Genomic DNA, 72,089 nt, shown 5'->3' with positions numbered 1-72,089 from the left:
TTTCAGTGGCACTGCTCTCTCTAAATTGAAATTCATGAATTTATTCATGTCACTGTCAAGCCTGTTTCTTCTATTTCAGTTGAATGGTTGAAACCCTTGTCACTCCAATAATTCATGGTGAAAATTGCTTCTTTCTAATTGAATTAGGGGTGCAACTTGGGTCGGGCTAAACCCGACGGATTCAACCTAATTTTAGCTCGGGTTGGGTTGGGTTAGAGTTGAGAAAGGCCAACCCATATTGATTTCGAGTCGGGTTAGGGTTGAGGCCTTGAGCAACCCAACCCAACCTGAACCTGACCCACCCTTCCCATAATTTTATCATGATTTTATTGCAACCCGACCCAACTTGACCTCGAACTAAAGTTCTTTTTTTTTTTTGCATGCTTTTCTATTTTTGCCCGGGCTAACCCAAACCCGACACGATTTGGAAAATCGGATGGGTTCTGTTATGGTTGAGAGAATTCAGAGGTGAGTTGGGTTAGGGCAACCCGAGGCTCGGGTCAGGTTAGGGTTGGTCTCAACCCGACCCAACCCAGCCCTAGTTGCACCCATAAATTAAATGGTTGGTTTATGGGTCAATAGAAGATGTCGCTTTCAAGCCTATTATCCTCTGTCAACTTGCATTCTCTCCTTAGCCCTCAATTAGGTGGCTAGGGCATATCCATGTCACTCAAAGACACATCCGTCCTGTTTAGTTAAATGTCTAGGAATTGGACCACAAGTACATTAATGTCAGAGAAAGACAGGGCCACAAGCTCTTTGTTTTATGGTCTCATTGACATGATGGACTCTCTTCTATTCCAGTCCTTTTGTTAGGAGACTGCCAAAATAAGTGTTTGTGGACTGTCTGTTTTTGCATCCTCATATCAACTAGCAATGGGCATTTCTTCCGATCCCACTTGAATATTGCCCCCCATCTTCTTGACATCCAAACCAACAAAAAAATTATCTGAACTAGAAAGCATCATTTTAAGATATTCATGCATGTAATTTTACATGTGGACCCCACCAATCCTGTCTGAACCTATCAATGACTTGAATGGGTTTTAAAGCAAGATAATAATCTTTTCTGGCATTCCTTTTATATGACAAATTTTGGGGAAAAAATAAAGGGATATTAGAGAGAGTAATGTGTACCAATGTAAATGTGAAAAAGGGTCTCTGTCTATGATTAGATTTCTGTTGATTCACTAAAGTGGATAATAGGATCTAATCTTTTTACTGGGCTATTATTAATCCATTCTGATTTGCACAAAATTGGATAATAGGATCTAATCTTGAAATCAGTGGCACTTAAAGGTGACAATTGAACTCACTTCGATGAACTGGTTTGTGTCATGCTGTGTACAATTAGTTATTTATGTTCTCCATCTCTAATTTCAAGATTTTTTTTCTCTGAGCAAAATACAGACATGATTACATATCAGCAATAGGAAGAGAAAAAACAAACAAATGAATAATTCAATCAACTCTGTTTTAGACAAGATCCAAACTCGACCTTGTGCAAGAACAATGCACTGGTCCTTAAATGGGTGGGGACTATTGCAAATAGAATCAATTCCAAGGCTGCTGGGGTATAACAAAGCTGTAAGTAATACATGCATAATTCTGCCACCCATATTGCATTTTAGATGCTGAGGGTTCAACCGTTATGAAGAGTTCACCTTCTTCTCCATGGAAAAGTGGCAACAATTCTCCTCCATTATTGATAATGAAACTCCCCATCCATCATATCTCATAGCTATGGCAGCATCATTATGTTTAGGTCTTAATGTTTCCTTGGGTAGACGAAACTCTGCAAGTGGTTAAGATTAGAAATCTCCCTTTGGTGTCTCTTCTCCAACTTATCAGTTTCTTTGGAAGCTTACTAACCTCTTGGTCTGCGACCACTGCTCCCTTCTGCAAGATGTTGAGAGAACAATTAATGTAACTGTGATGCACCTTATGCTATGATTTACATTAAATTACATTAAATATGACTAATGGGTCCTGTACTAATAAACAATTAATACAACTATAATTTCCATGTAACTGGCTTTTACATGTATCCTAAATAGCATGTCACCATACTGCAATCGTTTCTGTAACTTCTATGTGTAGACACCCTCATTTTGCTACGCTTTAAAAAGCAAAAGATTCGGTAGCATCATCGAGTTTTGAATCCGTATTCAGCATTAGATTAGGCATCCATGCATTTTAGGGTAGATTTCATTTCATTATGAGAGTTTTGAAGTTGATTCGCGATCCTGAAGGTCTCTAGGGGGTTCCTTTGGCCTCTGGAAGATGAAAGTTCAAGTTTCCAAGCAAATGAAAAAACCTGCTATTTTTAGAATTTTCAAGGTTTCCCTCATTTTTGCCTATTTTGCACTGCAAGGATATTTTGGTCATTCCCGATGTGTCTCGTTTGACCCCCGAGTTATATTTGAGAAATCTTGAGTGATTTTACAAATTTTGAAAAAGCTGTTATTTTTAGAAATTCATGGGGCTTCCACATATTAATCATCTTATGGATATTTCAGTCATTTCTCATATGTCCAAAATCATCTCGAGGGTACGATTGATGGATTAGGAGTAATTTCGTAAGATTTGGGAAACCTGCTAAATTTAGATCTCTAAAGATTTTCTCTTAGTCTTGCACTTCGGGGGTATTTTAGACATTTCCAAACATATCATATTTGGTCCCTAAGTTGTGTCTAAGAAATCTTGAGTCCGTTCATAAATTTTCAAAAATCTGCTATTTTTAGAATTTCTCAGGGTTTTCCCTAGTCTCGTCAAATTCTAGCACATCGGGGTAATTTGGTCTTTTCCTGTGTAATTCTTTTGATCCCCGAAATATGTCTGAGAGATTATGAATGATTTCCTGAATTTTGGAAAACCTGCTAAATTTAGAATTTCTCAGGAGTTTCGCTTAATTTGGAAATTCTAAGTGTTGAGGGCATTTTGGGTATTTTCAGGGGATACCAAATGATCCTGTTTAATATTGCTCACCGAAATGACCCAATTTTAAAAGTTTCTATTTTTGAAGTTTGACCACAAAGACTTTCCATTTTTAATTTTTCCCTTTAGGGGTGAATCAATCTGAGGGTATTTTGGTCGCATTTGGATGTCTAACAGTCAAATAGGGACATTTTGGTCCGAAAAGTTATTTTCCAAAAAAGATGGTCCGATCATGTGTAAGGGATGCACCATAAATGTCAAATGGGTTGGGTCCATATATAGAATGTTGAATTTAGAAAGATTTTATTGATTTTTTACGGAAAAACCCGAAACCCGTGTGAAATGGCCCATTGGGCTAAAACCTGCAAAGATGGAGCTCATGTGGGTTCACCCATATGGGTCAACCACCATGGTGGGCGGCCCACATGGTTAACCCACATGAGTTGAGCACCCAACCTTGATGATGTCACAATGGTGACATCATATTTGTTAAAAGAAAATAAAAAGAATAAAAAATGAAAAGAAAGAAAGAAGGACAAGATGAATGATTGCTTAAAAAAGTTTTCTTCCTAAGAAGCAATGTGGAATGAGAATAGCATGTCTTGATTGACAAGAAATTAAGATTGGAATCAAATCTAATTTGGAAACAAGAAAGAAAGAAAGCAAGAGGGGAAAATTGGAAATAAGCCAAAAAGAGAGCTCTCACATTGGAAATTACTATTTCTCTCTTAACCCTAGCTTTTTTTGTATAAAAATCAAAGCAAACAATCCTAGAAAAGATTGAAAAAAATCCAAATTCGTTCTTTTTTTCTCTCAAAAAAAAAAAAAAAAACCTCTTCTCTCTTGAAGTGTGTTCATATCTCTCAAGGGTTCTTCACAAAAGGGATTCTTAAAATCCCTTTTCTTCTTCAACAAATCACACATCAAGGATCTTTGGGGTGTTCTTTATGTCTTCTTCATCATATAAAAAGGGTGCGAAAAAGTGTATACCTCGGATCTACGCACCCTAGAGACAAGGAGCGCGATAAACGGTAGGATCTTTATCTTTGTAATATCAAAAGTAGAAAAACATGCTAGGGTTTTACTTTTGATAGATCAAATCAATGAATTTTTTCTTGAAATTATAGTATGTTATAATATAAATTATAAGTTTTCAAAATTCAAAATTTCACCAAAAAATTAAATTTCCTCCATTTAATAATGATTTTCTTTCGTTTTTTATTCAATATGGATTTAAATCAGATTATCAAAGCAACTGTTAGAAAAGATGGGTTTCTTTAAAAACTGATATTTTTTGGGATTTATATAAAATAAAATACTACTGGAAACTTAATTTCCAATCGCGGTTTGACCGTTTTAATTTTTATTTTATTTTTTCAAACAATAACCCCGAAAGGGGTTATTTCTTGATGAACGAATCCAAAAATATATCAAACCATGTCCAAAATTTGTGAAATCTTGTTTCCAAACCAATGTTTTGATTTCCATAACACCCAAAAATGTTCGGATTTTTTTGAATTTGTTTAATCCGGTTTTAAATTATTTTAAATTTCGGTCATTTTTAATAAATATCATAATGTTTTACAAATTGATGAAACTCTCCAGAATTAATGTTCAATAATAAATTGAATTTCTCATGAAATTGTTTTTTTGAAAAAAGGTTTTTTTATTTGTTTTCTAATCACTTCTTCGTTTTAAGTGCCGTAATTCGTTTTCGTATTAAATTAGTAAATTTTTGAAATTTTTCTTTACGTTTCCGGTAACTTTGGTTACTGGAATGTTAGATAAAAAATTTTAATTGGTTTTGCAAAGTTTTAATATGATTTTGTAATTTTTTTTATTAAATGGGTTTCAATTCCTAGGAAACAAATTTTCCTTTTTTATTTAAAAATCGATTTTATGGAGGAGATTTAATTTTTAAGTTTTGAACTTTTGATAGAAAATTTTATAATCTATTATATATCTACTGGAATTTTTTATTTGATTTTAGGATACTATTAGGTTTACTTTTTAAGTAATTCTTTGGTTTCATCCGATTTTTGTGTGAATTTCAATTGACATCAAATCGTAATAAAAGTCCATGAAATTCATACCGTAGTCTAATCTCATGATTATCTTTATTCTGTGAAAGTTTGGATTAATTTGAAATTGATATGCTATAAGTTATTGTTTTAATCTATGAACTGATTTGAATTTTGAGAACTTGGAAATTGATATCAAATCTTAATGAAAATTCATATAAGTTTTCCAATAAGCTATAATAATCTAGATCTCGATGCTGTGAAAGTTTGGATTAATTTGAAATTGATATGCTATAAGTTGCTGTGTTAATCTATAATCTGATTTAAATTTTGAAAAATCGGAAATTGATATCAAATCTTAATGATAATTCATGAAATTTTTCCAGTAAGCCACAATCATCCATAGCTTGTTACTGGAAAAGTTTCAGCTGATTTGGGGTTTGATTGCTTAGGGTTTCTGTGTAATCCTAGCAATCTGGTCTTAATGTAATAAATCATAATTTAATAGCAAATCAACACAAAAGTCAGTAAAAACCTCAAACAAATCTTAACTTTACATCATGAATAATTCCTAACTTGTTTGAAATAGAAACCTTAGGGTTCATAGATCTCCATTGTAAATTCGCTATACCGCGATAGTCTAACTGCCGAGATCGCAACCGTAATCGTATACTAATTGCGATTAATTCTGCATAATTGGAGTGCGTAAATTATAGTATGATATTGGCTCCGAGGTCCACTGTCCACGGAAATCCTGAGAAATATGCCAGGCAATAAGATACTATAATTTACGTGCTAAATTATACAATGGTTGAGAGCACGATTCCCTTCCATGGTTACGATTCGAGGCCGGAAGTTGCGAACCATAGAGCCTTTGATATTCCTTAGATGTTTAAGAATCGAAAATCCTCAAAAATAAAAAATCATTAAGTTTAACAAATCGAATTAACTCGATTTGCGTCTCAGGAGCCGTTGGATTACGGTCTCCTATCGTAGGAACCTTTAGGGCCCCTTAGGAACACTTACGTCTCGTTGTGTCATAGGTTTTAGGGAGTCCTAGAGTTAGGAGTCCAGCCTCATCACGGTCGTTTGCTATGGATGACAACCGTGCGAATAGATCTAGTTACACTAGTCACCCATTTTTCCCATAGGACAAGCCTAGTTACCTAGGATGTAGGTTCACCTGCATCAGTCAAAGGGATGTCTTGCACTTAGATATGACCATATAGCATCTTAGATGAAGTCCTAAGATAATAAAATCTTCAACTTGAACTAAATAATTTCTCTTAAACTGTTAAAACAGTAAATCCAGTCTAGATCGGTGTCCTAGATGAGTTAGGCATAAGTAGCTTAGTTCAGGTGTACCGAACTACGATCGACTCTGATTCCAGTGAGGCTGGGATACGTAGGCAACTTGGATACTTGAGTGGCATACCAAGCCCGAGTCGTCTCCACACATAAGTGGTGGGGTTTTGTACATTAATCCTTAAATTAAAAGTAATTAAATCACTTAGGACTTTCCATGAAATTAGAATTTTAGGAGAACTTTCACTTAGATTGAATTCAAACAAATTAAGAAAATCAAGATACACATTTAGGAATTACACTGAAATTAGATCTTATGATGCATGTCATGAGTTCACACATTAATATAGAGTTAAATGAGCCATTTAAAAGAAATTCAAAAGAGTTAACTTTTGAAATTGAAGACCGATTATCGGGCAGGAATGGTGCATGTGGTGGTAACTTTCCATACCTTCTATTCTCGTAACCAGGTAACGAGTCTAGATTTCTGGTCAATTATGGGTCATAGATCCCTCATCTAGGTGGCCACTCTGTCACTCTCTTTTGCGTGAAATTCAGATTGCCTTAGTGATCCCAAATTCACTGAAAAGATGAATTAAATCACATCTTGCTAGGCTCGGCGGCTTACTCCTGCCCTTATGGGTACTGGGTTGCACGTTTGTTTGCACCCTATGGCTTGGTTGCTGCCAGCTTGGTTGGGTAATTAAAATTAATAATAAAAAGCACACGCCATTCGCGTGGGTCTCTCAGGGTACGAGAGACCAAGAGAGAGTGTAGCGCCTCGCGCGCTCGCGACCCTCTCGCGAGATCGGGTCACACACTATGCGCTTCGTAAGTTGGGATATTCCTAGTGTTGGTGTTATGATTAATTTTTTTTTTTAAATGGCTGTTATGATTAGATTTTAATCTTCTAATCTTGTGGGGAAAAAAACAACTTAGTAATTCCATAGTTACGAAGCAATAAGGAAGGACGGGGATGGTTGCACAGTCAGGAATGGGTATAAAAGAACAGTTTTCGGATTAGGTTTTTGCTTGCAATTATGCGTTCTAAGCGAGAAAATATAGCAAAATGAACAGCACATAATTCAATAGATTGCAAATGTTATAGCCTTTACATATGAAATGGTCTGTTAGAAATATTAGTTTTTATTCGTTCATCAGTTCTACTGTTATACTGTTCTTTAGTATCTACGGTTGGCATTATCCACAGCTCAATTCAATAAAAACACATCAAAATGATATACAAATATCTACTCCGAACAAAAGTTCTTCTCTCTTCACCATTGCTACTATTATTTTATTCTTTTTAGGACCTAAGGCTGTCATTATATAATATTGCACGCTTGGAAAGAACATTATAAAAGATGAACATGGCATACAGAGATATGTTGTAGCTATTGCTATTTTTTTTTAATGGTACCATTACTATTTGTTTCCCATCTATTCTAGTGTTATTTATACCGATTTTTAGTATCTGAAGCTTGACAGCATTGATATAAGAATTACTCTGCTTATCTATTGAATGCAGTATAGTTCAACTCACAGCCCGTGTTTGGTTGAGAGCCACTTTGACACTTAGCTCCAGATGCAGAAATACATCAAATGGGCATTAAGACTTGTTACAGGAGAAAAGACAGAAAAGAGGGTCCAAATCTAAATAGAAACCCCCATACCCTTTGCCTTCTTTGAGCGAAGAATTTTCGGGGAATTTTTTTTTTTTTGAAATTTTCAAAATTTTCTAGGTAGGGTTTTAGAGGTAACCCATTTGGGATGAAAATCTTGCTTTTGTTCCTTAGAGCTTTAGGAAAGTGTGTTGGAAATGGATTTTGAGAGAATCTTATGGGTTTTTAGGCTTCTTTTATATTACCTAGTAGCTCTGGGTTTATTTTCTTATTTATTAAATCTAATTAGTTCAACTCACAACCCATGTTTGGTTATGTGCCACTTCGGCAATTGGCTTTTGATAATAAAAAAAAAATATATATATATCAAAGGGTCATTAAGATTTGCTACAAGAAAAAACAGGAAGAAAAGAGGGCCCAACTGGGGCGAACTGGTGACAATATCCTAATACCAGCACGTCATTACTGATATTAGCAGAGAGCCTACATTTGTCATGGTCAAAGCTAAGTAGAAACCCAACCCACAACCCCATGCTTGCATATATTTAGTGAAACTTTTTTTTGGCCATTTTTCTTGAATTTCCCAAGTTTGTCAAGATGCGCTCTGTACTTGGGATGGAGCGCGAGGCCTTGAGCGTAGGTCGTCCTGCTACACGTGGCCTCCAAGAGAAGAAAGAGAACTAGAATGAGAAGCAATGAGCTGATTTCAGCCACAAGAGAAAAAGACAATAGATGAAGCAGTGGGAAATATAAGATGGACAGGGGAATAGAAAAGGTTGTATAAGGCTCACAACTGAGAGCTAAGATAGGAAAGAAAGATAAAGAAGAATAAAGACGTGGGAAAAGAAGAGGGAAGAGAGGGGTGACTGCAATAGCCGCAAAAAGTGGGAGAAGGGAAGATCGAGGGGTGATAGGAAGGGGTGAGAGGTAGCGGCTGATGGTCCACCTTGCTGCGAGATAGGAAAAGAGGGAAGAGAGGAAGGGGAGAAGATAAAAGAGAGAAATGGAAGAGTGGAAGAAGGAAAGAAGAGAAAGGGGAGCCGGCCGCAGTGATCCTAGTCGTGGGGACAGGAAGAAAAATGAAGAAAAGAGGGGAAGAAAGAGAAGGATGGAAAAAGAGAGAATGAAGGGGAAAAGAGAGAGAGACGGGGTAGAGTTGCAGCATAGAGTCATGGGAGAGAAGGGGAAGAAGTTGAAGAAAGAGGAAGACGGACATTTAGGGAGCGTAAACGTGGGGGGGGTGGGTGATGGGGACCATCCTAGGGCTCATATTTTAATTTTGAAGTTTTTTAGGTGATTTTTAAGTTCCTTAAGTTATAGGAGGGCTACCATAGTCTTTTCCCATCAAAATCATTTTTTTTTAATTACGAGTGTTTTAAACATGCCTCAAACATATGTTACGGGAATTTTAAGTATGGAGCAAGTTTTCTGTCCAAAGGTGCTAGGTTTTTGTTTAGGGTTTTAGAATTTTCTAGTTCTCTTTCTTTGCTTATATATTTGTAGCCTCAGGACACTTTCTTTTAGCCATGATGAAATGAATGATGGATGAATGGATGATCGACCAAAGATTTTGAAAGCTTCTTCTCTTGTGTGGATGTGATGTGTACTCCTTGCCAAGGAGTGATGCCTTGATCTTCCCTACAATCCGATGCCTAGGAACCTCTTGGTGCTATGCCTTGGGTTTTGGTTGGCGAGATTCCAACTCTATCACTTTCATGTTTTTTGTTTGTTTTTTTCCCATAAACCACCTTCTCGAGATCCCCAAACCTCCATTACTCTCACCTAAAAGCTCTCTTCCATTATTTTCACCTATCTTTTACCAAAAACCCCTAAAATAACCATTAAAAAAATTTCTCAACCTTAGAAACAACATTCAAATCCATTCATATACCGCTACCCTTTCGTTTTATCCCAAAACTAATTTTACACCCTCCTGGCATCCTTCGACAGCTTCCCGGCATATGTCTTCACCACTCTAAACCTATTATAAAACTAGTAGAAATATTTCCCCAATCTAATCACCTATTTTAGAGTCAGGTTGGAAACATGTCTAGATGTAGTACCGATCAATTAGTTAAGTTGTTAGAAAGCTTAAACACCAAATTTGAAGGGTTGTTATCCCACTTGGATCAGGTGGATCGTACTCAACAAGATTCCCATGCACATCTTCTATCCTTAGAGACTCCATAGGTTGCATAGAGTCAAAAGTTCGTGCCGAAACAATAATAGTTGATGCATTCTTTGGAGAAAACAAAATTAGAGCAACAGACTAGAGCCACTATCGTCAAACGAAGTCGGTTTTGATAGACGTTAGCCGTGAACACTACCTAAGAATCAAAAGGGCAGCAATTGCTATCCAATACTCCTAAAAGAGGTGAATCATTTTGCACACTCAGAAGGAAGAGCTTACACGTCAACTACAAGCGTACTTCTACACTAATGAATCAGATGCCCTAACCTTCTTTCACTCACATGCTATAATGAACACATCAAAAGCGTACTTGGTGATCACACTCTTCAAACCAATGACATGACTACCCAAAGCTTCTGATGCGTTGGCAATACTTAGTCAGTTGGAAGGGCCAAACGTTTGCAGGCTGTGCGAGCATCAGAGCATATAAATTCCCACCCGTTATGCAAACTGTCATATTCGACGACATCGAATCTTTTCAAGGAGAATATGATAGGGACTATCCTAGGGCTCATATTTTAAATTTTCTTTTAGTTGTCTTTTAAGTCCCTTAAGTTATAGGAGGGGTGCCATGGTCTTTTGCAATCAAAATCACTTAAGTTTTTTTAATTATGAGTGTTTTAAATAGGCCCCACACATGTATTATGGGAATTTTGAATAGGGAGCAAGTTTTTAGTCAGTTAAGTTTTATTTTAGGATTTTAGAATTTTTTTGGTTCTCTTTCTTTTCATATATATATATATATATATATATGAGGAAAGAGAGTGTACACCCTGGAGTAAATAGGGCGTGTGCTCCCTACTTAAAAATTAGGCATTTTTTCATTTAAACCGTCGGATCACTATGATCTGGACCGTACATTCATTAAAAGGAGAAAAAACCCAACGAGTGTCTTCTCTCCCTCGTTACAGAGAATCGAAACCCAAAAAAAACCCAACTTCTTCTCCACCGAGCACGAGGGTTTCTTCTCTAAGGAAATCTACCTACGATTCACAGAGGCTTTTCTTCTCTGCCTCCTTAAAACCCAACGAAATAGGGCGTGTCTTCGCTGCCTCATTCCAAAGAATCCAAACCCAAAAAAACCCAACTTTTTCTCCACCGAGCACGAGGGTTTCTTCTCTGCCCCAATCTACCTACGATTCGCGCGAGGGTTTCTTCTCCAACGGTTCTCTTTTTCAATCTGCAGCTTTCTTTGAGGTAGGGAGCACAAATATCTTCTTCTTTTTCCATTGTTTGTTTTGTTTTCCTCATTCTACTGGGATTTTTTGCTTCTTCGTAGACCAGTTTATTGAGTTTTTAGATTCCCTACTGGTTTTTTTTGACATTTGGGGTTTTTATAATACGAATTATAGTGGAAGATCCTGTGAATATGGGGTTTATTTAATGCAAATACCCAACTCCGGCTCCCTCCCTCTCTATCTGTGTGTGTTTTTTGGCAACAGTGAATGTGGATTGCTTGTGTTACCTTTGATATAATATTTTGACAAGCTGTTTGGTTTGTGATCAATAGTTAATCTCTCATATCTTTTAAATAAAGAATATTTTTTATTTGGTTTAATGCTCTGCTCTTTGTACTGATTGATAAAGGCAACAGACTCAATGCTCTGCTCATGGGATGTTTAATACTCTCTCTCTCTCTCTCTCTCTCTCTCTCTCTCTCTCTCTCACTTATGTAGAACAATTTATTGAATTTTTAGATTCCCTACTGGTTTTTGAATTGTTAATTTGCTTAAATTAGTGTCCTAGTTATTCTAGAGATAGAGTTTATCCTAGTTAGATTAGAGAATAGAGATAGAGTTTTTCCTAATCCTAGTTAGATTAGAGAATAGAGACAGAGTTTGATATGTATAACTACAAGTCATGGGAAATGGAATTAGAGAATAGAGATAGAGTTTTTCCTAATCTTGTCGTTTTTTTTTTAATTTAAATTTTACAGTCATCTTTACCCCTACCTACCTGTACAGTATTAAGGCCCTGTTTGTTTAAGATTATGACAACAGATTGTTAGCTCCAAACTAATGATTGGGCTCAAAATTAGGGTTCAGTGCTGATGGAGAACTGTTTCAAACTACTGTTTGATTAAACAACAGATTGTTAGCTCCAAATTACTGTTTGATTAAACTTTTAATCTCTGATGATTGATTCTACGCTTGATACTGCTTGCAGATACTGAAGCTTAATGGCCTCGTCTAACCATAGCAATATTGGCTCACATGGGGAAAGCAACTTTATGTGGAATAAAAAGGTGTATGAAAATAACTCAGTCAAATAAGAATGGCAACCGAGGCCGGCCCTACTACACTTGTGGATTCAGTGTAAATGTTTCTTCCATACGTGTATTTTTGCTTTTGAGTAAATTTTCAAATTACTAAAGATTACACAACACAGGAATTTGGGAAGAAGAATTGCGATTATTTCTTATGGTGCGACAATGACGAAGAGGACAAGGAATTTGGTTCGAGGGACAACATGATTGGTAATCAACGTCTGCAAAGGTTGGAGGGCGAGGTTGCCGAATTGAAGTTGTTGGTGCAACAGGCACGTCAAGGCGTTAAAGTCATTGAAAGGTTGGAGGGACAGGTTGTTGAGTTGAAGTTGTTGGTGCAACAAGGGCGTGAAGCCGTTAAATTAGTCGAGAATGAAAATGGGTGGATTAAAGCGATGGGAGTTGTTGTTTTTTTCTTAGTTGTTTTTCAATGTATCTCTAAGTAAGTTAGGAAGCATGGAATAGTCTCAATTAAAACTTCAACAGACAACCAGTAATGTTGTTCTTCTGTACTGTTAAAATGCTTTAGCGATAGTTGCACTTGTAATGCTGTCCATTCGTAATCCATTTTGAGTGTTGTTCATAGCAGGTAAATAAGGGGAAAAAAACAATTTGGTTTCATAGCAGGTAAACAGGGAAAAGAAAAACTTTTACTCAATAAAAAGGGATTTGCTAGCGTCCATTGCAGACGGCATTTTGTAGATGGTCTGTTGCATCTGATAGCAGCCATCTCGTGAATGAAGACAAAATCTGCTGAAAGGTGAGCCTCTGTGGCTGCTGTCAGATGCAACAGACCATCCGCAAAATGCCATCTGCGATGGACACTACGAAATCCCCAATTTGATTACAGAGGAATGCAAAACCAGCAGTGCATGCCCCTTGCACTGTATAAAAACTTGTTTTTTTTTTCGGCCTGTAATGTGATTGTCTAGGTGCAAAACATGGGTCCAATTGTTCCTAACTTGTCTGCATTGATGTGTAAAAACAAGCTTCTTCTAACCCATTTATACAATCCAGTTTGGAACTGACATGAAAGCTTAAGCGGTTCTGCACCAACCAGTATCAAACTTTTCAATGTAAGCTCTCATATATAGTTTTCACCTCCTTCTTTTGAGCCTCAACCTTTTGCCCCTACGTATTGAGGGATTGAAGTGATAATACGGATTTAAGTAGGATATAAGGAGATTTTCCATGTGCAACCAAAGGAAATGCAGAGCAAACGAGTAGCAAACCATGAGTCCATGAGAACCTCCCCATAATTAATCGGGTTTATATGAAAGTTGTGAACTGATTATGTGAAAGTTGTGAACTGATTATGTGAACCGTTTCAATCCTTTTTTTTCTCATGGTTGGGCATCATATAATTTCTCTTCTCCTTCAACCTGCGGACTTTGTTGGAAGTGAGCTTCAAAACCATTATTCCTTTCGTCACTACCTATCATGTCAACAAGTTACTCATGAACTAAGAGGATTATGAACGAGGAGAACACAATAAATTTTCCCAACGAGACTAGAATATTATTTTAATTTGAAAAAAAAAATTCAGCAGAAAACAAATAATACTTATCCAGCCAGAAAAAGTTTTTCATGGATGTTTCTTTTTTCCATTCACTACCGAATTCCGAAAAACGTAAAGATACTGGAAATGCTTTTCTTTCCTGTTTTCCACTATTCTCCAGACAACCAAACAGGCCATGATTTCCAAATCTGGAATACTGGAAAAACACTATACTGAAACAGGCAATGGAACCCTTAGTGAAGACCCTAAATCTCCTTCCATTCTTCGAATTACCTTTAGATGATCCCTGCACAAACAAAGCATTTAATACAAATTAGTGTTTTAGTGGGTTTAAGAGCCCCTACTTTTAATTAGATGGTTGCCAAATGTAATGCATCTGATAAATTCAAGTTAATTCAGACACACCAAGATAAAAAAAAAAAACAATACAAAATTCACACAGCTTCTGATTCCATAAAAGATGAACTCACCTCAGCCTAACTTGCAAGATTTAGCTTTTCTAGCATAAAAGATAGATCCAGATTAACATCTCTACGACAAAGGAAGAAAAGACAAATCAGTACAAATGTGCTCTTTGAAAATAGTCCTAATATGTCATAAAGATGCATGTAATATAGCTCATCGATCCTTACCTGATGAACTTCCTCCTCCTCATGTTCTTTCACTCCATCTGCTATGTCTTTTTCGGTTGTACTTGGCTATTCGACCAACCATAAAAGAAATGAATAAACATATTACTACTGTTTAACATGAGAGAAAGAAGATTCGAAACATCTTCAAATAAATACTAAGAACGAATCCAAACCTTGGGCATATTTTTACACGTTGTCGTATAATGACCTTTTCCTCCACACTTTTTACACGTCCGTTGTGGTTTTTGGGATTGAGAGTCCTCTATTGGAGACTTAAACCTTGTTGCGGTTTTTGGTCGTCCCTTTGTCTTCACGACATGTGGGTCATGAATAAATATCTGATTACCTTCCACCAAAAAATTAGATTGCACTTGACTGCCACTTGTTTCCACAATAGTTTCGTTGCCTTTGTTTAGTTCTTCACATTCCGCCACCCATAAATCAAGGTCTTCAGTCATCTTCTTGAAAATAGTCCTACTTCTCGGATGCTCATTTAGCACTCTTTGGATCCTTGATGTGATGCACCATTTCTCATATGCAGTAAGTTTGTTACTATCTCCTGTGCTTGTAGATTCGAAATGATTAACTTTATATCTAGCCCCAATCGTCCATCTATTTAACATATACTTATCTGGAATGGCTGCTAAACGCCTCTTCTCCATTATGCAAATGATGTGTTTGCATAAAATCCCATCTGTTTCGAACATAGCACACTCAGATGAAACATTTATACCGTCGGATACATGATAGACAACCTCGTACCACTTCCACTCCGGCTCATTACGCAAGCCTACCATGTATTTTGTCACGTATCCATCGTCACACACTAAATTTTCCCAACAATCGATGCTTCCCTTAAACTCTACTTGGAACTTGTCGAACATTGCCCTTGTATAACGCTTCACAGCATCTTCTTCCAATGTGCTCTTTGAAAGACATATAGCATGTGATGCCTTAGACCTGAAATCTTCTTCAGCTTCCTTTCTCCGCCGATCGACAAGAGCCTTGTCATATTGCACCACAAATTCCTGTAAAGTTGTACTCTGATTAACAAATCCATCAAAGAAAGAGTTAATGCTTTCGCTACGAGAACTAGATGTCATGCCAGCTGTGAATACATCTCGAAAATAAGCTGGAACCCAGTGCTCCCGTAACTCCCACATCTTACCTAACCAATGTCTTTCATCAATATTATATTTCTTCGCCAACTTTTCCCATTCCGTCTCACTATCGCTCCTGCTTCTCCTATAATACCAACGATTGTAATCTTTAGTAAACTCACTAGTTTCATCTCGCCTAGCTGAAACATGCTCCACTAGATGCCTATCAATATGCCACTTGCAAAAGCGATGACGAGTATTTGGGAAAACACGCCTAATTGCGTTTCGCATCGCAATATCCATGTCAGTTATAATACATCCTGGAGCTTGGTCGAACATGCATTTTAACCACTCTTCAAACAACCATATAAATGTTTCCTCCGTTTCATCTTCTAGGAGGGCACAACCCAAAAGTGTAGATTGTCTATGGTGGTTGACTCCTGTAAATGGGGCAAATGGCATTCGATACCGATTTGTTTTATATGTAACGTCAAATACAATCACGTCACTGAAGATTCGATATGTTTCTCTTGCCCTCGAATCCGTCCAAAATAATGACCTCAAGTTCCCATGAACATCTAACTCCATGGAAAAATAAAAATTCGGATCTTCTGCTCTTTTTTGTTGGAACTGTGCTGCTACTGTGACTGCTTCCTGTCCCATATTATTAGTCCTCTCTGCTCTCAATTGTCCTTTCACTTGACTTGGTGTGATAGCACTATCTAAACCATCGTTTGCAGCATTAATTGCCTTTGCAATGCCAGTAGGCCCAAACCCATCTCTACGAAGTGTGTTCATCAAATTCCTGGTAATATTTTTCTTGTGTAATGTATTGTGTGAATGGTGCACCCGTCTTTTAGGTGGAGATGTAAGATCATGACAATGATCCTCTATAAAGGTCCTCACTTCCCACTTCTCATCTTTTGTCGACTTAATCTCCATCTTCGCCTTACAACCCTCCCTTACAGTACGACGCCGCTTCACTTCCCTATCCGTCAGTATCTTCTCATTAATTTTTCTCCATCCTTCTCTATCACAAACATATCTCCTCCGTATAATATCTCCTGTTTCCATCGACTTATTAGTCTTGCATTTCCTTACTCCAAAGCCGGTCGTCAAGCCGTATAAATTATAAAATGCATATGCCTCTTCACAATTGTCAAAGAGTTGTCCTACAAAAGGTTTGTTAACTGTCATGCTCCCACCCTGATCCTTATTAGGTGTCTCGACGGTACCATTACATCCCTCCTCATTATCAATAGAAACTAAAGCATCCTGAGCTTCTTCCTCATCAACCAACATTACTTTATTCCCAACAGCTTCATAAAACCCATCAACTTGCGACCCCGTATCATCAAACGTAATTAACCTGTTTGTGTCGACCTCCTCAATTGATAGCCCCAACGGATCCATTGATTCTCAACAAGTTGAATACCCTTCAATGAAAGAAAAAAAGATATCACGACCAGATAAAAAGGAGAATATATAACACACATTATAGAAAAAATAGATAGACTGCCCTAAATAGACATTGAGCTATTTGACAGAAATGGAGGGATTTCATGAAAATGGCAAACAGGTTCTGCCTATATTAGTTGAAAAATCAGATATTATCTACCATACAAACAGGTTCTAGCAAACAAACAGGTTCTAGCTATTATCTAGCAAACAAATAGGTTTTATCAAACAAACAGGTTCTAGCTATTGTCTAACTAGTTGATCACAAATATTCTTTATTTTTTAGAACATCCCACTATCTACTACTGTACACATCCAAAAAATATTCTTTATTTAAAAGATATGAGAGATTAACTATTGATCACAAACCAAACAGCTTGTCAAAATATTATATCCTGTGAATATGTAGTTATACATATCAAACTCTGTCTCTATTCTCTAATCTAACTAGGATTAGGAAAAATTCTATCTCTATTCTCTAATCTAACTAGGATAAACTCTATCTCTAGAATAACTAGGACACTAATTTAAGCAAATTAACAATTCAAAAACCAGTAGGGAATCTAAAAATTCAATAAATTGTTCTACATAAGTGAGAGAGAGAGAGAGAGAGAGAGAGAGAGAGAGAGAGAGTATTAAACATCCCATGAGCAGAGCATTGAGTCTGTTGCCTTTATCAATCAGTACAAAGAGCAGAGCATTAAACCAAATAAAAAATATTCTTTATTTAAAAGATATGAGAGATTAACTATTGATCACAAACCAAACAGCTTGTCAAAATATTATATCAAAGGTAACACAAGCAATCCACATTCACTGTTGCCAAAAAACACACACAGATAGAGAGGGAGGGAGCCGGAGTTGGGTATTTGCATTAAATAAACCCCATATTCACAGGATCTTCCACTATAATTCGTATTATAAAAACCCCAAATGTCAAAACAAACCAGTAGGGAATCTAAAAACTCAATAAACTGTTCTACGAAGAAGCAAAAAATCCCAGTAGAATGAGGAAAACAAAACAAACAATGGAAAAAGAAGAAGATATTTGTGCTCCCTACCTCAAAGAAAGCTGCAGATTGAAAAAGAGAACCGTTGGAGAAGAAACCCTCGCGCGAATCGTAGGTAGATTGGGGCAGAGAAGAAACCCTCGTGCTCGGTGGAGAAAAAGTTGGGTTTTTTTGGGTTTGGATTCTTTGGAATGAGGCAGGGAAGACACGCCCTATTTCGTTGGGTTTTAAGGAGGCAGAGAAGAAAAGCCTATGTGATTCGTAGGTAGATTTCCTTAGAGAAGAAACCCTCGTGCTCGGTGGAGAAGAAGTTGGGTTTTTTTTGGGTTTCGATTCTCTGGAACGAGGGAGAGAAAACGCTCGTTGGGTTTTTTCTCCTTTTAATGAATGTACGGTCCAGATCATAGTGATCCGACGGTTTAAATGAAAAAATGCCTAATTTTTAAGTAGGGAGCACACGCCTTATTTACTCCGGGTGTACACTCTCTTTCCTCTATATATATATATATATATATATATATATATATATATATATATATATATATATATATATATATATATATATATTGCACTTTCTTTTAGCCATGATGAAATGAGCGACGGATGAATGGATGATTGAACAAAGATTTTCATAGTTTCTTCTCTTGTGTGGACATGATGTCTACTCCTTGGCAAGGTGTGATGCCTTGATCTTCCCTATGGTGTGATGCCTTAGGTTTTGTTTGGTGAGGTTCTAACCTTGCTTCTATCTCTTTCACGTTTCTTCTTTTTTTGGTTTCCTCTACAAAACAATCTGTTCGAGAACATAAAATATTCTTGCCCCTTGCCTGAAACCTCAAAACCATAGTTTTTTTTTCTTGTTTTACCCATCCCATCTCACCTTGAACTGTGTCACAAAATCTTTCTGAAAACCCTTGCATGCACTTTCCCGACCAATGTTTGCACCCTTCTAAACCCAAGGTTTAAATTTTCAATTTCGGCTCGAAACCGAAATTCGGTAATTAAAAAAAATCGGCCTTGTTCCAAAATTTTGGTTGAACCCAAAAAAAATTGGAAAAAATAGAAATGGCCGAAATTTTGGCCGAAATCTGGGCCAACATCGAGTCATGTACTTCCGGTGTCAGCCCTAGCCGAAATCTGAAATTTCAGCTCGAAATTTTAAACCAAGTCTTAACCTACCTGAAACCTAGTAAAAACATATTTCCAATTTAATGACAAATTTTAGGACCCAAACCCTTATTTTTACACATCTTTTTCACCTAACATCAGATTTGGTATCGGAGCGAAGCAACAATCCTTTCTTTGATCGTCCGGCATCAATGGGGGTGGGAGTAACTCTCTTTTTGATAGATTCCAAAGTTAGGGTTTAGGAGCAGGTTGAGGGGTTTTACATGAAAGGGAGAGCTAGGTTCAGTGGTGGGCCATAATAGGCTGGCCGATAGGAGAAAAGAGAGGGAAATAAGAGAGACGGTGTATGGCCAAAATAGGAGAAATGGGAGGGATTTTTTTTTTCAAAGATTTGTTATATCTGAAACTAGATGAAAACATTCGTAGTCGAGGATTTGGGCAAAGAAGTAGATTCAGTTGTGCTAGGGCTAACAATCAAAGTCACAAATATCGTTCTCGGGAATTTCTCGACAAGAGAAAATCTCAGGATATATTATCTTTTTTATATTTTCGGGTTTATATAGGAAAAAATGATACAAAAATTATTATTATTATATATATATATATAGAGAGAGAGAGAGAGAGAGAGAGGAGAGAGGGGGAGAGAGAGGAAAGGGTTCCTGCACACGAGTGCAGGTAAGGTTACCTGCACTTGAGTGCTTAAAACATGGTAGGCCCACATGTATTGGGTGATCCTAAGCATTCATCTGAAAGGCCCCATCATAGATGGGGTGTGTACCAAAAATCAGCTCCATTGGATCATCCTAACCGTTCCATATATGGTGGGGAAGGGTTAGGATGCGTCCATTTTCCCACCCACAAATGGACACCCTAAGATGATTCAATGGAATGGAGCTGATTTTTTGTACACACCCCATCCATGATGGGGCCTTTCAGATGAATGCTTAGGAACACCAAAAACATGTGGGCCCGAAGCAATATAAGGCGACGTCCGCAGTTATGATAGCTGCTAACATTAGCAGCAACCCTTTTCTCATATATATCTATATATATATATATATATATATATATATATAGAGAGAGAGAGAGAGAATAGTATTTCTGAGCTCGAGCTCAGATAGCTTATCTGAGCTCTAGCGTCAAAAACTCATGTGGGCCCATGCTTTTAGGGGGATCCAAAGCATTCATTTAAAAGTCCCTATCATGGATAGGGTGTGTACTAGGGGTGCAACTTGGGCGGGCTCAACCCAAACCTTCTTTCGGGGTGCCGTTCCACCTCGGAACCTCGATTCGGCGCTCCTTAGGAAGGAGCTTCCAGGGAGCGACTCCCAGAGAGCCAAGAACCGCTCTAATGACTCTCTCAGCCTGCTTCTATTACTCCATAAGTCCCACCATCACCAACTTCCTTACATCAAACCCCAACTCTTCAAAGCACTTCATTGGAGCAAGCATAAAGGCTTGTGCATTTTCAGAAGGCACGAGGAACGAGTGCACACAAATGAAGATACATATGAAAATGGTTAGAAACTATTATTTTTTGAGGTATTTGAACTTTGAAAGATATATAAAGAAAATATTACATACACGCTCCTATGGCGCTTCCAAACTTAGACTCTTCTAGACCCCACGCTTCCGCGCCCCCACTCCCGCCTCCGCCCGCGCACCTGCTTTGTGCTTCTAAGACCCGAACCCGACGGGTTCAACCCCGGAAAAAGTCGGGTTGGGTTGAGTTCAGGTCGGGTTCGGGTTCGGGTCGGGTTTTCTCAACCCGGGTTGAGTTCGGGTCGGGTTCAGGTTGAGGGCTTGGACAACTCGACCCGAGTGAACCCGACTTTTTTAATAGTTTTTTTAATTTTTTAAGCTAAAAATCTACGGTTGGGCCGGGTTGAAGTCGGGTTGGGTCGGGTTCAGGTTGGCAAAAAGGGTTCCTCGGGTCGGGTTTGGGTAGGCCTTAACCCGACCCAACTCGACGCGACCCGAGTTGCACCCCTAGTGCGTACCAAAAATCAGGTCCGTAGGATCATCCTAACCCTTCCATTTGCGGAGGGAAAAATGGACAGGTACTATTTCTCCACAAATCTGCCCATTTTTCCCTCCACAAATGGAAGGGTTAGGATGATCCAATGGAGTTGATTTTTTGTGGACACCCTATCCATGATAGGGGCTTCCAAATGAATGCTTTGGATCCCCCCCAACAATGTGGGCCCACACCTGTTTCTGAGCTCGAGCTCGGATAAGCTTATCTGAGCTCTAGCTCAAGAACACTTTATATATATATATATATGGGGAAAGTGATTGTGAGCAGCCCCTCATATAAGCTTATATGAGGTGACCGCTAAAAACATGGTGGGCCCACATTTTTGGGGTGATCCGAGCCGGTCATTTGATAGGCCCTGACGTAGATAAGGGTTGCCCAAAAAATCAGCTCCATAGAATCATCCCAACCCTTCGTACTGTGAAGGTGAAAGAGGGGAAAAATGAACAGGTAAGTGGGCAAATTTATACCTACCCATTTTCCCCTTTTTCACCTCCACAGTTTGAAGGGTTGGGATGATCCTATGTAGCTGATTTTTTGGGCACCCTCTATCTAAGTCAGGGCCTATCAAATGACCGGTTCGGATCACCCCAAAAATGTGGGCCCACCATGTTTTTAGCGATCAGCTCATATAAGCTTATATGAGGGGCCGCTCACAATCACTTTCCCCTATATATATATATATATATATATATATATATATATATATAGAGAGAGAGAGAGAGAGAGAGAGAGGAAACTGTTGGTGCGCTTAAGCTCACCAAGCTTATGGTGTGCTTAAGCGCCCAATCACATGGGTCCCACATTTTTTGTGGTGATCCAAACCATTCATTTGCAAGGCCCTATCGTAGATACGGGGTGTACCAAAAATCAGCTCCATAGGATGGGCAGATTTGTGGACAAACAATGTCTGTCCATTTTGACCTCCACAAATGGATGGGTTATGATGATTCTATGGAGCTGATTTTTGGTATACCCCCCATCTAAGTAAGGGCCTTTCAAATGAATGCTTTGGATCATCCTAACAAAGTGGGCCCCCATGTGATTGGGCGCTTAAGCGCACCATAAGCTTGGTGAGCTTAAGCACACCAACAGTTTCCTCATATATATATATATATATATATATATATATATATAGAGAATAGAGTTCCTAAGGTGTCACCTCATATAGCTTATATGAGGTGGCGCTTAAAAACATAAGGGGCCCACTTTGTTTGGATGATCCAAAGCATTCATTTGATACGCCCTCACATAGATAGGGTGTGCCCAAAAAATCAACTTCATAGGATCATCCTAACCCTTCCATTTGTGGAGGTTGAAATGGATGGGTATAAACCTCCATAAATCTGCCCATTTTTAACCTCCATAAATGAAAGGGTTAGGATGATCCTATGGACCTGATTTTTTGTAGGCACCATATCCATCTAAGGGCCTTTCAAATGAGTGGTTTGGATCACCCCAAAAATGTGGGCCCTTTATGTTTTGTGAGCACCACCTCATATAAGCTATATGAGGTGACACCTTAGGAACTCTATTCTCATATATATATATATATATATGAGAAGAGAAAAGAAGAGAATTTTTTGAATTTTTTGAAAATTCTATGAGAATTATACATCACTTTTTTTGACTTTTTTAAACAAATGCACCCATTCAACTCATATTTTCAATCCTACCCCCTCCTTTATGCTTTTTAACAAATGCACCCATTAAAGCCACATAATTTCAATCTTACCCCCCCTCCTTTATGGTTTTTTTAATAAAAAATCTATAGGGTGATGATCTTAACCATCCGATTTAAGAGGAATTATGGAAACCTCTATAGATTGGACGGCTAGGATCAGCCTATGGAAACAAATTTTGGGGCACAACCTATTTATGTTGTGTTCCATCACATGGACGGTTTGGATCAACCTATGACGTGGTCCGTACAATTCTTTGTCGGCCCGTGCATCGCACGGGGTTTTTTACTAGTATACATATATAGAGGAATGGAAACTAAGGGAATTATTTCAATTTCTCCCAAATATCTGTGAGAATTACACATCACTTTTTTTGACTTTTTTTAACAAAGGCACTCATTCAACCCACATATTTACAATCCTACCCCCTCCTTTATGCTTTCTAACAAAGGCACCTGTTAAAGCCACATAATTTCAATCCTACCCTCTCCTTTATGCTTTTTAACAAAGGCACCCATGAAAGCCACATAATTTCAATCTTACCCCCCTCCTTTATGCTTTTGTAATAAAAAATCTATAGGGTGATCTTAACCGTCCGATGTAAGAGGAACAACATATTATGGAAACCTCTATAGATTGGACGGCTATGATCAGCGTATGGAAATGATTTATGGGGCACAACCTGTTGATGTTGTGTTCCATCACATGGACGGTTTGGATCAACCTGTGATGTGGTCCGTATAGTTCTTGGGCCAGGTACGGGTCCAAGATTCGTGACCTGTAAATTTTCCCCGGTCATGTTGACCTGGCCCGTGTCACTCGAACCCTTACGGGTCGGTCAAACCATCCCATATTTTTCAAAATCTTTTTGATGGGCCCAAAAATTAATCTCTTCAAATCTTTGAACTGGTCTATCCCCCATAGTTGGTGGGCCCAAATATTAATTTCTTCAAATCTTTGAACGAGGTAGGCCCCACCTGAATTTTTCAAAATGAATTGTACGCACCACCCCATGATCCAAACCCTCCATTTGATAATCATAGCCCTCTGATCTAAAGAAAAACTGCATATTACGGAAACCTCTATAGATTGGAGAGTTGTGATCATCCAATGGAAATGATTTTTGGGGCACGACCTAATTACATTGTGGCCCATCAAATGAATGGTTTCGATCATCCTATGGTGTGGGTCGTGTATTAACATTAAGGCCAAATTGTAGGCCCCACTCAGATTTTTCAAATTAAGTTTGCGGTCAACGTCATAGGATGATCCAAGCCGTCCATTTGATGGGCCGCGACGCAAATAGGTTGTGCCCTCAAAATCATTTCGATGGGATGATCGCAACCCTCCGATCTATAAGGTTTCCATAATATGCAGTTTCTCTATTGTCTATCATGAGAAGCTAAATATAATGTTTTCCCACTCCCCGCGCATCGCACGGGATGTCCCACTAGTGTGTGTGTGTGTGTGTGTGTATATATATATATATATATATATATATATATATATATATATATATATATATATATATATATATATATATGAGAAAAGTGTAGCTACACATACGTGTAGCTAACTTAGCTACACCGATGCCTTAAAATACAGTGGGCCCCACATTGTTTGGGTGATGCAAACCATTCATTTGATGGGCCCTCACATAGATAGGGTGTACCCAAAAAATCAGCTCCATAGGATCATCCCAACCCTACGATAAGTTATCTACACACTAGCTTAAAATAAAGTGGGGGCCCACATTGTTTGGGTGATCCAAACCATTCATTTGATGGGCCCTCACATAGATAAGGTGTGCCCAAAAAATCAGCTTCATAGGATCATCCTAACCCTTTGAACCGTGGAGGCAAAAAATGGACAGATTTGTGAAGGTTTATACACATCCATTTTACCTCCACAAATCATAGGGTTGGGATGATCCTATGGAGCTGATTTTTTTGTGGACACCCTATCTATGTGAGGGCCAATCAAATGAATGGTTTGGATCACCCAAATAATATACCCTCCATTGTATTTTAAGCTAGTGTGTAGATAACTTATCTACACTTGTGTGTAGAAACCGGTCTCTCTCTCTCTCTCTCTCTCTCTCTCTCTCTCTCTCTCTATATATATATATATATATATATATATATATATATATATATATATATATATATATATATATAGGAAAGGGTTTCTGCGCTCGAGCACAGAAATAGGGGGGCATTGGGGGGTGATCCTAAGCATTCATTTGGAAGGCACCATCATGGATGGGGTGCCTACCAAAAATCAGCTCCATTGGATCACCATAGGGTGTCCATTTGTGGGGGCCAAAATGGACAGATACTGTTTGTCCACTATCTGCCCATTTTTTGGGCCCACAAATGGACAGCCTAGGGTGATCCAATGGAACTGATTTTTGGTGGACACCCTATCCATGAAAGGGCCAATCAAATGAATGCTTTGGATCCCACCAGAAAATGTGGCCCCCCCTGTTTCTGTGCTCGAACGCAGAAACCCTTTTCGCATATATATATATGAGAAAAGTGTAGCTACACATACGTGTAGCTAACTTAGCTACACCGACGGCTTAAAATACAGTGAGCCCCACATTGTTTGGGTGATGCAAACCATTCATTTGATGGGCCCTCACATAGATAGGGTGTGCCCAAAAAATCAGCTCCATTGGATCATCCCAACCCTACGATTTGTGGAGGCAAAAATGGACGTGTAAAAACCTTCACAAATCTGCCCATTTTTGCCTCCACAGTTTGAAGGGTTGAGATCATCCAATGGAGCTGATTTTTTGGGCACACCCTATCAATGTGAGGTCCCATCAAATGGATGGTTTGCATCACCCAAACAATATGGGCCCCACTGTATTTTAAGCCGTCGGTGTAGCTAAGTTTTATATATATATATATATATATATATAGAGAAAACGGTTTCTACACATATGTGTAGATAAGTTATCTACACACTAGCTTAAAATACAGTGGGGGCCACATTATTTGGGTGATCCAAACCATTCATTTTTAAGGCCCTCACATAGATAGGATGTCCACAAAAAATCAGATCCATAGGATCATCCTAACCATTCGAACTGTGGAGGCAAAAAATGGACTAATTTGTAAAGGTTTAAAGACATGCATTTTACCTCCACAAATCGTAGGGTTGGGATGATCCTTTGGATCTGATTTTTTGTAAACACCCTATCTATGTGAGGGCCTTTAAAATGGATGGCTTGGATCACCCAAACAATGTGGGCCCCCACTGTATTTTAAGCTAGTGTGTAGAGAACTCTCTACACATATGTGTAGGAACTGTTTTCTCATATATATATATATATATATATATATATATATATATATATATATATGAGTTAAGTGAAGCTACACATACGTGTAGCTAACTTAGCTACACCGACGGCTTAAAATACAGTGGGGCCCACATTGTTTGGGTGATGCAAACCATCCATTTGATGGGACCTCACATTGATAGGGTGTGCCCAAAAAATCAGCTCCATTGGATCATCCCAACCCTACGATTTGTGGAGGCAAAAATGGACGTGTAAAAACCTACACAAATCTGTCCATTTTTTGCCTCCACAGTTTGAAGGGTTGAGAGCATCCAACGGAGCTGATTTTTTCGGCACACCCTATCAATGTGAGGTCCTATCAAATGAATGGTTTGGATCACCCAAATAATGTGGGCCCACTGTATTTTAAGCCGTCGATGTAGCTAAGTTAGCTACACGTATGTGTAGCTACATTTCTCTCTCTCTCTCTCTCTCTCTCTCTCTCTCTCTCTCTATATATATATATATATATATATATATATATATATATATATATATATATATATATAGACAGAGAGAGAGAGATATATATATGAGGAAAGTGTTTCTACTCGGTCCCCTAGATAAGCTTATCTACTCCTCCCTTTAAAAAAATACAGTGGGCCCACGCTGTTTGGATGATCCAAAGCATTCATTTGATAGGTCTTAACATAGATAGGGTGTGCCCAAAAAATCAGCACCAAAGGGTCATCCTAGCCCTTCGTTTTGTTGGGCACACCGTGTCCAAAATGGACGCATATAAACGTGGACGTTTATATGTGTCCATTCTGGGCACCACAAGGCACTACAAAACGAAGGGCTAGGATGACCCTTTGGTGCTGATTTTTTGGGCACACCCTATCTATGTTAAGACCTATCAAATGAATGCTTTGGATCATCCAAACAGCGTGGGCCCACTGTATTTTTTTAAAGGGAGGAGTAGATAAGCTTATCTAGGGGACCGAGTAGAAACATTTTCCTCTATATATATATATATATATATAGAGAGAGAGAGAGAGAGAAAAAAAACATTTCCTACACACTTGTGTAGGTAAGTTACCTACGCACTACCTTAAAATACAGTGGGGGCCCACATTGTTTGGGTGATCCAAACAATTCATTTGAATGGTCCTCACATAGATAGGGTGTCCACAAAAAACCAGATACATAGGATCATCCCAACCCTACGATTTGTGGAGGTAAAATGGACGTGTATAAACCTTCACAAATTAGTACATTTTTTGCCTCCATAGTTTGAATGGTTAGGATGATCCTATGGATCTGATTTTTTGTGGACACCCTATCTATGTGAGGACCATTCAAATGAATTGTTTGGATCACCCAAACAATGTGGGGCCCCACTGTATTTTAAGGTAGTGCGTAGGTAACTTACCTACACAAGTGTGTAGGAAATGTTCTCTCATATATATATATATATATATATATATATATATATATATATATATATATATATATATATAGAGAGAGAGAGAGAGAGAGAGAGAGATTTAAAAAAATACAGTGGGCCCACGCTGTTTGGATGATCCAAAGCATTCATTTGATAGGTCTTAACATAGATAGGGTGTGCCCAAAAAATCAGCACCAAAGGGTCATCCTAGCCCTTCGTTTTGTTGGGCACACCGTGTCCAAAATGGACGCATATAAACGTGGACGTTTATATGTGTCCATTCTGGGCACCACAAGGCACTACAAAACGAAGGGCTAGGATGACCCTTTGGTGCTGATTTTTTGGGCACACCCTATCTATGTTAAGACCTATCAAATGAATGCTTTGGATCATCCAAACAGCGTGGGCCCACTGTATTTTTTTAAAGGGAGGAGTAGATAAGCTTATCTAGGGGACCGAGTAGAAACATTTTCCTCTATATATATATATATATATATATATATATATATATATATATATATAGAGAGAGAGAGAGAGAGAGAGAGAAAAAAAACATTTCCTACACACTTGTGTAGGTAAGTTACCTACGCACTACCTTAAAATACAGTGGGGGCCCACATTGTTTGGGTGATCCAAACAATTCATTTGAATGGTCCTCACATAGATAGGGTGTCCACAAAAAATCAGATACATAGGATCATCCCAACCCTACGATTTGTGGAGGTAAAATGGACGTGTATAAACCTTCACAAATTAGTACATTTTTTGCCTCCATAGTTTGAATGGTTAGGATGATCCTATGGATCTGATTTTTTGTGGACACCCTATCTATTTGAGGACCATTCAAATGAATTGTTTGGATCACCCAAACAATGTGGGGCCCCACTGTATTTTAAGGTAGTGCGTAGGTAACTTACCTACACAAGTGTGTAGGAAATGTTCTCTCATATATATATATATATATATATATATATATATATATATAAAGAGAGAGAGAGAGAGAGAGAGAAAACGGTTCCTACACATATGTGTAGAGAGTTCTCTACACAGTAGCTTAAAATACAGTGGGGGCCCACATTGTTTGGGTGATCCAAGCCATCTATTTTAAAGGCCCTCACATAGATAGGGTGTCTACAAAAAATCAGATCCATAGGATCATCCCAACCCTACGATTTGTGAAGGTAAAATGGATGTCTTTAAACCTTCACAAATTAGTTCATTTTTTGCCTCCAAAGTTCGAATGGTTAGGATGATCCTATGGATCTGATTTTTTGTGGACACCCTATCTATGAGAGGGCCTTAAAAATGAATGGTTTGGATCACCCAAATAATGTGGCCCCCACTATATTTTAAGCTAGTGTGTAGATAACTTATGTACACATGTGTGTAGGAACCGTTTTCTCATATATATATATATATATATATATATATATATATATATATATATATATATATATATATATATAGAGAGAGAGAGAGAGAGAGAGAACGGTTTCTACACACAAGTGTAGATAAGTTATCTGCACACTAGCTTAAAATACAGTGGGGGCCCACATTGTTTGGGTGATCCAAACCATTCATTTGATGGGCACTCATGGGCCCTCATCACATAGATAGGGTGTGCCCAAAAAGTCAGCTTCATAGGATCATCCTAACCCTTCGAACCGTGGAGGCAAAAAATGGACAGATTTATGAAGGTTTATACACGTCCATTTTACCTCCACAAATCGTAGGGTTGGAATGATCCTATGGAGCTGATTTTTGTGGACACCCTATCTATGTGAGGGCGAACCAAATGAATGGTTTGGATCACCCAAACAATATGCCCTCCACTGTATTTTAAGCTAGTGTGTAGATAACTTATCTACACTTGTATATATATATATATATATATATATATATATATTGTACACACACACACACACTAGTAAAAAAAACCCCGTGCGATGCACGGGCCAACAAAGAGCTATACGGACCACATCATAGGTTGATCCAAGCCGTCCATGTGATGGAACACAACATAAATAGGTTGTGCCCCAAAAATCATTTCCATAGGCTGATCCTAGCCCTCCAATCTATAGAGGTCTGATGGTTAAGATCACCCTATAGATTTTTTATTAAAAAAGCATAAAGGAGGGGGGTAAGATTGAAATTATGTGGCTTTTATAGGTTGATCCAAACCGTCCATGTGATGGAACACAACATCAATTGGTTGTACCCGTAAAATCATTTCCATAGGTTGATCATAGCCTTCCAATCGATATAGGCTGATCCTAGCTCTCCAATCGAGAGAGGTTTCAATAATTGTTGTTCCTCTTCAGGTCCGGAATCCGTCAATATTTTGCAAGTGTCCACATCAGTACTATAAAGTAGTTATTTCATCATTGTCATGTCTTTACCTCTTCTCGGTAGTTTTTTCCGTAATTGTCATAGACAGGTACCTTTTGTTGGTACTTTTTGTATGTAGATTGCGATTTTACCCCCAAATAATTTCTCATAGAGTTAGATGTTAGATATCAGCAAAGGTGTTAATGGTAAAAGAGTAATGAGGATGGTAAAAGAGTAATGATGACTGCTATATTTCAGGTGAATTAAATGTCTATTTTACCCTCATAGATAGTATGTACCAATAAGTGGGGAGGGCAAAAAAGGGTAAAAATCATGCACACTGACGTGTTAAATGGACAATAATTCTCCAATTTCTCTTCTGCTATATATATATATAGAAAACGGTTCCTACACATATGTGTAGAGAGTTCTCTACACACGAGCTTAAAATACAGTGAGGGCCCACATTGTTTGGGTGATCCAAGCCATCCATTTTAAAAGCCCTCACATAGATAGGGTGTCTACAAAAAATCAGATCCATAGGATCATCCCAACCCTATGATTTGTGGAGGTAAAATGGATGTCTTTAAACCTTCACAAATTAGTCCAATTTTTGCCTCCACAGTTCGTATGGTTAGGATGATCCTCTGGATCTGATTTTTTGTGGACACCCTATCTATGTGAAGGCCTTAAAAATGAATGGTTTGGATCACCCAAATAATGTGGCCCCCACTGTATTTTAAGCTAGTGTGTAGATAACTTATCTACACATGTGTGTAGGAACCGTTCTCTCATATATATATATATATATATATATATATATATATATATATATATATATATATATATATATATATATATATATATATATATATATATATATATATATATATATACATATATATGAGTTAAGTGAAGCTACACATACGTGTAGCTAACTTAGCTACACCGATGGCTTAAAATACAGTGGGCCCACATTATTTGGGTGATCCAAACCATTCATTTGATAGGACCTCACATTGATAAGGTGTGCCCAAAAAATCAGCTCCATTGGATGATCTCAACCCTTCAAACTGTGGAAGCAAAAATGGACAGATTTGTGTAGGTTTTTACACGTCCATTTTTGCCTCCACAAATCGTAGGGTTGGGATGATCCTATGGAGCTGATTTTTTGGGCACACCCTATCTATGTGAGGGCTGATCAAATGAATGGTTTGCATCACCCAGACAATGTGAGGCCCATTGTATTTTAAGCCGTCGGTGTAACTAATACGTGTAGCTACACTTTTCTCTCTCTCTCTCTCTCTCTCTCTCTCTCTCTCTCTCTCTCTATATATATATATATATATATATGATTGTACGCTCGAGCGTACCAAGCTTATGGTACGCTCGAGTGCCCAATCACATGTGGGCCCACTTTGTTAGGATGATCCAAAGCATTCATTTGAAAGGCCCTTACATAGATGGGGTGTGTACCAAAAATCAGCTCCATAGGATCATCCTAACCCACCCATTTGTGGAGGGCAAAATGGACATACCACAAATCTGCCCATTTTTGCCCTATACTTTTGGAGGGGTTAGGATGATTCAATGGAGCTGATTTTTTGTACACACCCTATCTATGATAGGGCCTTGCAAATGAATGCTTTGGATCACCACAAAAAAAGTGGGACCCATGTGATTGGGCACTCGAGCTTATCATAAGCTTGGTACGCTCGAGCGTACAATCCTCTCTCTCTCTCTCTCTCTCTCTCTCTCTCTCTATATATATATATATATATATATATATATATATAATTTAAGAAAAAATCAAAATTAAAAAATATCGTAAAAATATCGCAATATTTTTCATTTTAAATGATCAAGGTGAAAAAAAAAAAATTTAATATTAAAAATTCTGACTAAACACTATCAAGGAGAAAATTTCGCTATATTTTTAAAAATCTTGAGATTATTTCGGAATTTTGTTGTTTTTTTTTTATGTTGAGATAAAATCGCGATATTTTGAAAATGACTGAGAAATTTGTGACAGTTTTTACCACATGATGTGTGGGTTTGTGCTTTAAGTGATGGTAGGCCACAGGAAAAAAAGTGAGGAAGGTGATCCACAAGGGAAAAGGGGTATGGTAGCGCATAGGTAATGTAGATATCCCCGCATCTCGGCTAAATAAAAATGCTATTAAAAATAAATGGTTTTAATAACATACGTCCAATATTCCAATAGAAAAAAAATAAATCTAAAAGGAGTTAAGGTGACTGAATCACATCAAAAAGTCGTTTTGATTCATCATATATTCATCCATCATTTCAACGGCCCTGAGGCTTAAAATATGTAAGAAAAAAGAAGAGAACTGGAAAGTTCTAAAACATTAAACAAAAACCTAAGACTTTTGGAGTAAAATACCCATAAAATTTCATAAATAAACATGGAAGTTTTTTTGGGAAAAAATTTCCAAAGAAAATGAATTAGCTAACTGACAACTAAAATCTTAGTAAATAAAATCTCAGTTATATTTCATGAAATAAGCAAGGCAATCAGAGAACTTTGAAGACCATTAGGTGTTTCCACATCAAATTCAGAGCATGTGAGCTCATCATTTTGCTTTGCTTTCATGAAACCACAGAAAATAGTTTATTGTCAGAAAGAAACAAACAAAATGATGTAGAAAGAAATTTATAGTACATGAATGAAAACGTTGAGAATCATCAATCATATATGATGTAGAAAGATATGCTAAAGTACATGATGAGAACACAAACAATTGATCAAGCCTCTCATTAAATAAGCAGAGCAATCAGAGAACATTGAAGACCATTACCAGTTTCCACATCAAATTCAGAGCATGAACTCATCATTTGGCTTTGCATTCATGAAATGAAAAACCAGTCAATTGGAGGGCAAAGAAATGAACCAAATGATGCAGAAGGAAAAGATAAAGGGTACATGAGGAGAATATAAACAATTTCTCAATTACTAAGAGACATCATTTCTTTGGTTATCAGAGAAAAATGTTTGAGCACTTCTCCACATTATAGAGTACCAGAAATCAGCTAATTATAATCAATTGAATATTGATGGATTTATACTAGAAAAAATTGAATTCTCCAAATTGCCCCTAAAAACAAGTGTATCGCAGGATATTTCTGGAGAAACACTACAAAGTACCAAGCACATATAAACAATAACAGGAATGCAATAAATCATTAAGGTTATTAAGACAGATACATCTTGGACTCTGAAAAATAATCAATGATTTTTTTCTGCATAGTTTGCTAAACAAACATCCATATTTTGATAATCTTCCTGTGATTTCTGATGTTTTTTGAAACTGGCAGAGAAGATAAAGCTTGTCTTGTCTGGTGGTTGGTCAGTCCACTACTTGAACTTAAAGTGTAGAAACAAGTGAACAATAAAAAAAGGAGCATTATATAAGCATGTAAAACAATAATGCAACTACATAACTAACACAAGGTATGACGGACCAGCACTCTAACCAACTTATTGAATGCTGATTTCCCGTTGAAACACTATCTCAATGAGAGCTCATAAAAAATTGGACTTTAGAATTGACTTTTAGAGTAGGTGCAGTTACAGAAAAGTACTACAGTAATATAGTTCAAAGTTCAAACATGCTAATAATATACTGAGGAAAAAGCAAATGCATGAAAAAAGGAACTACACACAGGATGAGAAAGACAGAAAAACAAATGTAAACACACAGGGCTAGGTTAAAAAAGTCAAAAATATCAGACAACCAAAGAAAATTTATATGCAAAAAAATGAATCCTTTTTTTGGAAGAAAAATGTAGCAAACAAGTAAAAAATGGGCACATAGACTCATCAATACATGGATCAAGCTCAAATACATGCAGCAATGGTTAAATGAGCATTAAAATCGTAATGTGGTTTATAATTTGTTTGAAACCTGGCAGAGCCCATCAAGCTTGTGCTGTCTGATGGCTGTTCAGGGCTGTTCATGCCACTAGTTAAACTAAAAGCGTAGAAACAACTGAACAACAAAAGAAATGGGCAACATAAGTATTCAAACCACAAACCTGTCCATTGTCAAATAAAGCAATGAACATAATGATGAAGAAAAAAAAGGCTAGAGTACATGATGAAAACATAAGCACATGATCAATTGTCTCTCATGAAATAAGCAAAGCAATCAGAGAACTTTGAAGACCATAATGAGTTTCCACATCAAATTCAGAGCATGAGCTCATCATTTTGCTTTGTATTCATGAAACTAAGTTCTACAGTCGGGCAAAGAAATGAACAAAATGGTCAAGAAAGAAAAGCTAGAGATTTTTTTATTTTTTTTTTGAAAGGCAATGTACATGAAAAAAATAAAAATATAATAAAAATACGCAAAAGAAAAGCGGAAAAGAAGTTAAAAAAAATGGGCACATAGACTAACAAATACATGGATCAAGCTCAAATACATGCAGAGATAGCTCAATGAGCATTAATTTTTGAAAACTGGCAGAGCCCCCATCAAGCTGGTCCTGTCAGGAGGCTGTTGAGTCCACTAATTAAACTATAAGAGTACAAACAACAGAACAACCAAAGACATGAGCAACATAAGTATTCAAACCACAAACCTGTCCATTGTCAAATAAAGCAATGAACATACTAATGAAGAAAAAAAAGGCTAGAGTACATGATGAAAACATAAACACATGATCAATTGTCTCTCATGAAATAAGCAAAGCAATCAGAGAACTCTGAAGACCATAATGAGTTTCCACATCAAATTCAGAGCATGAGCTCATCATTTTGCTTTGTATTCATGAAATTAAGTTCTACAGTCGGGCAAAGAAATGAACAAAATGGTGAAGAAAGAAAAGATAGAGATTTTTTATTTTTTTTTGAAAGGCAAACAAAAGCTAGAGAATGTACATGAAAAAAATAAAAATATAATAAAAATACGCAAAAGAAAAGCAGAAAAGAAGTAAAAAAAATGGGCACATAGACTAACAAATACATGGATCAAGCTCAAATACATGCAGAGATAGCTCAATGAGCATTAATTTTTGAAAACTGGCAGAGCCCCCATCAAGCTGGTCCTGTCAGGAGGCTGTTGAGTCCACTAATTAAACTATAAGAGTACAAACAACAGAACAACCAAAGAAATGAGCAACATAAGTATTCAAACCACAAACCTGTCCATTGTCAAATAAAGCAATGAACATAATGATGAAGAAAAAAAGGCTAGAGTACTTGATGAAAACATAAACACATGATCAATTGTCTCTCATGAAATAAGCAAAGCAATCAGAGAACTTTGAAGACCATAATGAGTTTCCACATCAATTTCAGAGCATGAGCTCATCATTTTGCTTTGTATTCATTAAATTAAGTTCTACAGTCGGGCAAAGAAATGAACAAAATGGTGAAGAAAGAAAAGCTAGAAATTTTTTATTTTTTTTTGAAAGGCAAAGAAAAGCTAGAGAATGTACATGAAAAAAATAAAAATATAATAAAAATACGCAAAAGAAAAGCGGAAAAGAAGTAAAAAAAATGGGCACATAGACTAACAAATACATGGATCAAGCTCAAATACATGCAGAGATAGCTCAATGAGCATTAATTTTTGAAATCTGGCAGAGCCCCCATCAAGCTGGTCCTGTCAGGAGGCTGTTGAGTCCACTAATTAAACTATAAGAGTACAAACAACAGAACAACCAAAGAAATGAGCAACATAAGTATTCAAACCACAAACCTGTCCATTGTCAAATAAAGCAATGAACAGAGTGATGCAGATAAAAAAGGCTAAAGTACATGATGAAAACATAAACAATTGATCAATTGTCTCTCATGAAATAAGCAAAGCAATCAGAGAACTTTGAAGACCATTACGAGTTTCCACATCAAATTCAGAGCATGTGAGCTCATCATTTTGCTTTGCTTTCATGAAACCATAAAAAATAGTTTATTGTCAGAAAAAGAAACAAACAAAATGATGTAGAAAGAAATTTATAGTGCATGATGAAAACGTTGAGAATCATCAATCATATATGATGTAGAAAGATATGCTAAAGTACATGATGAGAACACAAACAATTGATCAAGCCTCTCATTAAATAAGCAAAGCAATCAGAGAACATTGAAGACCATTACGAGTTTCCACATCAAATTCAGAGCATGAACTCATCATTTGGCTTTGCATTCATGAAATGAAAAACCAGTCAATTGGAGGGCAAAGAAATGAACAAAATGATGCAGAAGGAAAAGATAAAGGGTACATGACGAGAATATAAACAATTTCTCAATTACTAAGAGACATCATTTCTTTGGTTATCAGAGAAAAATGTTTGAGCACTTCTCCACATTATAGAGTACCAGAAATCAGCTAATTATAATCAATTGAATATTGATGGATTTATATTAGAAAAAATTGAATTCTCCAAATGGCCCCTAAAAACAAGTGTATCGCAGGATATTTCTGGAGAAACACTACAAAGTACCAAGCACATATAAACTATAACAGGAATGCAATAAATCATTAAGGTTATTAAGACAGATACATCTTGGACTATGAAAAATAACTCAATAAAAATAATCAATGATTTTTTTCTGCATAGTTTGCTAAACAAACATCCATATTTTGATCATCTTCATGTGATTTCTGATGTTTTTTGAAACTGGCAGAGAAGAAAAAGCTTGTCTTGTCTGGTGGTTGGTCAGTCCACTACTTGAACTTAAAGTGTAGAAACAAGTGAACAATAAAAAAAGGAGCATTATATAAGCATGTAAAACAATAATGCAACTACATAACTAACACAAGGTATGCCGGACCAGCACTCTAACCAACTTATTGAATGCTGATTTCCGGTTGAAACACTATCTCAATGAGAGCTCATAAAAAATTGGACTTTAGAATTGACTTTTAGAGGAGGTACAGTTACAGACTACCATTCAAAAAAAAAGGTACAGTTACAGACAAGTACTACAGTAATATAGTTCAAAGTTCAAACATGCTAATAATATACTGAGGAAAAAGCAAATGCATGAAAAAAGGAACTACACACAGGATGAGAAAGACAGAAAAACACATGTATAAACACAGGGCTAGGTTAAAAAAGTCAAAAATATCAGACAACCAAAGAAAATTTATATGCAAAAAAATGAATCCTTTTTTTGGAAGAAAAATGTAGCAAACAAGTAAAAAATGGGCACATAGACTCATCAATACATGGATCAAGCTCAAATACATGCAGCTATGGTTAAATGAGCATTAAAATCTTAATGTGGTTTATAATTTGTTTGAAAACTGGCAGAGCCCATCAAGCTTGTGCTGTCTGATGGCTGTTCAGGGCTGTTCATGCCACTAGTTAAACTAAAAGCGTAGAAACAACTGAACAACAAAAGAAATGAGCAACATAAGTATTCAAACCACAAACCTGTCCATTGTCAAATAAAGCAATGAACATAATGATGAAGAAAAAAAAGGCTAGAGTACATGATGAAAACATAAACACATGATCAATTGTCTCTCATGAAATAAGCAAAGCAATCAGAGAACTTTGAAGACCATAATGAGTTTCCACATCAAATTCAGAGCATGAGCTCATCATTTTGCTTTGTATTCATGAAATTAAGTTCTACAGTCGGGCAAAGAAATGAACAAAATGGTGAAGAAAGAAAAGCTAGAGATTTTTTATTGTTTTTTGAAAGGCAAAGAAAAGCTAGAGAATGTACATGAAAAAAATAAAAATATAATAAAAATACGCAAAAGAAAAGAGGAAAAGAAGTAAAAAAAATGGGCACATAGACTAACAAATACATGGATCAAGCTCAAATACATGCAGAGATAGCTCAATGAGCATTAATTTTTGAAAACTGGCAGAGCCCCCATCAAGCTGGTCCTGTCAGGAGGCTGTTGAGTCCACTAATTAAACTATAAGAGTACAAACAACAGAACAACCAAAGAAATGAGCAACATAAGTATTCAAACCACAAACCTGTCCATTGTCAAATAAAGCAATGAACATACTGATGAAGAAAAAAAAGGCTAGAGTACATGATGAAAACATAAACACATGATCAATTGTCTCTCATGAAATAAGCAAAGCAATCAGAGAACTTTGAAGACCATAATGAGTTTCCACATCAAATTCAGAGCATGAGCTCATCATTTTGCTTTGTATTCATGAAATTAAGTTCTACAGTCGGGCAAAGAAATGAACAAAATGGTGAAGAAAGAAAAGCTAGAGATTTTTTATTTTTTTTTGAAAGGCAATGTACATGAAAAAAATAAAAATATAATAAAAATACGCAAAAGAAAAGCGGAAAAGAAGTAAAAAAAAATGGGCACATAGACTAACAAATACATGGATCAAGCTCAAATACATGCAGAGATAGCTCAATGAGCATTAATTTTTGAAAACTGGCAGAGCCCCCATCAAGCTGGTCCTGTCAGGAGGCTGTTGAGTCCACTAATTAAACTATAAGAGTACAAACAACAGAACAACCAAAGAAATGAGCAACATAAGTATTCAAACCACAAACCTGTCCATTGTCAAATAAAGCAATGAACATAGTGATGCAGAAAAAAAAGGCTAGAGTACATGATGAAAACATAAACAATTGATCAATTGTCTCTCTTGAAATAAGCAAAGCAATCAGAGAACTTTGAAGACCATTACGAGTTTCCACATCAAATTCAGAGCATGAGCTCATCATTTTGCTTTGCATTCATTAAATGACAACCCGTTCTAATGTCAGGCGAAGAAATGAACAAAATGCTGCAGAAATCAATGAACAAACATATGCAGATATAGCTCAATGGGCAGTAAAATCAACAAATATCAAGGGATTGAGCCCCTAGCTCAATGGTTGAGTCCCTGTTCTTCAACCAAGAGGTTGAAAAATCAATAAATATCAAATGAAAATACAAAATAATGATGAAAAATACAAAAAATAAAATAAAATTAAAATAGAAAAGAGAGAAAAAGGAAGAAGCAGCTGCATAAATTCAAGGATCTGGCCTCACTATTATGAAAGAGCATCATATAATGAATAAAAAACAAGCATGTATTAAAAGATAGAAATTTTTTTTTTAAAAAAAAAAGGAAAAAAAAAAGAGAAAATGTGCGTAAATAACCACCAAATCTTGCAACAGATTGTTGAATATGCTTCGTTTGATGATCTACAACCAATCCCTAACAAACATGAGAACAATTGATTCGTATACATTATGTGGAGAAACCCCCAAAGTAATGAATCTGCCTCCAAGATTTCGGTTTGACATTCAATTCGTGTTTTCTACACTTAGTTTAAGCAAATATTAGTGAGATTTTGCTCACATGATGCTTACAACCAGTGAAAACAGTGAAGAATACCTTTTTTCATGGGATTTGCTAGGGACCATTGCAAAAGGCATTTCACGGAATGGCCGTTGCATGAGAGTGCAGCCACATAGGCTCACTTTTAAACAGATTTTGTCTTAATCATTTAATTCATCTGACGTGGCTGTACTCTCATGCAACAGCCATCCCGGGAAATGACTTCTGCGATGGTCCTAGCAAATCCCTTTCTTCATTAATGAGAATCAAACAATCAAAACTCTCAAGTCCCAAGGAACCACCCAGAAGGCAAGAAGCCCATAACCGAAATAAAAGAAATGCAGAGATGGTAGGCTCAAAAGTTCTTAGAATCTGAAAGGGAACATGTGGCTAGCTACGGTATCAATGATTAGAAATTTGTCTCAAGGGACAACCCACGACAAGAAGATAGAAGTAAAATACTTTTCTTTCCATTAATGAGAATCAATTAATAAAACTCTCAAGTCCCAAGGAACAACCCAGAAGGCAAGAAGTTCATAACCCAAATAAAAGAATTGCAGAGATGGGAGATTCAAAAGTTCTTAGACCATGAAAGGGAACACGTGGTTAGCTACAGTATCAACAATTAGAAATTGGTCCCAAGGGACAACCCAAGACAAGAAGACAGACGTAAATCACCTTTTTCCATTAATGAGAATCAATTAATTAAAACTCTCAAGTCCCATGAAAGGGAACATGTGGTTAGATACAGTATCAACAATTCAATTTACCTTCTTGAGTAAGGCTTGAAAGACAACGTTCCCCACCCAATGTAACGTAAAAGAACTACTCAAATATTGCCTCTCTCTCTCTCTCTGTCTCTCATGAAATACATGAAGATATAACTCAATGAGCCTCAAAATCTTAATATGGTTGATGTTTTTAAAAAAAAAAAAAAAAAAACTGGCAGATCCCATCAAGCTTGTCCTGTCTGGTGGCTTTTCAGTCCACTAATTATACTAAAAGAGTAGAAATAAGTGAACAACAAAATAAATGAGCAATATAAGTATGCAAACACAAATCAGTCCATTTTCAGATAAATCAATGACATAATGTGCAGAAAAAAAAGAAGCTCGAGTACGTGATGAAAACGTAAAAGTTAATCAATTGTCTCTCATGAAATAAGCATAGCAATCAGAGAACTTTGAAGATCATTATCAATTTCCACATCAAATTCAGAGAATGAGCTCATCATTTTGCTTTGCTTTCATGAAATGACAAACCAGTCTACTGTCGAGCAAAAAAATGAACAAAATGGTGAAGAAAGAAATCTGCAAACATATGCAAATATAGCTCAATGGGTGTTAAAATCAACACATATCAAATGAAAATACAAAATAACAATGAAAAATAAAATAAAATAAAACAAGTGAAATCAACAAGTAGATACATAAATTCAGAGAAAAATACCCATTTTCATTAAACATAACTCTCAAATCCCAAATGAAAAATTGCAGAGATGGGGAAATCAAACGTTGTTAGACAATGAAAGGGAACATGTACGTTATTAACGATTCTATTTACCCTTCTTGAAGAACATGTGGTTAGAGAACCACACCCAATGTAATGTAAAAAGATCTGCTCTTTTCGACTTCCTCCAACTCTCTTCTAAAAACCTAGGGTTGTTTGATGCGTTGTGAAGGGCACATGGGACAATTTTGGAAGGCTACTAATATTCGCACTACCATGTCTTAATAATAGCACAGACTCAACTTGTCGTTTCATTCTTACCGGGCTTCTGACAACTTTTTGCCTTTTTGGGAACTGTAAAACCTTTCAAAGCTGTTTAAATAATAAAGAACATGCAGAGTTTGTCCGATTATCAAAACATGGTGTGCAATTATTAAAACATGGTAGTGCTGATATCACTAGCCTTTTGGAACTCCAAAGGAGGCAGAAAAGACATTTTCGGAGCGTTGCTTTTGGATGAACTGAATAAGGAATGTGAATCAGTATATAAGATTCTGAATCTCTGATTACTTTATAAAAAGCAGCAACTAATTAGCTGCCGACACGTGCCCAGCGAAGGCCCACCATGAATTTGGCACCCACCCAAGGGTAGCTCGGTAATCTGCCAAGAGCAGGTAAACCTAAACCCACAAATGGGCCGACATCCGTCCCAGGGTAGGTAACTCAACCACCCCAGGCCTCTCACTATAAATAGCCTTCACTCATGCCCAGAAAGGGGTAATAACTTCCAAACTACGAACAAAGTTTTGGCTCCGCTCCTCTGCTCATACTGACTTGAGTGTTGAAGGGTCCGTCCGGAGCAACAACTCCGGGTTAGTCTTCTGATCTCGTGCGTTCTTGTGCAGGACATAATACCTCCAGTTCGGTACCTTGGGCCCACCCGATCAGCTCTTTCGTGACTGCCGTATCTGTTACTAATTTTAGGCATAACACTTTAGGCTCCTGATGCTTGTACTGCTATGTTTTGATAACCGCACTAACTCACCTTGTCTTTTATTTATTTTTAATTGGCTTCTGAGAGCTTTTTGAGAATTTGTAATAAACTTTGACAGCTTATTTAATAATAAAAGACGGGCCAAGTTAGTGCAATTAATACCTGTAGTCAAAAATTAATTCAATAAAAATTTCATTCTAACCTGGGCAGAATCGGAATATCACCACTTTAGGGCAGGGAATAGATTCTAGCATTTTCCCACTTAAATTCTGCCAAGACTAGCTCTGTTTGGTTGCAAAAAGAAGGGAAGACGGCTGAGCATTTCTAGGAATATGAAATACCAAATGTTGTTTGGTTGTCATTTTTTAGCTCAAATCCCATTGGACTACTAGACATAGAAGAGACATCATTATTAGTTTTTTACTTAGGTGGAGCCTATGTGGCGGGATTGTCCCCTCCCCTACTTTTCCAATGCCGAACCTTGTTTTTGGTAAATTTTAGAGGGGAGAAGAGTAGAATATGATAAGCCATGTTTAATCATTACTTTTTTCTCTCTTTCTCTCTCTTTTATTATTTATTTTGTTAATGACACCCCTCCATTCTCCCACATGCTTTGACATCTAACCAAACACACTACCAAAATTCCCCAAAATTCCCTCTAATATTCTCTAGACAAGTCTAGACATATCCCACCCTTGTCACCTCCTTATTGACTACTACTTCCACTAAAATCTCATCCAACCAAATAGAGTGTAAGCTTTTCACACATTATAATGCATAGAATGCCAAGACTGGTAAGCTTTCCTAAAGCAGCTTTTCAGGCCCACATATGCCATGTGGACGTGACCAGATCCGTTGATCTAACTGACGCTTACAAGCCTAGCTAAATGCATGATTCTGCATGGGACCAAGACCATGATGGGGATCTCATGATGGTATACAAGATCAACTGTCTTGATTTCACATACATGCCACCCCAACATTGCCTCTTAGGCTCTTACCATCGAACATAAAACTTCTATCTGGGTCATCCTTTTTTTAAATAAGCATGGGAGTGTCGTTCGTAAAACAAGGTAATGGAGCCTCGTGAACAACCCATTTTGTCTTCTCTATAGATTCAAGCAATGCAGCAGTCCACTCAAGAAATCCACGACTCTGTTCTTGGCTCTCTAGTAAGAGTTCCAGCGGAATTTTGTAAAGATCTTCGTCTGCTGGTTTGGGAGTTCTTTGCAAGAATTGGATTTCCACCGCATCAAAAGCCTTGACTCGCTTTTTTGGCTTATTGACATGTTGGTAACATTTTGAACTCTACGCAAAACAAACAATAAGCTTAAGATATACATGTGAAACAACCAATTTCTCTAAAAGCTTAAGCTGTTAGAGTTGGTATTATTTTAGGGCGATGATAAATTCGCACCTTTCGTAATATAATTCACACCCTTCTAAAAGAGGGTATGTGGCAGACTTTAACGCTTTCTAACGTCAATTCACGTTAAAGGGGTGCGAATTATCCTACAGGGGGTGCAAATTTATCATTACCCTTATTTTATCATTTATACTGTGCGGCCCCTTGTACAACTGGCATATGTGAGCCCTCTTTTGGTTTGGCAGTGGAGAGGAGTGGTTGTGTGAAACATCCAATTAGTCCAAAAGCTAAGCTGCTAGAATCTGTGTTATTCAATAATAAGAATTTGTGTTAGAATTTTTTAATTTTAGAGTTTTTTTAGTTGGGTATTCCCGAAAAAAAGATGGAGCATAAGAAAACTACTGAGCTACACATTGATCCCATGTTTTTCTTCCTCGTCTCGAACCCATAAAATTCCAGACTTTAGTTGGACAATCCAATACGTGAAAACAACCAATTACTCCAAAAGCTTAAGGCCCTGGTAGTTTGAGATTGTGGCAACCGATTGTAGGCACCAAACTGATTACAGGACTTAATCGGTTGCCACAATCTCAAACGAATAGGGCATAAGCAATCAAAGCATGTGTTATTTGATCATATATATATATATCAACACTCCTCACATGTGGCCCACATTTCTTCAGTTAGCTGTGTACGTGGCACAGGTGGCCCCATTTTTGGAACTCACAACCTGGCAAACGGGCGGGCCGGGCCGGGCCGGTTTTGACCCGGCCCGTACGGGCCAGGGCCCGGATTTCTGACGTATTATTTTTAAGATTTTTTTTGTATAGGGATTCGCTAGCCACCTTCCCCGAGGCTACTTTTTGGCTTGTCGCCCATCCTTTGCTGCAAAGATCGGCAAAGGTTGCTAGTAACAAATAATAGCAATATATAATTATCATGCGGGTACTAAGTTTTAAATGAAAAATTACGAAAAATTGGATGCAAAATAGAAAAATTGCCAAAGAAATGTATTAAAATATGATAATTACCAAAAAAACTACAAAGAAAATTAAAAAATGATGACAATTAAGGGAAATTAAAAAATTATGACAATTACAGAAAAAAAAAGGCCAAAATAAAACCTTGTACGTCTCTACGGGGACCCGCAGATCCACCCGGCCCGGCCCAGTTTTGACGGGCTGGGTAGACCAGCGGGTCCGGGTCACTTTTTGCCAGGTCTACTCAAGGCAATAGCTCTCTGATAAATAATCAATTACTCCAAAAAAAAAAGAAAAAGAAAAAAGTGACATGGTATATTCTCCACATTTTCTTTTCTGGGACAACCCCTCCTAGTGTAAAAGACTAAAAGTGTAGTTATAAAGGTACTAGAGGGAGGTGTTCCAGGTATGGAAATAGGGCGAATATATCAATCCTTTTTGTTATATCACTTCCCAAAAAATATAACAAAAAGGATTACAATGTTCTTCGTCCTATATCAGACCCATCTGAAAAAAAAAACACAGGAAACAAAGAGGGGAATTCGAAATGCCTGAATCTGACACCGCTTGTACTCCTGCAATAAAAACAAGAAATTAAGAATGGAACTTTCACATGTAAGGAAAAAGAAGCTTGGAAAAACGGGTAACGTGGGCGAGTTTCTCACTTCCATTGCAGGCAAAGAGAACTGCACTTAAGGTGTGTCTTTTTTTGGTGGGTTTACATTTGGAAATTGGAATAGAAGAGGGACAAAAAGTGGGACCAACCCAGAAAAGAAATAAAAAGAGAAGAAAATTAATATTTATTGAGCGGGTTTTGCTACGGACTATCTCTGAATGCACTGTTGCATGAATAAATTAATAAGACAAAATCTGAGCTTATGTGGCCACGTGGGACCACCATCCGAACTACCTGAGATGGAGTGAAACAAACTTCCGAGATTTAGAAAACACACACAATAAAAAAAGGGAATTGATATCCCCACTCCACCTTTTCAATAATACCACTCCAATCTTCACTTTTCACTTATGCTTTTAAACGATTTTGCAATTCCCAATATGCTCTTAATAGCCAGTTAGAAAGTGTTAATAACAGAATAGAGTGCCAGTATCAAAACAGGGAGTGTGGATATCATTTCCCTAAAAAACAAGGGAAGTGATGGAATATACGGCTACCCATGGCCACCCCCTATAGTGCACTTATGAGTTATGACTATTTACACTAAAAGGGCTGGTACGGGGAAGAAAGGGGGGGTTGAGATATATCATTTCCCTAAAAACAAAGAGGGAAAGCTGATAGAGACTGAGACATACTCTTTGTTAACCTGAAACCCTAATCTGTCTATCAGACTGATATAAAAAAAAAAAAACTCTGTGGAGAAATTATGAGGATTCTAGCAGAGGGAAAGAGAGATAGATAAATGCCCCCACCCCTTTTCCTCTTCTCTCCCATTTTCTCCTCCTCTCTATCAAAAATGGGGGTGAGCTCCAACTCCAAGGGGGTGAGCTTTGTTTCTATGAAGCCTCGGCTATTTTATCAGTCTCCCAAGGCACCCAAAGCTATTGAGTTGTACAAGGTGGTCTTTGGGGCTAAAGAGCTAACACAAACGATGCCTCCCAAGAGAAATGCTGGTCAAGACCACCCTCTCATTGTCTGTGCCCAGTAAGTATAAAAGAACACAAAAGCTTAAGCTGTTGGACTTGGACATGGCATTATTTAGTGTTGATTAATGATATGGAGACTGATTTGAGGACTCTGAGTTGAACCCAACCAATAGCCTCTTCACAAACTAGCAATATTGCTTCCTTTATTTTTTTTTGGCTTTTTTTCCATGCCCATGTGGCATGTAGTGATTTGTTCGGTTCCACTCTAAATTCCTAGTAGTTTTGCCTTTTTTCTTCTTTTCTTCGAAATGTAGTCATGAATCATGATCAATCTCTTATATGTAGGATTATGATGGACGGTGGAGATTCATCGGCGCAATATCGAAGGCCGCCAATGCTGTCTATTGGCCGTTGGATCTCGAAATCAGAGATATTTTACTGTTGTGTCCTTCTTCTACTGTTTTTTCTTCCTTGTTTTTTTTGAAATACAACGGTAGAAAGATGTTAGATAGATAGAGTTGTTTTGTTTTGACGGTGACCGGGAGGGAAAGGTTATTCCGGTTGTACATTTTTGCACATATGATTACAAGTTACAACTGGGCTTATAATACGGTTTTTTGTTTAGAGTAAAGATTAGCTGTATCTTGTTTTGGAGAAATTATGGCAAGGATTGATGTATGGGTCCCACAATGATGAGATGTAATTTCAATTGAGACTGTTGATCTTGTACTGCATCATGGTTAAACTCATTTGGTAACAGAGATAATTACTGGCTGTGTTACATTTTTGTTTTTGAATCCCCTTACCTTCTTGTTTTGATCACAACACGGTATAATCGATCCATCTAAGTGGGGCTACCAGATTATATACTGAGCACAAGCTCAATCTGCGTAGTCCTTCAGGGTCCTGTATAATGCCCATCGTTTTAAATTTCGACTGAAATCTGAAATTTCAGACTGAACTTTTGGATTTTGGTCGACACTGAAACCAAAATTGTCAAAACTTTTTTTTTTAATAATTTTGTCCAAAGTTTCGAGAAATTCAACCTAAAAATCTCAACTTTTTTTTTTAATTATATAGCCTTTTCGTGAAATTTTGGTTTTTGTAAGGGCTGAAATGCATACTGAAGCCGGAATTTAAAACCATGATAATTCAAGAATACAAGACATCCAGAATACAAGACATCTGCACAACAATGTTTATAGGACAATCTAAATTTAGATAGATCTTTCCCAACAAGCAACAAAAAATCCATTTCAGAAACCTCAAAACCCAATCTCACTCCACCAATTTAAGCCCTTAGCCATTTCACAATGAACCCAAACTGCTTTTGCTCTAAACACCAACAACGACTCCACAATTCCACCATCCTTTTCTCCCCCAATTCAAGCAGAAGCCCCACAATCCAATTCTTTTGCCCTCACAGGCCTAAGAACAGTCTCAGTTGTAAGGTTCGATACACCTTCCAGACCATCTCAAGGACGATAAAACAAAATCTGCAATGCAAAATTTGTTATTTGTAGTGTACACACCGAGCAAACTTGGGTGGTTACTGCTGTTATTTGAAACCTCAAACTTTCAAACACCTTATAAAGGTAAATTTTCTGGTGAGATATATGCATTCTCCAATCCTACATTTACCGAGTTGGATCCTACGCGCAGGGGGTGGGTGGGTGGACATCAATTACCCCCGGGCCCACTCAATATTATGCCAAAACATTGTTTTCATTTGGTAAGGAAGATGATATTTTGCTCATTTGTTTTGCTATTTTCACCCTCCATTAGAATGTCCCATTGGCAGCTAAATTTTTGATTGGTTTAGGCCTCATTTGTTTTGGATTTTGAGAACCAATTGTGAGTCCAAAACTGAGGCCTGGTTCGTTTTAGATTTGGAAAAAATAGGTTTGGGGCTCACAATCGGTTGTCACAATCGTACCAGTCCAATAATAGGTTTGGGGCTCACAATCAGTTGTCACAATCATATCCTGATTGTTTACCGATTGTGAGTGTTAAAGGGTCTAATAGGTTCTCAGTTTGTCTTGAAAGCAAGGAAATTTTCTTATTTTGGAAAAAAATTATCAGGGAAAATGTGTTTACCAAACATTGGAAAATTCATTTTCAATGGAAAGAATAAAGGGCGGCTTAGTGCACGAGACTTTGGGTCCAATTTGTTTGTAAAATGTTGTATGAATATGCTCTATCTTGCAGATTACACATAAATTACAGCTAAAATGCAATTGAGTTGCACACCCAAATGGACTCTTAGTCTGATACTTTACACATACTAAAACAACTATTTCAAGAAAAGGGAACATGAGAAGTTTGTTCAATCTTCCCAATTTCTGAAAGAACTAATTTCCCCACCTTGTTCATCCTGCAGCTCTTTCAGAACTTTTTCTTTGCAATAAAGGAAAATGAATTCGCCAACTTCCTAGCATTGCGAATGCAAGCATGTTCTATAATACATTTGAAATATTTGTGAGAAGTACACTCTTTAACACAAATTACTGATCTTTTGTGACCACACATGAACAACTAGTAACTGATGCTGATCAAAGTAATGAGAACTGTAACCAAAATTGTTCTACCGCCTGTCTGCACACTAATAATTGATGCTGCTTCTGAAAATCTTGCTGACGGCTGTCTGCAAATTAGGCAATATCAAAGGTCGGTTATGTTAGAATTGCCAGTAAAGTATATAAAATGAGCCCATTCACCATTTTTAAAGCTCGATTCGAATTGAGTTGAGAAACACGAACCAAATGGCACAAACACTAAGTATAGCAAAGGTATATATGATCTTACTTCTGTAAGCCAGAGAGTCCACCACAGAAGAGAGCATTATCAGGTAACGAAAGCTCAGTCTTGTTGCTCATCTCTGGATTCACAACACTAACATATGTTTCCTGCCCTAGATACCATGATTTCAGATTCTCTGATCGCAGGTTCCACATGCCCACATTGTCAAGGGAAACTAGGATGGCTGTCCAGGCTTCTGGAAACACCTGAAATTGGGGAATTAATAAAATATGACCAAAACATTGTAATGACATATCCCAGAAAACAATCTTTTTTCTGAAAATGGGTAAAAAATTACTTCCTTTGTATAGGATCTGTCGAAGAACAACTCTTTTTTTTTAAGATGATAAATGATATTTATTAAGGAATGAGGGGATAAACCACAATGGTGTCAGAGATTGCCCAATAAAAAGAATATCTCTACAGGCTCTGCTCTAATCAAGCAAATCAGCTACATCATTGGCTGCTCTAGAGTCTAGATAAGTAAGTGAAGAAGAAAAGGCAATTCTCCATCCAAAACATTGAATCTTGGGGGAGACATGAGCTTTCCACCCAAGGTCCAAAGATAATAGGGGTCCCACTCTGCAACAAAATAACATAAGATTTGACCAAAAGCCCATGTCACTTTCTAAAATCAAGAGAATGGAGGAAACGTGAATCTTTTGTTTCTTTTATTTTTACCCATTTATTTTAAGTATGTTTATAATGAGAGTTATACTAGAATTAGGAAGTTGAGTTTTAGGGTTTTAATCACAGCCATTAGATTAGATCAATGGCTTAAGTTGAGTTTTAAACAAAGTAGGAAGTTAGTGGCTTTATGAATACCCATGTGCAAGGGTTGTTTGCACAATTGACAATTATTTTATGAAATAAAGTATTTTGGCTTTCTTCTTAGAAGAAATATTGTTCTTCGTGGATTTGAAGAATAGCTCTTCGTGGATTCGAAGGTTTATTCCGATCGGTGTTGACATTGATCAACCTCGACTCATTCTTCGCGCTTCCGGCTACTCCAGGTGGTATCAAAGCCCTATTACGTTCCATACATGGCTTCCCACGGAGAACGAGAAAATCAAGAAACCGTGACAGTGGAGATGTTTAACAATCTCCAGGTTACCGTTAATCAAATAGCGCAGCGATTGGCACAGTTTAATCCTATTGAGCGCGAGCAACCCCAAATCGACGACGGTGATCGGCGACGGTATGCTCAAGCTCTACGTCGAGTTCCACGCTCCGGCCCTAGAGTTACATATTTTCCTAACGATTATTACTCTAGCGAGGAGGAATTCGAAGACATCATCCATCCGAGGTATATTTGTGACTGCGCTCCGGAATCCGCGGGTCGTAATCGCGATTATCGTATTAAGGTGGATTTGCCTGAGTTTAATGGCCAACTCCACATCGAAAATTTTCTTGATTGGCTCGCAGCGGTCGAGAGATTTTTTCGACTACATAGAAGTTCCCGAGGAGAAAAAGGCAAAACTTGTGGCCATCAAGCTTAAAGGAGGTGCTTTGGCATGTTGGGAGCAACTACAACTCTCACGTACAAGGATGGGGAAGTGACCAATCCGGACATGGGCACGGATACATCAAGTCCTTTGTGAGAGGTTTCTACCCGTTGATTATGATTATATGACTTTTTACATGAGTCAAGCCGTGGTAGAGACACCGTAGACGGCGAAAGTTAATATGACTTTGGATCTTCCTGTTGGGACAAGCAAGAGGGCCAAAGCATTTCCATCACATGGAAGAGGATGTGAAGATGTTCTTTCTACTTCGGCAACGACCAAAGCCCCATGCCATGATTCGTACGAGTCACAGTTCGAGCAACAGATCATGTGCTACAAGTGCAACCAGTTGGGTCACAAATTCGATCAGTGTCCCCAAGGTGGTCGGCGTACTATACATCTAGCCATTGGTGACGAGCTTGAAGACGATGATCAGAAGCAGTGTGATGTAGAGGAGCATAAAGAGGAGCTAAATACAGAAGAAGACCTCATTCCTACCATTTGTGATTCCGAGCAATACTTAACAATGCATCAAATTATGTGTTCAACAAAAGTAGAGGAGGACCCCAAACTCTTTCAAGTGGAGCAGAAATTATGTTTGGCACTAAAAGAACCCCTCGTCAATCAAAGAAGGAGAAGAAGAAGAGGCAGATATACAAAGGTATCAAAAAGAACAAAAAGAAGCTCGACGAGTCCAAAAGCTCACGTCACTTTCTAAAATCAAGAGAATGGAGGAAACGTGAATCTTTTGTTTCTTTTATTTTTAGCCATTTATGTTAAGTATGTTTATAATTAGAGTTATACTAGAATTAGGAAGTTGAGTTTTACAAAAAGTAGGAAGTTAGTGGCTTTATGAATACCCATGTGCAAGGGTTGTTTGCACAATTGACAATTATTTTCTGAAATAAAGTATTTTGGCTTTCTTCTTAGAAGAAATCTTGTTCTTCGTGGATTCGAAGAATAGCTCTTCGTGGATTTGAGGAGCGTCCTTCGTGGATTCAAAGGTTTATTCCGATCAGTGTTGACATTGATCAACCTCGACTCGTTCTTCGCGCTTCCGGCTACGCCACATTTGGGTTCCATTCCAAATTCTTTTATTTTTAGCCATTTATTTTAAGTATGTTTATAATTAGAGTTATACTAGAATTAGGAAGTTGACTTTTAGGGTTTTAATCACAGCCATTAGATTAGATCAATGACTTAAGTTGAGTCTTACACAAAGTAGGAAGTTAGTGGCTTTATGAATACCCATGTGCAAGGGTTGTTTGCACAATTGACAATTATTTTCTGAAATAGAGTATTTTGCTTTCTTCTTAGAAGAAATCTTGCTCTTCGTGGATTTGAAGAATAGCTCTTCGTGGATTTAACGAGCGCCCTTCGTGGATTCGAAGGTTTATTCCGATCAGTGTTGACATTGATCAACCTCGACTCGTTCTTCGTGCTTCCGGCTACGCCACATTTGGGTTCCATTCCAAATTCTTTGGGCAATAAGATTCTCTGATAGATACATATCCTCAAGGTAACCAAGTAACCCAGCAGGCCACTCATACTTTGTGTCTTAAGTCAAGACGGAAAGGCCAACTCTACAGTAGCCTATCCCCTCACTCTCTCAAAACAACCAAAGATATTAATACCCTTTCTCGAAAATAATCCTATGGAGACTGGGTAAGCATGGCCCTAAGGAATAAGACCCACCCAAACATCTTTCCACTTATCTCTCTTGACATCGTCTTTGGAATAACACCTAAGACATGGCGGCCACCATCATGAATGGTCTGAGAAACGAGACCCATCAGTCCCACGTTCCCCCTCCGTACACCAAATCAATCCTTCTCTCCACCAATTCGTTTCCCAACTGTATTGCGGATTCTTGATAGCTGAGTTTCTTCCCTTGGCCGCTACCACAAAGACACAAATCCTTTCGAATCTCGACTCCCTATCTTCCAAATAGTTCTGTTACATTCAGTTTAACTATCGTAAATTGAACTCCAGGGTGATCCACTAGACAACTGTCTTGAGCATAGGACTTGTTTGACTTGGTTACAAAACTACTAGACAACATTTCCTCACCCATAAACAAGCCATGGAAGAGTGACAAACAAAAACAACACCTCTTAACACTCCTTTAGGAGGCCAGTCAAAAGAGAGAAAAAAACACTCCTTTAGCAGTCTAACAGCACCCATATATCCATATCCATCAAAACAGTTTAGGAGAAACTTTAGGAACCTTCCACACCAAAGATACATCCTCAAGCTTAAAAAATACAGGAAACCAAACAAAAAGGGTCATTAAAGTAGCTATAAAGGAGAACTCACAGCCCTCAAGGTCCTCAATCAAATGAGATGAAAACACTTCCATGACATTCATCCCACAATAGTGCTATATTCCCCTTCCAAGAACATCCCAAGGAAGATTATTTAATCACAAAAGTCTGTATCTTAGATTTTGAATTTCAGGTTTCGAAATGCCTAAGAACCCTTTAAATTCCCATTTAGTGTTTTTGAAATACATAAGAACCCTTCACATTCTCAAGCTTAAAAAATAGAGGAAAACAAACAAAAGGGTCACTAAAATAGATATAAAGGAGAACTCACAACCCTCAAGGTCCTCAATCAAATGAGATGAAAACACTTCCATAACATTCATCACACAATAGTGATCTATTCCCCTTCCAAGAACATCCCAAGGAAGATTATTTAATCACAAAAGTCTATCTGAGATTTTGAATTTCAGTTTTTTGAAAAACCTAAGAACCCTTTAAATTCCCATTCAATGTCGTAGAATAGAATTACGAAAAATTCATAATAAATACATGTGGACCTCTAGCTTTGAAAGGCACCAATTTCATCAAGCAATACTTATGATGAAAGTTGTCGATGAGTAGAGAATGGATCTAATGCTTGGTCTTAGACACAAAAAATAAACAATGAGAAGACCCCGGACCTAAATGTCAATACCAAAAAAGGAAAAAGGAGAAAGAGTAATTAATAATTCTCATTACAAAAGGACTGGTATGCCCCTTCTCATATCACTGAAGTCATAGAGCTTAAAAGTACAATTACTAAACCTAAGAAAAACATAAAGTACTTTTCAATCATCAACACGATCAAGATCTAGGGTGCACAATAGATGTTTCTTCTTACAAGGCCAAAATCATTAAGGATAAAAGTACAATTACTAACCTTAAGAAAAAAAATACTTTTTTCAAACTTCAACATGATCAACAATTAGAGCATACACTTTGATGACACACATACCTGTGTAGTGCACCGAGCAACTCCATCCCACTTATTATAAGTGCCTCGGCTATTTTCAGTCCACACACCATAATCCATGCTACAAAGCAAATGTAAAGAATGCCATTCAAAATCGCTTCACAGATATATAGTAGACAAACTAGAATCCCTGTCCATAGAACTTACCCCACAACGAAGAACGCGTACCCATTCATGTGGTAGCTTTGAACTATCGAATCATTATTCTGGAATATAATTTCCATAAAACCTCTATAAGTACCATTGATTAGAGATGTGTCAACTTTTGCAGGTCTGTTCATTAGTCTGTTTGGAAAATCAAGCTTGAAAACTCCCGGCGCATTATATTGCTGGGCCAACTTTGGAGGTGTTGCAGGAGTAATATATGAAATCCCATTCAGGGTAGTACGCAATTTTCCATTTATAAGCTCTGCGGGTCTGTTAAGAAGCACATACACATCGGTGACGGGGATCTGACCATATCTAAAAGATCCCTGCGGATTGGGACGAGCAGCCCCAGCAGAGACATTCCACCTGAAAGATTAGATCACCATGATGGAATAATGGGAATACTGGTGTTGAAGTATAAATGATTAAATAACACCAAGTCTAACAGCTTAAGCTTTTGGAGTAATTAGTTGTTTCACATGGTATCCGAGCTATTGCCTCATGGCAGGTCCAGGGTACAAAACCAAACAACTCCTTGATATTAAAAATCCACGTTTACGGCCAACCCAAAAGAGGGGCCCACATGTGCCACATGTACAACCAACCCAAAAATAGGGGCCACACGTGAGGCAGAGTGATGAAGTATAAGTGACTAAATAACACCAACTCTAACAGCTTCGGGCCCTGTTTGTTTTAGATTGTGACAACAGATGGTGAGGGCCCCAACTGATTATTAGCCAAAAATTAAACATAATTATGGGCCAATAATCAGTTGGGCCCTCACCATCGGTTATCACAATCTGAAATGAACAGGGCCTAAGCTTTTGGAGTAATTGGTTGTTTCCGAGGTTTAAAATTTCGGTGTTGGTTTGGGACATAGCCGAAACCAAAATTTCGGCTGAAATTCAGTAAGAACAAAACAAATTTCAAACTTGTGCCAAAATTTGGGACTCTGGATTTCGGTCGAAATTTAAAACCATGGTTGTTTCACATGTGTAGGAAATCATATGCATATGAATACATGTGTGGATGTGAATGTGATAAGCATATTGCCAGCCTACCTGATGGACCTTGCTTGGTTCATTGAAAAGTATGTGTCAAGCTCATTTGGAGGGTCTGGAAGTGGACCCGAAGCAGGACCCTGAGAATTGGAGTAATGCAAGATCGCAACACCTGTGACTCTGGCCCAGTCAGTTGAATTGACAAACCGGGCACTCGCCACCACATAGTAATCACTGCTAGCATTTTGATCCATTGTTACCAAGAATGAGTATGATTGACCTAAATGGATATCCATGTTTGTGTAGTTCTGTTGAACTGTGTAGGACCCTTCTGTCTCTATGAGTAGTAGGTTATGATTTTGGATTCTGAAATTCAGGCTTGTCGAGATGCCAACATTGTGTACTCGAATACGGTAAGTTTTTCCTGTTTTAAGTACATCGATCGAGTGAGTCCATTAAGGGAAACACAATAATAACAATCTTAATGCATTCAATCATCAAATATTTGCTAGATGCGATTTTTCGGGCACACCCTATCTATGTCAGGGCCCTTCAAATGAATGGTTTGCATCACCCAAACAACGTGGACCCACTGTGTTTCAGGTCGACGGACCAAAAACACTTTTCCACACACACACCATAAGCTACTTTACCTGGTTCAACGCTTATGGTTTCATAAGCAATACCAGCAGAAACAAGTGAATCATTGTAGTGGTAGGGGCCTAATCCATTAATGAGAACCCCATCAGGAACACCAAGATCGTTTCCATTTTGAAGATCATTTCTCAGGTCCTGTGATTTGGTTGAGTTAGAATATTCTGAAATACACGAGAATTTCCACATTCTTAGACCAAAATAAATGTGCAGAAAGAAATTAGTCCGACCTTATAACTCTTGCTATACCAGTCGCTAATAAAGATTGTAATATCTCCATCCGGTGTCCCAAAGGGCACTGGAATCACGTCTCTGTTATTTATAATGATTCCTCCATAACCACCTGCAGCTTTCTGGAAATTGATAGAAGGGAAATAAAAGAAACTCCCTATTTGATCTTTAACCTGAAATTTGTATGTCCAATTCCATCCAGCAGGAATGGGACAATTTGTTCCTGAAACTCCATCCTGCCAAGAGTCTCTCCGCTGTTGTATACCATTCCTGCATCATTTTTATCATCATTGACAGATGCAATCCAAGTTTTTTTTTTTTTTTTAATGGTGACAGATGCCATCCAAGTACACAAAACAAAGTATGCGACCATGAGACACACATACCATGTGATAAGTAATGGCTCATCCAAATTGTTCTGGATATTCACAACCACATTCCAGTTTGTGGCCACATTGACAATGGGTCCAGGAAATTGCTTATTAATTCCAATCACCTGCAATTATGAATAATGTTAATCAATATTATATACTACGGCAAAAAGTTCACCTGAAAATGAATATTGCTAGGAATGGAGAGAAAAGGGATATATTGGTGGTTGAATCAGTTAGGGAGGCTTCAATACTGCTATCCATCACAAAAAGATGAAAGAAGTTAAAAGAAAAAAGAAAACAAGAAGAAAAGAAACGTTTCAGGTTCACTTGCAAAGGCATTTAATACGGCTCCAAGTGAAAAAATGGGCATAAAGATTGTGTTCAATCATTATTACTCAAAATTGCCATTTATCTGCTTCAGTTGCCATATTTTAGATAACCAATAAATGAAGCTGATGAATATAATTCAAGATTATAGTTCAACATCATAAGATAAGAGTGAGGACAAAGCTACTTGCACGAAAAAAGGAAAAAATTGACAAGATATTAAATATCATTAACATGTAATGGAGTCAAACAGAAGGTTGTCCATAGTGACGTGGGCTACTCATAAACTTCATGGAGGCATCATTTGGTGGCCTATGCTTTTCAAGTCGGTAGATGCAAGCAGAGAACATAGTGATTCGGGTTATATATCGAAGCTTAGGATGTTATTTCTGAGGTTGGACAGGAGAAGATAGTGCAAATTATGATTAGGAATGCACATGTTCCTAGATCTGCCAAGTTCTCAAGTTGAAGCTCACACATATTATTTGGAAACCTTGTGTCGTACGTACAATGGACTTAGCATTGAAGAATACATGTTCTCCAAGTAGTAAATCTAAAAATGCTGAAATTTATGAGCAGTGTGAGTGGATTCTAAATGTTGATTGAGATACAAAGATGATAGGAAAGTTTGATGTAAATCGTTCAATGTTGTTGTCTATTTGTAGAAGGTCTACGAAATCGTGGTTGTCGATGATGGTCAAAATAAGACTTGCATCATCTACTTAGATGGTGACATGTGTTAAATATTCGGAAAGTCAAATTTCTTATGTGATAAGTCTTGATATGAAAGTTACAGATTTGTTGAGTTTTGAATAGGATTATATTGTAGCTAAGTTTATCTCTCTACTAAACCCCTTTAAGGGACTCTTGTATGCAACCACTTGCATCGATAATATTTCTTTGGTTTCTCCAAACGTCACCCGTTCGGGTGACCAACGCAAATAGGCAACCCCAAATAGGAATTAGTGATTGAAGCCACCCTGAAACCTAAAATCCGAGCAAATATGTCCACTTCTCCATCGCCTAACCACAAGCCCATCACAGAGGACTTGGAAAAGTTGATTCTCTAACCCGATACAGCTTCATAACACCTCAAAACAACCTTAAGCTCTAGCACTTTCTCTTCCTCCAACTGAAGAGGAGTGTTTTTTTTTTTTGAATGGCATTGAAGAGGAGAGTGTTATTTGTCAAAATTTAGAGATTCCACTAACTTCTTGGATGATTTACATTCAAGACAAGGAGTGCTTTTATAGAACACTCAAATGATAAACATAGCAAGAGAATAAGATAATTATGGAAAGACATTATCCTAATCTAATTCACTTGCCTAATCTAACCCAACCAACCAATATAGCCTAATCAAATCAAATCTTCTAATATTATAATATTTGATCTGATTTGATTTCATTCTCTAATATGCCCCCTCAAAGGTATGTGAATTGAAAAATCGACTTATGTTTGATTACAATAAAATCCCCCGATATGAAAAATAAAATTCTCCACTAGAAACCCCCATGAGAAAATACCCCATGAGAAAATAGATTCCTTTGATTTGAACCGTCCTCTGATTTGAACCGCACTACCAAAATTTGATGATGAATATCCCCTGATGTTGTTGCCGAATGTCAGTAGATGATTGCCGAAGAAGACGCCGCTTATTGATGTACCACGAAGAGGGCTTAAAAGCCAATGGATCATGATAGATCATAGCCTCAATGGGGCTAAAGATACTCAAGCCTCGATGGGCGAGTAAGACTGGGCCACTATAGGCCAATGCCGAAAAGGGCAAGAATGTGTCTCAATGGGCAAGACACCATGGGTTGATTTTGATTATCAATCCTCATGGAATTCAAATTCTCTTTCAGGCATGCACTTCAAAAAGAAATGAAGCACCTCAACTGAAAGGAGTCAACATTCCAGGCACGCACATCAAATGTGGCACCTCAACTGGAATATGCTATAGAAGAAAGATAGAATTGAAAAGAAGAAGGATAGAAAATAAAAGAAAAATGAAAATTAGCGACAACAAGCGACTTGAAAGCTAACGGCAAATATCAACAAGAAAAGTATGTCATCCGATTGGATTTTAAGAAATACAAGAAATGTTTTTCTTTCTTTTTCTTTTTTTTTGGCTGGGGGGTGTGCAAATAAAAAAAGGGGTGAGAGTTGCTTGAAGTGATGTGACAAGCCCTGGGAGACATATTAAAAGAGGGGCGTCTCTATCAATTTTTGAGTTGGAAAAGGAGGTAGGTGGTGTACTGTTTTGATGAAGAAAGAAGAAAGGTGATGCTATAAATAACAGAGATTGAGTTTGCAATAAGAAGAGAGTTGAAACTTTCCTCCAAATAATACCCATTGATTATGTGTAGAGACAAACAGTATCGAGAATGAAAACAATGACTTTAGATGCAAATTCGAGGAGGGGATAGTGGCAGCCATGGGTGCTATGTAGAAAAATAAATCTGTAACTTGGGTTTCACAATATGCTTACTCGGTGAAATAAAGTAATAGATAAATCAAGCAAAAAGGATAGAAAACAAAAATTATATCAAGTCATCAAGAGATTGAAGGGGACCGGGCAGACGGCGGCTCAACCCACTTTGATACCATGTCAAAATTTAGAGATTCCACTAACTTCTTGGATGATTTACATTGAAGACAAGGAGTGTTTTTATAGAACACTCAAATGATAAACATAGCAAGAGAATAAGATAATTATGGAAAGACATTATTCTAATCTAATTCACTTGCCTAATCTAACCCAACCAACCAATATAGCCTAATCAAATCAAATCTTCTAATATTATAATATTTGATTTGATTTGATTTCATTCTCTAATAAGCATACTATAATAACAAAGATGAAGAGAAAAATCTACAATGGATCATCATATCTAGGACCCCTAGAGCATTTGAAAAAGCCTCTAGGTGATCCCTTCACTAATACCAAGCACCAAATTGAAGAAACACAATATTACATCCAATCTCTATATCTACTCCCAAATCACATATGCTCTAAAAAGAAGTCAAGGCAGCCCCACTCCAATCTATCATAGGTTTTTTTCCCGTGTCCACCCCGCAGAGGACGCCACTCACCCCACTTTTGTGATAGTAAGTCGGCACACTCATTAGAGATGATCTCTCCCCTTCAAGGATTTGCCATCTATAGATATCTAACTGAAATTCAACAAAAACTGTGGGAGGCCATATTGTCTGTCTTATAATTACCAATTTACAATTGCCCAACTTGATTTTTTTCACCAGTTCAGTTGGACAAACTCATGTAGGAGGTGCTTGATAAATAAAATAGAAATCTTGAAGTAAGCCTTTTCTATGGGATCATCAAATCCTCTCATATTACTGTAGTAAGGGCATATTTTTCTCCAGTACACATCAAATGAAGAATTAGATAAATAAAAGATGATGGTGTTCAACACTCATTTCCAAGTCATTCTCAAAGAACATTGAATTGAACTGGAATGGCATTTCGAATAAAAAAAATGCGAGCCCAGAAAATAAAAATCAAAAGAATGGATTTTTACTAAAAAAAAAACCTGTTGTCTGACTCCAAGAGGCGAAGTAGTCATATAAGAAACCTCCCATTTGAAATAGGCAAAAGGGTCACCTCCCAATGCCAAATCAGAATACAGAAAAATACACACAAGGTAGCAAAATCGACTGAAGAACAACATAGAGAGAGAGAGAGAGAGAGAGAGAGAGAGAGAGAGAGAGATTTGTAATAGCAGGGGCTTGAGAGAGAGAGAGAGAGAGAGAGAGAGAGAGAGAGATTTGTAATAGCAGGGGCTTGAAATGAAATGGAAGGAAATGTAATACAGCGTGTGGGTCCTCCCCAAAACCCTAAGAAAGAGAGCCTTTTGTTTGTGACGGAATACTAACGGTCGTATTTTTTGAAAAAAAGAAATACCTCTGTATCGCGCCTTAATTGTAATACAAATTAGTCATGCCTTCTATTACAAAATAGATGCGCTGTATGGACCACAGATGATCCAAACCATCCATGTGATGGGCCACATCATAAATAGTTTGTGCCCAAATGTGTCCCACTAGTTCCGAGTATTGTTTGGGGGCGCGGGGGAGGGGGGGGGGGGGGGGGGGGGGGAGAGGGCGTTTGTAAAAGAAAGTCCTCTACTTTGCTTTATTTGTAAATATAGTGGTCTGATTTGAGTGAATTTTGTAAATCAGGTCATGCCATCAATTTGTGACCATAATATCGCTGATAGATTTTCTTAACTCGTAAAAGACCAAAATGTCTTTATATCTGAAAAGGAAATTACCTTGTAAAACACCAAAATGCCTGTGATGCTTGGTGGTATGTTTGAAACGGTGGGTCCCATCAACTCAACTCAAACTCATGCATCTGGTGGGGTCCACAATTTTTGTCTTTTCACATGCAAGGACATTTTGGTCTTTCGATGAGTAAAAAAGTCCACCGTGGGTGCTTTTGTTATAAATTGATGGCATGACCTGATTTGCAAAATTCACTCAAATCTGATGACCCTATTTGAAAATTGTCAAATTAGAAAACTCTATTTGTAAATAAAGCAAAGTAGAAGACTTCTTTTGCAAAAACCCCTCTTTAAAAATACAGTAGTAGGCCCACATTGTTCAATGATCCAAACCATTCATTTGTTAGTCCTCGACTTAATAGGTTGTGGACAGCACAGTTTAAAATATCCCCTGAATTTTACTTATCGTGAGTGAGATTCAACCTCCATGTATGCACCAATTTTGAGAAAGTGCTCCAGTGGTTTGCTGTCCCGGTCCTTAAAAAATGGATGGGAGTAAGGCAATTCGGCAATTCCACATAAAGCCATTTTGCGGGCCCCTCTTTTTCAAAAGGGTAAATGTCTTATTCATTTAATTCAATGGGGTTGTACATTTCTCTTAAAAGAGGCCTCCAAAATTGCTTTTGAAAAATTAGTGTACTTCACCTAAAGGACTTAATGAGGACCTAATGACAAAAAAGAAATGGACCCCGGCTGAGCCTGAGATTGAGACCTTACAGGAAATAAAACATGGGCTCATTACTAGTGAGTGATCTAGAGGTGGAGTCCACATATATAAATCTACTACTAGTCTCACACCTACATAGAGGGCCTAATGGCTGAAATAACATGACTCGAATGTATTCTAATGAGTCATCTACTTACGAAGTAATAATATATCATATAAGGTCAAGTGAGTTCTACATATAGATGGATTGTTATGTACATTCTTTTGACCTTGTTTTCCTATTTTTAACAATATTTATTTGATTAATTTTTGGCTATTACTAGCACCATGTTTTTATAACGGGGCGAACTCACCATTTAACAATATTTATTAGATTAATTTTTGGCTATTACTAGCACCATGTTTTTATAACGGGGCGAACTCACCATCACAGGGTACATTCTTTGAGAGACAATGAACAGTAAGTGGTCGTTTGGATACGCGGATTTTAGAATCCGGGATTTCTTCAAAATTGTAGCTAAGAGACAAGAGAAGAAGCGGACCAACTATCGTTTTTTATTCGTTTTTGACTTCTTGCCCTTCTTTCCGTTAGCAAGAGAATAGCAGATCCTCTCATATTTCCAGGTTTTAGAAATTTCAGGATGCAGGAGAGATTTTTAAAACCTGAATTTCTCACTTAAAATCCAAGAAACGCTGTGAGGATTGGACTGCATACAGCAGCTTGATCATGAACCCTCTTTTACACTATTTTCAAACTAAGAACCTGGATTCTAAAATCTGCGTATCCAAACAGCCCCCTACGGATTCAAAATTCGAATTTTTGGTTTTTTGAGGAAGTCAAAATTGGGGTGTATAGCTTTGGATCATGTTGGGACAAGGATTGACGGGGTTGGCTATAAGGGTGCAACTCGGGTCGGATTGGGTCGGGTTGAGGCCAACCCAACCCAACCCAAGGAGCTCAACCTCCAACCCGACTTTCAACCCGAGATGGCTAACCCAACCCAACCCAAATTGATTTTTCCCTAACCCGAACCCAACCCAACCCAACCCGAATTCCCAAGTTGGGTCGGGTTTAGACCTTTCAGATGAGATATTTAGTAAGGGAAATGGCACCGAAGTTCAAAACCAAAGGAAAAAAAATAGTAAAACACTACTAGAACACATGCTCATATTAAATAACTGCAAATGATGCGAGGAAAACATGACAATCACAATCATAAGGATATGCGGGTGTTTAGTCCAGAAAAAAGAAGGTTGAGATCATCCAATCAATCGATTTTTGCATGCTTCAATCTTGCGGTTGAGATCTCTTCTAGGTTAGGGTTTTTACTTTAGTGACTTTAGCTCTTTAGTTTTTGTTTTTGATAAGTATCTATTATTATATTTGCAAAGGATGGAAAGAAACAACAAAACGTCTGAAGCTACAAAGTACAAAAAGTAAAAAACGTGTATTACTCTTTGTCGGGTTACGGGTTGGGTCGGGTTGCCTGATACCCAACCCAACCCAACCCAAATTTTGGTCGGGTTTCCAAATCCCAACCCGGACCCGAACCCAACCCGACTTTGGTAAACCCAACCCGCCCAAAAATCGGGTTCAACCCGACCCAAGTTGCACCCCTAGTTGGCTATGGCCATGAGATCAAGAACGAATAGAGAAATGAAAATGACCAAATCTAAGAATCAAAACCACAAGAAATTACAAAAAGCTAATGGAGACGAGATCAGAGGAGAAAATCACTTTGAGAAAGGGAAGATGGGAATCATTTTGTTCTTATAATTCAATGTTTTAGATAGCTCGTTCGAGTACTATTGAATGTGGGTCATCTTTCTGAATGAAAATGACGCTAGCCTTAAAAGATATTTCTGTTACTGTCTAGAAAATCCGCCAGACGATCCGATCCGATCATGCCCAAATTAAATGGAAAAGTAAAAGTAAAACAAACAAGCCACTAGATGAACACCGAGATTTTACGTGGTTCGGCCAAGCCCACTCCACGGGCGAGAAACACGATCTTCCACTATGAGAAAAACAATATACAAGGGATTACAATGGATTTAACCAAAAACCCTAAACCCGCAACCCTTTTCTTGCTTCCCAAACCAAGATCGTACAAGAGAAAAACCTAAGAGAAAATCCCAAGAGAAAAACCCAAGAAGAAAACCCAAGAGAAAAACCCAGAAGAAAAGCCCACTTTCTCTTTTTTCTCTCTCTCCTCTCTTTCTGTTTTTCTCTCTCCCCTGTCTTTGTTACTCTCTTTTCTCTAGCCACACAAGAAACACTCACGTTTTCACTTTTATACTTAGGTTTTCTAAGAAACCTAAAAGCAACACTTGCTATTTTGGCATATCAACGAAAAAGGAACAAAACAAGGAAAATAAGATACTTTCCCTTTTTGCCTTCTTGCCTTTCCACCCAAGCAAATCATGCGGGTGGGAAATAAGGCAACTTTCCAAACAATCTCCACCTTGGCTTATTTCCTATCCACCTGAAGATTTTTCGTTGATGTCGCCACCGGTCCGCTATCGCCGCAAACCACCATTGGCCTTCTAAAGTATCACCTACACACCCTCGAATCACCTTGGTTCTGACTCCTCTCGATTCGATCAAAGTGGTCAATGCACATGTGTAGCTGCCAACCCGTTGACTCACCTAGTCAACCTTGAAGAGGGATCTCAATCTATCCTCCCCAACACAGGTACTATCACCTTCCCACCATCGTCTGCAACTTGGAAACATGTCTCTGCACCAACTGCAAAAGAGACCTTACGTGTGCGCACACCATTATCCTGTTTCCATCTAGCCATCGAGATCTGAGGAACACTAGTCACCGTGTCCCCGACCAGATGATACAATCCGCCACACTTCTCGCCTTTCATCATAACCATACAACCGTGTGTGATTTTTATAGCTCCACCTACAGCTGAAAACCTGCAACCCCTGGAGTCCAACCAACCAAGAGATATTAGATTCCTTCGCATCTTTGGGACATACGACACACCAACCAAAGTACGAACCACTCCATCGAATATCTTGATCTTCACCATCCCAACTCTCGTAGCTTCACAAGTAGACCCGTCAACCAAGGACACTATACTCGTCCTTGTCTCCTGGAACGTATTAAAATATTTCCTCCTAGAGCATACATGAACAGAGCACCCTGAGTCCAAAATTCACCCATCATGAGGAGAAGTGTAATTACCTATGAAGACTGTGAGAACATCTCCAAACTCTTCGCTCTGTTCATCCGTTACCGCCACCACCATATTCGTAGCACCATTGTCCGTCTGATCGGCTCGCTTTGGACAATCACGCTTGATATGACCAAATTCTTTACAACGGTAACATTGCACGTCCTTTCCTCTTACCCCTGATCTTGGCCTGCCTTTACCAGATTCCTTGTTAGACGACCTTCCTCTTTGATTCCCACCAGGAACAACCAACCCCTACTCTTCACTTGCACTAAGAACGGGTTTCTTTCGCACCTCATTCGATAAAAGCGGCTCTGTGACTTCCTCTAACTTTATCGTATCTCTACCGTACAATAAAGTCGTCACCAAGTTGTCATACGAATCAAGAAGCGAAGTAAGAAGCAAAAGGGCATTGTCTTCTTCCTTCAACTTTTCATCAACCTTGTGGAGTTTATCCACTAGCCCGTTAAACACTGTAATGTGTTTCAAAAGATCCCCACCTTTCGCATCTTTAGCCCGCATAATTGCCACTTCAGATACAACCGATCGGCCAAAATTTTTAACATATAAAGCTTTTCCAACTTATCCCATAACTTAGGCACATCTTCTTCTTCCATAACGTTAAATATAACGCTATCTGCCAGACATAGTCGAATCGTGCTGACCGCCTTCTACTTTATGTCTTCCTACTTGGCACCCGTCATCTTCTCCGGATTCCCATCATTTCTTTTCAACGCTTTAGCCAAGCCCTGTTGAACTAGGATGTCCTTCACCCTCATCTGCCATAGGATGAAATTGCCCTTTCCGTCAAATTTGTTGATGTTGAACTTAGTAGAACTTGATTTTACCGTCATCTCACATTAATTTGCACTTCTCGGTGTAGCGCTCCACCTCAAACAAGAATCTTTCTACTTAAATCGCTCTAACCGCGATCCAACCACAACACCCACGATTACTCCACCGGCCTCGACGATCGCTCCACCTGAGAGATCACTCCACCCGGCCTTCGACGATCGCTCCACCTGAGCTCTGATACCACTTGTCTAGAAAATCCGTCGGACGATCCGATCCGATCGAGCACAAATTAAACGGAAAAGTAAAAGTAAAACAAACAAGCCACAAGATGAACACTGAGATTTTACGTGGTTCGGCCAAGCCTACTCCACGGGCAAGAAACACGATCTTCCACTATAAGAAAAACAATATACAAGGATTACAATGGATTTAACCAAAAACCCAAAACCTGCAACCTTTTCCTTGCTTCCCAAACCAAGATCGTACAAGAGAAAAACCCAAGAGAAAACCCAAAGAGAAAAACTCAAGAAGAAAACCCAAGACAAAAACCCAAGAAGAGAAGCCCACTCTCTTCCTTTTCTCTCTCCTCACTTTCTCTTTCTCTTTCTCTTTCTCTTTTTCTATGTCCCTTCTCTTTTTTACTCTCTTTTCTCTAACCACACAAGAGACGTCTTCGCTTTTATACTTAGGTTTTCTAAGAAACCTAAAAGCAACACTTGCTATTTTAGCATATCAACCAAAAAGGAACAAAACAAGGGAAATAAGATACTTTCCCTTCTTGCCTTCCCACCCAAGCAAATCATGCGGGTGGGAAATAAGGCAACTTTCCCAACAGTTACAATTCACAATATGATGTCAATAGTGAATTGGAGAAATTTAATGTGAAGAGAGGAGTTCAAATGGCAAAACAATGGGATATGGCAAAAAAAATTTATTTAAATATCAATCATCACAAAAACGCATGCCACCTATCATCTGAGACTATTCAATAAGTTAAATTGAGCAACATTGCAGTTAGGAACAACAAAAATATGAAACTTCCCATCTCCAGACTGCGGGCAGAGTTACGAATTTTAAGGTTGTTTGCACCAACACTATATAATGCCCCAGTCTTTTCATCCTTCACTTTGATTCTTTTCATCCTTCACTTTGATACTTGAGGAGCCTGAAATCAACAATAATAAACCAAGTCAAATGGTAGAACTATTTTTTTGAATCTACTACAATCCCCACCAAAATCTAGTGCTTGAACTACCTGAATTTCTAGTCTGCTAATCTGATCCATCCTACGTAAGCAACCCCCCCCCCCCCCCCCCCCCCCAAAAAAAAAAAAAAAAAAACCGAAACAATCATCATGGGACGTTATGGTCTTTCCCAACAGATGCTTTTGAGGTCTTGCTTCCATTGCTTGTTGAAAACCGAAATCATTTAGGCTAATTCCGTGGGTTATCAGAGGCTATTTGTTATTTTTTGCTTTGAATAGTTTTTGATAGGGAGCTGATATTTACGCCCCTTTTAATTCTGCAGACACCTGATTTCAAACCTTTTCACCGGTTAAAGAAAGTAGCCAATTTCACATAGCCAGTCTTTTTGAAAATGACCAAAATAGCCATTAAAACATTTAAATCCAGAGTCCAAGCTGGGCTGTAAATGGCTGCCTGATTACATGCCATGGTCCCGCTGGAATGGGAAAAGAGATAGGTTTTGTTTCCTTCTCTTTTACTTGGATTATGAGTGCCATCCCTGTTTCAGCTACTGAAAAAAAAAATCGGCCTTTTTCTTTCTATTTTCCTCGGAAAACCTAAAATCACACAATCGGCTTGGTAAGTGAAGAAAACTTAGGGTGAGTTTGACGATGTTTCAAGTCAAACATTTGGCCTCTAATTTCTTCCAATCTATTTATGTTTATATGAAATATATAGTGCCATTATTATGGTGTGGAATTTTGGTGTTAAGTTGGATTTTCACAAGTAGATGTTGATTTGCAATGGAATTTATGGGAAGTCAATAAATAATTGCAAATCTGTAAATACGATCTTGATTTGCCTATGCTATTGTAAGCCAATCGTTCATATCGAGAGCTTCTTGATACCAGGATGCATTTTCAGCAAATTTTTGGATGAATTTGGTAGATTATTGTATTGTATTTACAGTGTTGTTTAGAGAATGCTGTAAACACTGTTGTTTGTGTCGAGGGCTCAGATTATATGCTTATTTACTTTTGTGCTGTATGGTAGAGCTTGTGGGAGCTATTATAGGATTTGTGTTTCTACAGTACTTGGAATAAATCCTAGGAGAGAGAAAGAGAGAGTCTAGTACTACTTTTTAACATTATGAGAGAGAGAGAGAGAGAGAGAGAGAGATTCTAAGCTGGATTTGGGCGTTGGAAGCTCAATTTTGGCGAGATGGGGCTCGATTTGGGTGAGATGCTGCTGGTTTAGGGCGAGAGACAGACGCGTGGGAGAGAGGAAGAGGGTTTAAGGGTTTGGAGAGAGATGGGATTTGAATCACTGTCATGGGTATTTTGGTCATTTCCAAAAGTGCTTTTGTGGTATAAATGGCTACCTTCTTTACCCCGTTTTGTGGGGTGAAAATGGGTGTCCGCAGAATTAAAAGGGGCGTAAATATCAGCGCCCTTTTTGATAACCGGACTTCTAATATGCCAGAATATTACTGATTGGAGGTTTATTCAGTGTGAGACAAAGACCATGTGGCCACCTCATGATGCTTTACAAGATCAAAGATGTTGATTTCACACATTTATATCCCCCATGTGACTCAAAATTTGTATATTACAATTGATCCCAAGATTGATTAATGGCCTAATTGTTCTCAAAAGCAAAATTTCTAACAATTGTGAGGTTTGGATTTTCTCATCAAAACAATGGTTAGTTAGAGGCAGGGCTGAGTGGGCCCCAAATAGAACACCTATTACAATCACCATACAGTTCCACGTGCATGAGAAAAGACAAAGGACACCAATTCAAGTGGTTGGAGAAACTACGAGTTCAATTTCTCCAAAAGAAAAGGAGGGCATTTTTGTCAAAACGAAGTGTCAAAACTACCGTACAGTTCCACGTGCATCAGAAAAGACAAAGAAAGGGGCAGTGATAAATTCACCCCCTTTTATGATGAATTCACCCCTTATTTTTCAAAATGGACTGTGCAGCCCACACCATAGGATGATCAAAACCGTCCATTTGATTGGCCAAAATGTAAATAGGTTGTGCGTCCAAAATCATTACTATAGGATGATTCTCCATTTCAAAAAAGAAACTACTATAAGACGATTCTAACTCTCCGATCTAAATAGGGACACATGATGAAAAATTCTTTAGATTGGACGGTTGGGAATATCCTATGGATATGATTTTTTGGGCACAACCTATTTACATTGCGGCCCATCAAATGGACGGTTTGAATCATTCTACGGTGTGGGCTGTACCGCCCATTTTGAAAAAATAGGAGTGAATTCATCATAGAAGGGGGCGAATTTATCACCACCCAAAAAAATTGAAGGCCAAAATGAGTGAATTACCTTTTCTAAGGATTAAATTTTCAGCTCCATGCCATCGCTATTAAGGCCTTCACCATTTCTCTCGTATGCGACCCTAAAGGTAGTCCGATGGACCGACAAAATTAGGGGTGCAACTTGGGTCGGGCTCAACCCGAACTCGACGGGTTCAACCCGATTATAGCTTTGGTTGGGTTGGGAAAAGGCAACCCAATTTAATTTCTGGTTAGGTTAGGGTTTGAGGCCTTGGCAACCTGACCGGACCTAAACCCACCCTATGTTTTCTAGTTTATTTATTTTTGTATTTTTTGTCCGGCTTTAGATTAACCCGAAAGCAACCTGACCCGATTTGGAAAAAAAAAAACAGGTTAGACGGCTTGGGTTAGGGTTGGCCATCCTCAGCCCAAGGCTTGGGTTGGGTCGAGTTAGGTTTGGCCTCAACCCGAGCCAACCCTACTCAAGTTGCACGCCTACAGAAAATCGATTCAAAGGTTGATAGGTAATGTTATGGAATTTGGGTATTTTGGATATTTCCCTTCAAACAAGATTCGTTCCGAGTCCGACAATTCAGGCACTTTTTTTTGTCTTCTATTACACGTGTCACGCTAACACGAACCCGTTTTGGTAGCAGCACTCCTCCCTTGTATAAACCAAAACCAAACGCATTTTCCTTGCATTTTCCCCCCTCCCTATTATGAGTGGTTTCAGTTCAACCAGGCAAAATCAAAATTTTCCCTTACTTTTCTCTCGTGTTAATCAACGTTTAATTCGTTTTTCTTTTTTCTTTTTTTTCTAATGAAATGATTTTTTTTTGCTAGCAATTTACGGAGTACAAGAATTTTGATGAATGCCTTGCTTATATAGATGGTCTCTTGGGTTTCTCTCAGGTAGTATTTTAGTATTTTTGTCCTATTACCTCATTCACTTGTTTTGATAAGGCCACTCTCTTTGAAAAAGAGTCTTGCACGGCCGTATTTCGATTGCAGGAATTTTTTTGGAAAAGTTTTGGATTAGGAAATGGTTTTCAAAATTTCCTGTTTTTCCATTGTTTGCACTTTGGTTTTGTTTTTGTATTTTTTTTTCTTTATTTTATTCGGGTACTGATATTGGCACTACTGTGTTTTGATAACTGCACAAACTCTGCTTGTCTTTTCTTTTTAAATTAGCTTCCGAGCTTTTGGGGAACTGAAATAATCTTTCCACAGCTGTTCCGATAATTGCATTAACTCACCTTGTCTTTTATTATTTAACAAACTGTCTGATGTTATACTGGCACTCTGCCATGTTTTGCTAATTGCACAAACTTAGCTTGTCTTTTCTTTTTTAATATTCTTCTTAGAGCTTTTGGGGATTGTAATTACCTTTTGACAGCTTTGTAAATAATAAAAGACAAGACGAGTTAGTGTAATTATCAAAACATGGTGCTCCCAACATTTTTTTTTAAAAAAAAAGCCTCTAGTTTTTGTTCTATTTTTCTGATTGGGAATGGATTCATGAAAATTAATCTGAGGGGGCGATTCTATCTGCTGCTTTGCTGGGTCTTCAAGGAGAGGTATAGGGGTGTAATTTTAAGCTCTTGAGAGCCTAATCTTTAGACAATATTTCTAGGGGAGTGATAAATGAACTCCCATATATCTTAAATCGACTCCTCATTTGTCTTTCTCTCTCCTCTGGGGTAGAGAGAGAGAGAAAGACGCATGGGTCGATTTAAGATATTTGGGAGTCGATTTATCACTGCCCTCTTTTTACAATTAATAAATGTTATAATTTTGCTTTTGGCTGACTGAATTTTATTTGTTGTGGTGTTTTTCATGGTTTTGCCCTCAGGAAGGTTCCAAAAATAAAATTTCTGATAATTAACTTTGTTACGGGCCTCTATGGGTCGCACTTGGGCTGGAATAAATTAGTTTAGATTTATTAGTTACTAGGATTTGCTTTGTAATTGTTTGGGATGTGTAGGAGCCCTAAAGATAAGGATTATCTAGATTAGGGATTTTCTACAAATAACTTGTACGTAGTAGGGGTGCAACTCGGGTCGGGTTGGGTCGGATTTAGGGCAACCCTAACCCAACCCGAGATAGCATTCCGTCAACCCTAACCCGACGCAACCCGAGCCTCGGGTTGAGGATGGTCAACCCTAACCCAACCCGCCTCCAAATCGGGTCGGGTTGAGTCGGGTTGGGATCGGGTTCATCTACGGCCAAACAGAAAAATACTATAAAGAAAAACATAATCCTGAGAAAATAATGATAAAATTAGAGGACAGAGGTCGGGTTCGGGTCGTGTCGGGTTTCCAAGGCCTCAACCCTAACCCAACCCGAATTTAAATCGGGTTGGCTTTTCCCAACCCTAACTCGAGAAAATGCCAATCCAACCCGAGCCAAAATCGGGTTGAGCCCGACCCAAGTTGCACCTGTAGTACGTGGCCTTTCTTCAGGAATGAAGAAATTTATCCCCAAATTTGTGTTTTTACACAAAAAGGAGGAACGACCCTTCCCTCGAAGTGGGTCAAGAGGCTGATCTTCCATCTAAGAAGATCAAAACAGGTGCGAACCGATCCGGGTTCATAACGAGTGGTATCAAAGCCGTCGATTTTGCGCCATGGCTGTGCCTTCAGAGTTTTGGGATCCATACATGAAGATCTATAGCAGATCAAGGCATTGATTTTGAAAATGATGAAAGACAAAAATAATTTGCGGAAGGCTTGAAAAAAATCAGCTTGACGATCGAGAAGCCTTGCACGATGAAAAAGAGACGACGAAATAGAAAAGAGGAGAAAAGAAGAAGGGAGAAAAAAAGCAAATAGAAGAAAGGAAAAATGCATTTCCATGCATTAATAAATTTGCTCTTTAATGAGTTAAATTTTCCATTTCCATTTTTTAAAAAAAGGAAAAATGCAAAAAAGAAGCGTTGTCGATTTCGACAAAGTCGTCACCCGAAAATCCGTCATTCCTCTCTCAGCCTGTACACCATCAATATGATCCTCGTCCACAACCATCGGTGCGTCAAAGTCCCAATTGTTCAAAACAAGCACGGAGATGGAGCTTTGATGAAAAACACGAACAGATTGATTTAAAAATGAAGCTTCCACAACACATGGTGACTAATCGCAAGACGAAGAGAAGAAAGTGAGCGAAAAGGAAAAAGAAAAAGATAAGATGGAATAATTTTGAGAGGTTCTGTGCAAATCTTTCACCAACGGGCCATCGCTTAATTTTTAACCTTGAGGACAAGGTTGATTCCAAGATGGGAGGAATGTTACCTGCCTCTATAGGTCGCTGTAGACACTCCATTTTGACCGGACCCAAGTTCACGTCGCTTGTACAAAACCCTATCCAATCAATGAGTTAGGACCCCGAATTCTATCCTAAGCTAGGTTAGGGTCTCACCAGGGTCCCTGCAAATTTTCGTTGAAATCCGAGCGCATTCGCCTAATAAATGAACCGAAATAATGAGCGTGGTGCGAATCTGAAAGGGGGGTGAATTATCTGAACTAGGGGTGTATTTACCAAGCTATTGAATCAAAGGCATAGAAGGAGGGTGAATTATCTCGTCTGGGCCGCGGCTGATTCGCGCGCCCATCAAATTGCGTGCACTCATCAAAATGCGAAGTGCCAATATCAGCAGCCATCCTATGGATATATATATGAA

At 38.0% G+C, this 72,089-nt stretch overlaps 2 protein-coding genes, 1 long non-coding RNA gene and 11 other non-coding genes across 14 annotated transcripts; 1 reads left to right on the top strand and 13 right to left on the bottom strand.

Moving 5' to 3' along the window:
* Positions 1-13,773: 13,773 nt before the first annotated feature.
* On the bottom strand, positions 13,774-17,006 carry LOC143890962 (protein FAR1-RELATED SEQUENCE 5-like). Its single transcript, XM_077395629.1, has 4 exons — positions 14,667-17,006; positions 14,494-14,559; positions 13,906-14,147; positions 13,774-13,777 (listed from the first exon to the last, which is right to left on the bottom strand). The coding sequence occupies exons 1-4, from the start codon at positions 17,004-17,006 to the stop codon at positions 13,774-13,776; spliced, it is 2,652 nt and encodes an 883-aa protein (XP_077251744.1).
* Positions 17,007-32,500: 15,494 nt separating this feature from the next.
* Positions 32,501-32,574, bottom strand: LOC143891462 (small nucleolar RNA R160). Its single transcript, XR_013255344.1, has one exon. It is a non-coding gene; the product is annotated as a small nucleolar RNA R160 (small nucleolar RNA).
* A 186-nt stretch (positions 32,575-32,760) lies between these two features.
* LOC143891471 (small nucleolar RNA R160) lies at positions 32,761-32,832 on the bottom strand. The gene has a single exon (XR_013255353.1). It is a non-coding gene; the product is annotated as a small nucleolar RNA R160 (small nucleolar RNA).
* Positions 32,833-34,134: 1,302 nt separating this feature from the next.
* On the bottom strand, positions 34,135-34,206 carry LOC143891465 (small nucleolar RNA R160). Its single transcript, XR_013255347.1, has one exon. It is a non-coding gene; the product is annotated as a small nucleolar RNA R160 (small nucleolar RNA).
* Positions 34,207-34,683: 477 nt separating this feature from the next.
* Positions 34,684-34,755, bottom strand: LOC143891469 (small nucleolar RNA R160). The gene has a single exon (XR_013255351.1). It is a non-coding gene; the product is annotated as a small nucleolar RNA R160 (small nucleolar RNA).
* Positions 34,756-35,243: 488 nt separating this feature from the next.
* Positions 35,244-35,315, bottom strand: LOC143891466 (small nucleolar RNA R160). The gene has a single exon (XR_013255348.1). It is a non-coding gene; the product is annotated as a small nucleolar RNA R160 (small nucleolar RNA).
* A 489-nt stretch (positions 35,316-35,804) lies between these two features.
* Positions 35,805-35,878, bottom strand: LOC143891461 (small nucleolar RNA R160). Its single transcript, XR_013255343.1, has one exon. It is a non-coding gene; the product is annotated as a small nucleolar RNA R160 (small nucleolar RNA).
* Positions 35,879-36,065: 187 nt separating this feature from the next.
* Positions 36,066-36,137, bottom strand: LOC143891470 (small nucleolar RNA R160). Its single transcript, XR_013255352.1, has one exon. It is a non-coding gene; the product is annotated as a small nucleolar RNA R160 (small nucleolar RNA).
* Positions 36,138-37,485: 1,348 nt separating this feature from the next.
* LOC143891464 (small nucleolar RNA R160) lies at positions 37,486-37,557 on the bottom strand. The gene has a single exon (XR_013255346.1). It is a non-coding gene; the product is annotated as a small nucleolar RNA R160 (small nucleolar RNA).
* Positions 37,558-38,046: 489 nt separating this feature from the next.
* Positions 38,047-38,118, bottom strand: LOC143891463 (small nucleolar RNA R160). The gene has a single exon (XR_013255345.1). It is a non-coding gene; the product is annotated as a small nucleolar RNA R160 (small nucleolar RNA).
* A 475-nt stretch (positions 38,119-38,593) lies between these two features.
* LOC143891467 (small nucleolar RNA R160) lies at positions 38,594-38,665 on the bottom strand. The gene has a single exon (XR_013255349.1). It is a non-coding gene; the product is annotated as a small nucleolar RNA R160 (small nucleolar RNA).
* A 1,764-nt stretch (positions 38,666-40,429) lies between these two features.
* Positions 40,430-40,501, bottom strand: LOC143891468 (small nucleolar RNA R160). The gene has a single exon (XR_013255350.1). It is a non-coding gene; the product is annotated as a small nucleolar RNA R160 (small nucleolar RNA).
* A 4,867-nt stretch (positions 40,502-45,368) lies between these two features.
* On the top strand, positions 45,369-46,433 carry LOC143890800 (uncharacterized). Its single transcript, XR_013255249.1, has 2 exons — positions 45,369-45,710; positions 45,998-46,433. It is a non-coding gene; the product is annotated as an uncharacterized LOC143890800 (long non-coding RNA).
* A 1,375-nt stretch (positions 46,434-47,808) lies between these two features.
* LOC143889776 (monocopper oxidase-like protein SKU5) lies at positions 47,809-59,729 on the bottom strand. Its single transcript, XM_077394126.1, has 9 exons — positions 59,521-59,729; positions 55,652-55,761; positions 55,265-55,535; positions 55,034-55,172; positions 54,441-54,804; positions 53,380-53,745; positions 53,215-53,293; positions 48,458-48,657; positions 47,809-48,296 (listed from the first exon to the last, which is right to left on the bottom strand). The coding sequence occupies exons 1-9, from the start codon at positions 59,656-59,658 to the stop codon at positions 48,188-48,190; spliced, it is 1,776 nt and encodes a 591-aa protein (XP_077250241.1). The 5' UTR covers positions 59,659-59,729; the 3' UTR covers positions 47,809-48,187.
* Positions 59,730-72,089: the final 12,360 nt, after the last annotated feature.

The sequence above is a fragment of the Tasmannia lanceolata genome, unplaced genomic scaffold (genome assembly GCF_043159265.1).
Source record: "Tasmannia lanceolata isolate RefF3 unplaced genomic scaffold, GAP_Taslan_0.1 ptg000013l, whole genome shotgun sequence".
In the NCBI taxonomy this organism is placed as follows: domain Eukaryota; kingdom Viridiplantae; phylum Streptophyta; class Magnoliopsida; order Canellales; family Winteraceae; genus Tasmannia; species Tasmannia lanceolata.
This window is presented reverse-complemented; position numbering and strand designations above follow the sequence as displayed.

Coding starts and splice junctions, on each gene's coding strand:
- LOC143890962 (XM_077395629.1), bottom strand. CDS start 17,006: ATGGATCCGTTGGGGCTATCAATTGAGGAGGTCGACACAAACAGGTTA. Junction 14,560..14,666: donor CGTGTAAAAATATGCCCAAG/GTTTGGATTCGT, acceptor TTGGTCGAATAG/CCAAGTACAACCGAAAAAGA. Junction 14,148..14,493: donor AGGAGGAGGAAGTTCATCAG/GTAAGGATCGAT, acceptor TTGTTTGTGCAG/GGATCATCTAAAGGTAATTC.
- LOC143889776 (XM_077394126.1), bottom strand. CDS start 59,658: ATGTTGTTCTTCAGTCGATTTTGCTACCTTGTGTGTATTTTTCTGTAT. Junction 53,746..54,440: donor AACCAAGCAAGGTCCATCAG/GTAGGCTGGCAA, acceptor CTAATCTTTCAG/GTGGAATGTCTCTGCTGGGG. Junction 53,294..53,379: donor TACGCGTTCTTCGTTGTGGG/GTAAGTTCTATG, acceptor TTTGCTTTGTAG/CATGGATTATGGTGTGTGGA.